This window comes from Coccinella septempunctata, chromosome 6 (genome assembly GCF_907165205.1).
Source record: "Coccinella septempunctata chromosome 6, icCocSept1.1, whole genome shotgun sequence".
Classification (NCBI taxonomy): domain Eukaryota; kingdom Metazoa; phylum Arthropoda; class Insecta; order Coleoptera; family Coccinellidae; genus Coccinella; species Coccinella septempunctata.
Window position 1 is genome coordinate 1,601,845 of NC_058194.1, and position 72,089 is coordinate 1,673,933.

Consider the following 72,089-nt stretch of genomic DNA (forward strand, 5'->3'; position numbering starts at 1 on the left):
GCACTTCGGCTAGCATTAGGTGCACATATTACCAGCCCTGCAGATAGCCTATGTAAAGAAACCAACGAGATACCCTTATCATTACGCCGACAAATGTTGCAGTTAACATACTCTGCAAGAATTTCTAGTAATACCCAGAATCCAAGCCAAAATCAAATTATCACCCAGAAATATAAGCAATTATACCAAAACAATGAGCACTTCAAGCCCCCTTTATATTACCTGGTGAACAACTCATTGACCTCAGATTTCCCCCCGACAATTATAGATGAAGAACCAACTCATCCACCTTGGATCAGTAAGAAACTCAGCATCAACCTTCATCTCACTAAGTACAGAAAAACTGAAACCCAACGAGAAATTCTTCAACAACACTTCAGAGAAATAGTTTCATATTATAAAAACAGCCAAATAATTTACACGGATGCAGCTAAGTCGACGGAAGGAGTTGGATGCGCTTATCTCTTCAATACAACATTCCAAATGTATAAACTCCCAGAAGATTGTTCCATCTTCACGGCCGAACTTATTGCAATACAGAAAGCCATTGAATATGCGGTCTCTCAAAGCTTTCGAAACCTACTTGTTTGCTCCGATTCTTTGAGTTCAATGCAGGCTATTATGAATATGTACTCCAAAAACCCAATCGTCAAAAACATCTCAGACTTAATGAATCAAAACCAGTCACCATCAAAAATAACTCTGATGTGGATACCCTCTCATACAGGAATTAAAGGTAACGAAAAGGTCGACAGATATGCAAAAGAAGCCATATACGAGGGACAACCTATAGAAGTCATGACTACCTACGACCTTAGCACAAAATATAAAGACCAAATAAAACTGAAATGGGCTACTATATTTCACCAACGAAAATCGAAATTATCGTTCATTGAACGCTCTACTGTCAAACACTGTCCCATCGTGACTAGAAGAAATGAACTGGTAACGCTGAGAAGACTTCGAATTGGTCATACATATTTCTCTCACTCATACTTACTGAAGAAAGAACCACCACCACAGTGCAGTTCATGTAACGTCCAACTTACGGTCAAGCATATTTTAACAGATTGTCATTTTTATGAAAACCAAAGGAAATCTTGTGTAGTTAGCTCAAAAATGGAAGATGCCCTTGACATCAATAGACCAGAAGCTTTCAACACAATTCTATTTTTCAAATCAATTCGTATCAAAATTTAGTTATAAAATGTACTTATTATGTTTTCCTATTCCTCACTGTAATCTTATAAGTGACTTGTAAACCTTATTGTGCAAAAACCGCCAATGACCTAGGTGTCGAAGCGGAAATAAATAAATAAATAAAATATGTATAGGTACTATTTTTTCTTTCGTTGTTTGAGAATTCTTTTATGATAAATATGCTTATTTTCTCTATCTTGAAAACGATGTAAATCGATTTCTCGAGCATCTATCTTTTTAAATACCGGGTCTAGTTTTCTTGTAATAGGATTTTTAATATAAGTGGGATTATCATTTAATGGATAGTCTACTTTAGTGGAACTTTTCTGATTTATGTTTTCTAAACGATTAATACTTTTATGCTTTCTTTTTTCTAACTCTTTCGAAATATCATTAAGATTTTCCACATAATTTTCAACATAATCTTGTATTTGTTCATTTTGAGTAATGAATAATTTGAATCTGCCTTGATTATTTTGCATTGGAGTCATTTCTAGACTCGAATGATTGAAATTATTATAACTTAATAAAGCAAGAGCTAATTAATTTCGAAATGTAGAATTTTTGTCATCAAAAGTACGTAATTGCACAATTAATTTTGAATGAAATCTTTCCACAATTGCATTAGAATTTGTATTGTAATTCGTGATATGGGTCAAAATCACCAAGGTGGCAAATTCCACATTCTCTTTTATGATGAGTATACCTAGCAGCCATCACTTTGATAATCAGTTCAAATCATCACTCAACTTGTATATGAACTATATTCACTTTGGCAGAGCATAGAATTGAATCAGTAGTAATTTCATTTTTAAATTGAGCTATCGCATAAAACAATCATTCCGGGAACGTTTTTTTTGATGTTGATAATAAAATGGGGGGATGAACTAAGTAATTTTTTCCTCTCTGTCCAAAAGCAATATAGTGCGCAGTTAATAATCAAACACCGAAAAACCCTAATGAAATCCCAAGCAAAAACATTAAGGAGCAGGAGATCGCTATGAATTGAGCTTTATGATTGTTTCTTGGTATTGAATTCTGCAAATATGCTCATATCTCTGAATTATATACAAACAAATATTCTGTAGGTATGAGGAACCCTATTGATTTTAATATAACCAGATCCTGTTCTTGAATATCTGAAATAATACAGTATTATTGGAGTTGTGGGTGATGTTCCCGGAAATGACGACGTGTTGACGGAATGATGTATGTGTTCCGTAAATGACGATAAAGATAAAATGTAAAATTATCGATTCATAAGCAGATATTTGGATGTCATATTTATACATTTGGTTTATTCTTAATTATTAATCATTCTAAAGTCATCAACCTTTACGTTTTTAGCTTCATTTACACACTTCCATTGAAAGTATGCCACAGAATCTGTATCATCACCTGGCTCAAACTTTGGATTCTCAGAGTTATCACATAAACCATTCATACAGTTATGGGAAGTTATATCGCAACTACAATCCATGATATTTCTCTCAACACCTCCGTACTTGATATTTTGTGAGTTTTTTAATTTGTTCAGTTTAAGTTCGAAATTTTCGTGCTTGACACATAAACAAGTTTCTCTGTCCCTTAATCTTGGGGCAACTACCCAAAATATTTTTGCCCTTAATAATATTGAATAGGACAAATTTATTGCACCTACGCTTAGTTCTTTAACGGGGAATAAAAGGTGTAGTTTTTGTTTCTTGATGCCTTTCTTCTTCACGAAATCTCTTTTGGCTGGGCACATCCTACTAACGTCATCCCTTTTGAAGAAATCTCAAGTACTGGCTTTGTCTTTCAATTGCCTAGTCATTACTTCGTTGAATAAAAGAGTCGTGCGTATTTCAGGTTCGTCGATATTTAAGTCCTTGCAATGCATCTACTTTGCTTTTTGGTGTAGTTGTACCCGAGTTTCCTCCTGTCCCGTTTTTTTCATTTCTTCTCAGTGTCCTCTACAAATTTCATATTAACGTTTAATTTCAGCTATCCTTTCATCCTGCTGCATTATTTTGCGGTATGCTTTGGATCTATCTTTCCGCACAATTTTTCTTCCCAATGACGTTTTCCTCACTGATAGTGTTGCAGCTGGAGCTGCATCATCATTGGAATGTGACGAATTATTTTTCATTATATTTGATAATGCTTTCTTCTTTTTTCTGTATTTTTGTGATACTTACTTCCAAATTTTTCTCTGCTTTCCCTTTCCTCTCTTAGTCATCTCAGCATGTAGTATGCTCTATCCTTAGCCCTTTCAATTTCTCAGTCATCTCATCTAAAAATTTCTTTTTTCTGGCATTAGCCAGATTGATTTCGCAAGTAAGCTGAAGCTGAACTATTTTTCTTGAGTTGTTTTTTCGTACGTTTTTTTTATTTTCTTCAGACTCATGAGACTCTATATAGCTGAAAAATGAAACATTTATTAAAAACCGAGTTTACACCATACAAAATGAATTAAATGGTCAATTGTTATAACATATATCATTTTGGCAATCAAATAGTCATCTCGGGAACATCATAGTCATATCGAGAACGCTCCATCAAGTCCGGGAACGTTCCCGAAATGACCGTTCCCGTAATGATTTTTTCAAATACGGACCCCATTTTCTTACGTCAGTCATTTGCGATATCGCGTTTGGTTTATGTAAAATATTTAAGGTAAGTAGTATTCGTTACAAACACAATAAAACATATATTGTTTAATACACATAGTAAATGAACGCGTTTTTGGTATGATGACCTATTGATGTACGGTCTATAAAAATGAATCGAAAGGTACTTACCATTTATTTTCAATTATTTAGATGAAAACCTCACTAGACAGTCACTTCCTTTAGACCTTCTACGACACTGGACCACATCTAATATAAATACTGCGTTAACAAACATAGTTTTTTCGGGCGATCAAAACTGTTCACTGAAATGACGCTCATATTGTCAGACATGATAAGTTGTATCGATTTTCATTTAAATTTCTTTCTTCAATAAAACCCTCAATTACTTGATTTAAGATACAATTTTAGGCCAATGAGAAAGAAAAATTGTCTAATTCATTCAATTTCATGAATATTCACGATGTTAGTTTCCAAAGATTGCTATTCCGGACACGTTCCCGAAATGATTTTTTGTACGTATTTCTTCAAATAATAATGAATATGTTTCATTTTTGAAGTAAAATATGTTGTTATATTTGAAATCTCCAAATAAATAAAGTTATTGTTTTTGATACTTGTAGCGCCATCTCTATTTCAATGTCTAATAATAATAATAATAATCGACATCTTGAATAAGGACGTTTTACCTGAGTACCTACAGAATGGAAGCTCATTGGAATATCTTCATCTATAATAGTTTTCTACTACAGCGCTTACGACGGATAAAATCATAGGGGCAAAAATTCGCCGAACGAACAACGATGGTCCAAAATTACACAAATTATATGCGCCACCATGGCAGAAACGTCTTCAACACAAAACAGAGACTGAGAAGAGACATTTGACGACTGACGGAGTACTTGAACGGAAATCGCGGAAGGAAGGTTGTGAAAGCTGCCAAAGAAATCATGGATAGAAACAGAACACACACAGAACGAGAGACGGAGAATGCTATAGCTCACCACTGCCTCGACACTCTGAAGCAAAAGCTAAGTCTGTATGCAGAACGCCTAAGAAGATATAAAAGAAATTATAGCCGGAAAAGAGACAATAATTCATTCGAAAAGTCGGAAGAAAGTTTCTACCGGTCACTCACATCGTCTGATGGAGAAAATGGAAAGTAAGCACCAAAGGAAGCCATTGATAAATTCTGGACCTAACAATTATCAACGAAACCTCAGTTCAATGGAGATACCGGATGGATTGAAGATGAAAAGTCTGAAGCTATAAAATATGAACCGATGCAACATGACATGATCACAATTGAAGAAGTAAAATCAGCTATCAGAGGACTACACAACTGGAAAACACCTGGGCCTGATGGATTACAGAACTTCTGGATCAAGAAACTTTGGATCATACAAGACAAATTGACCTCCGCAATAAATGATGTCATTGAAAATCCTGAAAGGATGCCAGTATTCCTTACACATGGCACAACATACCTTTTACCTAAAGACCAGAGGAATACAGAAGACCCATCAAAGTACCGTCCAATCACATGTCTTCCAACGATGTACAAACTAATCACATCGTGCATTTCTAACCGAATACACAACCATTGCGAAAGGAATAACATCATCGCCATCCAGCAGAAAGGATGCACCAAAGACAGCCGAGGAAGCAAAGAACAACTAATAATAGATTCAGTTATCTGCAATCAAGCGTTCTCCAAACGGAGGAATCTTTACGCTGCGTACATAGAGTACAAAAAACCATTCGATTCTATACCTCACGAATGGCTCTTGACGATCTTGAAGATTTACAAGGTGGATCCCAATATTGTTAAGTTCCTGAAAAACGCCATGTCAACCTGGCGTACTAGTCTTCAAATGAAAGCAGCAGATTGCTCCATTACAACAGAACCTATTCCAATAAGACGCGGAATTTTCCAAGGAGACTCGCTGAGCCCTCTGTGGTTCTGCATGGCCCTGAATCCCTTGTCTCATAGATTGAATTCTACGGACTACGGATTTTCCATCAAGAGCGGCACTAGAACTATGATGAAACTGAATCATCTCCTTTACATGGACGATTTGAAACTCTTCGCATCTACCAAAAAACAAATGCAACTGATGCTGAAAATGGTGGAAGGATTCTCGGAAGACATCAAAATGAAGTTTGGACTAGAAAAATGTCGACTGCTTAACATAACGAGAGGGAAAATAGAAGATGGTACTTTCAAACTCAAGGAAGGTGCAGAAATTGAAGCATTAAAGGAAGGAGACACATACAAGTATCTAGGCATAAAACAGGCAAGAAAAATCAATCAGACTCAGATGAAGAAAGAATTAACGGAGGAGTTTACCCGAAGATTGAGGAGGATAATGAGAACTGGTCTTAACAGCAAGAATCTGATAAAAGCGATTAACACCTACGCTTGCTCGGCGCTGAGCTATTCATTTGGTATTATCTCTTGGAGACCACCGATTTAGCAGCTTTACAGAGAAAAATAAGGACGATGCTGACTAAACACAATAAACATCACCCCAAAACCTCAATAGAACGGACAGAGCTGCCACGACATCTTGGGGGTAGAGGAATTGTTGATTTGTCCAACCGTATGTCCCAGGAAATTGAAGGACTTCGAAACTATTTCTTGAGCAAGGCAGCTTCGTCAGAACTCCATCGAGTAGTTTGTGTTGCTGATACATCTACACCGTTAAAGCTACACCAGGATCACTTGGAAACCGTCGAACACTCTGCAGAAAGTAAAATGCAGAAACTGATTGGCAAACCTTTGCATGGGAGGCACCAGAATGAGGTCAACCATGATTACGTCGACATATCTGCGTCGAACTACTGGTTGACTTCCGGAAGGTTGTTTCCTGAGACAGAGGGCTTCATGCTCGCCATCCAGGATCAGGTGATTCCAACAAGAAATTACATGAAATATATCGCCAAGGATGCCTCAGTGGCGGACGATAGCTGTCGTTATGGCTGTGCAACACATGGAACTATCCAGCACATCACCGGGGGATGTCAGAAGTTCGCGGGCACGGAGTACAAAAATAGACATGATGCTGTTGCCAAGATTCTTCACCAAGAATTGGCACTAAAACACCAACTTCTAACTTCGAAAAGGGTTCCTTATTACAATTACCATCCAGATGCTGTGCTGGAAAACGAACATCACAAGCTCTACTGGGATCGCACTGTTCTCACAGACCGGAAAATAACCCACAATAGACCAGACCTCATATTGCTCAATAAGGATGAGGACACAGCACTATTCATCGACGTGGCAATTCCAAATAATAACAATCTTCTAGATAGACACACTGAAGAAATTTCAAAATACAGAGATCTCGAGGAACAAACCAGAAGACAGTGGAAGCTGAAAGATATAAAGACCATCCCTATTGTCATTTCATCTACAGGCCTGATACCGAAGAAACTACTAGAGAACTTGAGAAAACTTCAGTTGGACGAAAATATTTATAAAGTCATGCAGAAGGCGGTACTGCTCGGAACGGCGAGAACTGTACGCAAGTACATGGGGAATGCAGAGGAACACCGTCTGCTCCGACAGGAAGTGCGGGTGGAGCAGGAATCCAACCTACAGCAGGAAGCCGAGGAGCGACCCGAACCCGACCACCACCACGAGCCCGAAAACCTGGAAAGGGCTCCAACAGAGCTTAATCCTTTTGATATCTGAGATATCTGGGATAAGTGAATTTTCCTCTGGAGAGGAGTGTGAAAGCCGCAAGGCTAAAGTCATAATAATACATTTATTCTCAACAGGTTACACCCAATAACAGAGAAAAATGATTAAACAAACAAATGCGATTGAAAAACTCAAACCAGACCACATATGAGATCCTTATAATCTTCTAATATATAAAATTCTCGTGTCATAGTTTTCGTTACCATACTCCTCCGAAACGGCTTGACCGATTTTGATGAAATTTTTTGTGCTCATCCGGTATCTATGAGAATCGGCCAACATCTATTTTTCATCCCCCTAAATGTTAGGGGTAGTCCACCCCTAAATTTTTCATTTCATTTTTTGGACAAAATTTTTAATTTCTATTTTTTTATGATACAACATACAAAAATACATACAATTCTCAATTTTCACCCTTCTACGATCAACCCTTATTTTTAAATAGCCATTTTAGTAATTTAATCATTTTTCCTCTCCGGTCGAAAACTGATCAATTATCATTTGATTAGTTATCCCCGCCAGATGTCTACAGGTGTCATGGCAAAACAACGTTTGCCGGGTCAGCTAGTAGCATATAAAAATATATCCAATGGTGCCTTAAAATTACTACATGAAATTTTACAAAAAAAAAATGTTATTCCCCCAATACTCGAAAAAAAATATGTTAACAGCATACCAATCACATCCTTATCCCAAGCGTACAAAATAAACCGAACAAGGTCATGAACCCCCACCACGATTCTGATGGCACATCAAAATCACTGGTAGTTCATCGTAGTAGATATCACGTCGGCCACAACAACTGTCATATAAGTTACACATGAAGTTGATAGGAGACCGTGACATAACATTTGTCCTACCAAAATCAACATAGAAGGTGTTATATTGCCTCAGACCAGGTCTAGGTACATGAATGTTAAACTTACTCAAGAGAAATGAACAATCAATCTCACCACGCAGAATCCCGAAGAGGAACTTCAATGCGCTACGCTCACGTCTTAACTTCAATACCTCAACTCCAAGGCTCCCGGTGAGGACCGAGTGATCAAATCCTCTCGAAGGGTACTGTCCGAAACATTTAAAATAAATATATTTCAAACACCTCCTCTGGACGGCCTCCAGGATGACGACAGCATTATTAAATAATGGACACCAGACTATAGAGGCATATTCTAATCTACTACGAATGAAAGAATAGTACAGTATCTTCATAGTATAGGGGTTTACAAAATTGTTCCAATTTCTAATAAAATAGCCAAGCGTCTTAGAGGCAGAAGAGGTTATCTGACTTATGTGCCCGGAAAAGGACAATTTACCATCAAAAACAACACCCAAATCCCTATACTCATCACATCTCTCTAGAATCTGATCACCCACATCATAGTCATAGTGAACTGGGGTTAATTTACGAGTGAATGATAGAACTCGACACTTATTGATGTTCAGGCTCAAACCGTTCCTGAAACACCAAAGACTGATCATATCCAAAGCAGCCTGCAACCTCACGCAGTCATCAAGATCCCCAATAGCAGCAAATATTTTCAGATCATCAGCAAAGAGGAAATGGAGACACTGGAGAAGCTGAGACAGGTCATTAATATATAATAAAAACAGCAATGGGCCCAAATTGGAGCCTTGTGGCACTCCAGATGTGGCGAGATAAGGTAAGGACTCACAACCCCCATACTGAACATATTGATAACGATCGGAAAAGTAAATCTAACCAACAGTAAAAACTCTGATGAGAATCCAATGTATGCAAGCTTTGAGATCAATATCTGGTGATCAATCTGGTCGAAGCCTTCTGAATATCTGTGTATATAACATCCATCTGACCACGATCATCCAGTGACTCTGACAGACACTGAGTAATGCTTGCCAAATTGGTCACCGCTGAACGATTCTTCATAAAACCATGCTGATGAGGTGAAATTAGTGCACCAACTGAGGGATAAATTGAGTCATATAAAATTACCTCGAAGATTTTAGCGAAGTTACATAAGATTGCTATAGACCTATAGTTAGTTATAAGGGACGGATCTCTGGACTTTAACACAGGACAAATTTTTGTCATCTTCCATACTTTTGGAATATGCATTCTCCTCAAAATTATGTTGAGAATTACGGATAAAGGTCCAGCTAGAGAACAAATGCAGTCCTTAACCAGAAAACTAGGTACATTGTCGACACCAGATGTTAACTTGGCCTTAAGCTTCCTCGAAGCCTTAATTATGTCATCCTCAGTGATAGTCGGAAGCGATATTGAGCTACCATTGGAATACAGTCTATCACAATGCTCAGGAATGAAACCAATGTCTGAGGTAGTAAAGACACTGGAGAAAAAAGTGGAAAACCCATCAACAATCTTCTGAGATTCCTTGAGCTCAACACCTAGATATGACATAACTCCGGGAATACGTGATCTAGACTTTTTTGTCTGCACAAAAGCCCAAAAGCTATTTGGGTCCTCTCGAACTCTAGTCTCAACGCACTGAATATATTGCGAATAAGAACTAGCGATATCTCTTTTAATTCTACCACGTAGTATTTTGAGTTGATGAAAATCTGAGTCACGTTGATACCTCCTATATAGTCTACGATGACGATCCTTCAGTCGTATATTCGAAATGATATCATGTATGAACCATGGTGGATAACGGCGACCCCCAGTTTTATAAACTGGCACACAAGTATCAAAGATACTATCGAGCTTAGCATACATCACCTCACATGCAAAATCAGAATCATCCATTTGGTGAATTATAGACCAATCAACAGAATCAATTAAATAATACAAAAGGGGAAAATTTGCCCTTCTAAAATTATAAGTTTTTTCTGATGTTCACAAATGAAATTTGGACCAGAATTCGCAGTTATCAACTGGAATGAGCAAGCCAGAGCAGGATGATGAACATCCTCTTTTACTAGAGGATGTGAATCGTGAGCAACATCACACGAAAAATTTGCGAATATCAAATCCAAAAATCTATTGTTCGCATTAGGTATACTATTACGCTGCTGAATCCCCAATAAACTACTCATATTTCCTAAAACTCCACACTTTCCATCTCCCCTCCCTGAACCATAGGCTGGTACGTTGAAGTCTCCGCACATTAATATACTATACTGCGAGAACGAACTCGCGGAAGCCTCAGCAGCGTCAATAAAACCTTCGAATGCCTCCAAGCTGGTGGCAGAGGGTACATAAATACTAAATACTAATAACTTAAGTCTAAAATTACTAATTTCACATACAACCATATCCATAGTTGGAAATAAATCACATATATAATTGACGTCAACACGTGAAGCCTTTAAGCCACCCTTAATAGCAACAAGTGCACCTCCACCCAGAGCCGGAGCGAGGGCGTGGCGAGAGAGGCGGTCGCCAGATCGCGCTAGCGATCTGGGGGCGCAAAATAAAAATAATAAAGAAACAGTATCCTCTCCAATTGAATATTTTTCATTTAATATTTAACACAAAACATAATATTATAAAAATATGCCAAACACATTATACATATGTGTGTGAATTAAATTAATCTGAACGTAAACGAACACTATACAGGTGGGACTGTAAACGTCCGTAGTCCACAGCACGGACTGGAGAATAATAATCAAATACTTAATAATAATAAATTATTAAGATATAGTCCACACCATCAGTCTGAAAACAGAATGCGTCGCCACAGCCTTCTAAAGAACGTCTCTATTGACGGCTGTGGCGTCGCATAACTACCAACGCGATAACAAAGGCCATGTCGAGATCTACTTACAAAAAAACTATCGGAGACCGATTGCGGCGCAAAACCTTAGCCGATTGGGGGTATTTCCTTCAGAACATAGACAACAATAGCTCCTGGAGAACTGGAGAGCTGGTAAATTATCACAGATAGAGGTTACAGAAGAGGAAAAGAGAAGAAAAATAAAATAGCCTGGAGAAGAAGCTGATGATGAAACATTGTAATTTTTCTAGGAGAATAAGCTGAAAAAGGACCTCATTCAAGTATTGAACTATATTTCAGTGCAACTCGAAGAAAGATTCAGTGTTTTGCCAGAAGTTTCTGAAGACAGCTTTCTCGAGGGAATACGTTTGCAAGGCTTTCTACTTGGCAAATTAAAAAAGAAAGCATTGAACTATAGTCCCGATTCAGATCCATACAAATTTGTGTCCACTCAAAATATTCTTGACTTTATCAGTAACTACAGCTGCCACAGCTACATATTAACGTTCTTTCAACAAATTGAAATTAGTGAAAACCTATTTAAGGTCTTTAACTGGACAGGAAAAGCTGACTTATTTAGCATAGCAGTCCCATCAATAGAAAAGAAAAAGAATCACGACATCATAGATATTCTTGGAGAAACCAGAGCAACAAAAGTCAAATTATAGTTCATTTTGAATGCATGTTATTGTTATTTCGTATCCCTTTTATTTTGATTTTATTTGTAATAATTTCTTTAAAATAAGAAAGATTTTTCTGAGCAAAAAAAGCTAGGTAATCGATTATGAAAGATACATAGAAATCAACATAGGAAAGAGAATTTCTTAGGGGCGCATTATGAGAATTCGCCACAGGCGCCAGAATCCTAGTTCCGGCTCTGCCTCCACCTACAGATAAGCCAGAACGAGCATGATCACGATCACATCTAAACACTAGATAGTCACTAGGGAATAGCTCCGAACTGCATACGTTATCAGAAAGCCAAGTTTCAGTTAAACATATGGTGTCATATTCGTAAACTGATGTATTATTGAAGACTGCAGTTACCTTGGTGTTAAGACCGCGGACATTCTGATAATATGCCTCGAAACTACTTTTATAGTCATTGGGTGCGGCTAGCGGTTTAAATTCACGATTCTATGGTTGCCATTTCTATATTTAGACTCTGTTTCACCACTTACTGTTGAAGTGTTCGATATGTATTCAGCAGATATGCTAACATCATAATAAATCTGTCAGTTAAATATTTATCAGTTTCACCGCCCAAGTTCCAAGTAATTTATCTGCTAGTTAACTATCTGAAAATTTTACTGAATGACAGTTTGGCAACGCCGTACTCGTGATTGAAATTAGGATAAATGAGCGTAAAATGAGGACAGAGTTAGTCAGTTATGAAGTACATTGACAGAAGAAGAAGAATTATGAAGACTTTTCTCATGTCTCTATGCTCTGATTTGAAATATCCAAAATTCAAATTTTTCTATCATTTTCGAATTGGTTGGTGAATTTTTAGTGAATGTGAAAGCATGTTAAAAAAAAGGGAAAGAAATGTGAATTTTTCACGTGAGGAGACCGATGCTCTCGTCTCGATTATAACAGAGCGTAAAAATATAATCGAGAACAAAAAAAGTGATGCTGAGACTTGGCAAGAGAAGGAGAAAGCGTGGAAAGATATAGAAATGACTTTCAATAGTAGAGGATTAGGGCCTTTTCGTGATGCGAAGCACCTCAAAATTAAATATGAGGCGATAAAAAAAAAATACCAGAAAAAAAGCTAGTACCATCCGCGCCGAGTTATATAAGACAGGTGGTGGAATAAATGAAGCACCATCTTATACAGAAACAGAAAAGAAAGTCAAAGAAATGATCTTATTATCCGTTGAAGGGAAGAGAGCATATGTGATTCGGTTCAAATTAGTGAGTACTTGCTATCATTATAATATATGATAATATCTGCAGTGATATATTTATTTATTGTCAGTTATTGAAGAGAATAGAACTGAAGGATTTGTGCCATTGGAGCCAAATATAAAAGTTATTTACATGGAGCAGCATAGCGATTCAGGTGATAATCATAGACAAACGGAACAAGAAAAACCTCTTTCTCCATCAGTTCCTTCATCAAATTCAATAGAAGGAGAAGCAACTGAAAATACATGGAGCCAATGGAAACCTGCTTCCCTAAAAAAAAAACATGCTTTGTGTAAGTATTCTATTGATTTTTTTTTCTGCGAACATATTTTATAACTCATTTTCCAGGCCAACCAAAAGAGAAAACGGTGTTTAATAAATTGGGTGAAGCCAAACTTGCCTTGGTGGAATTGCAGAAAGAGGTATTAGAAGAAGAATTTAAGGAGAAGAGAAAGAAGAATGAAATTTTGAAAGGAGAAGAAAAACAGAAAATGGAAATCCATGAGCTACAGATGAAAATGTTGCGAGAGGAAATTCTGCACAAAACAAGTATTCAGAAAAGCATGAAAGAAGAGCAAAGTAAATTGTATGATTTGAAAGAGAAGGCACTTTTATTGGAGTTTGAGAAGAACAAAAATGTATGCTCATGCAATAATAAAACCGTGAATTAAGTGAAATTTTCTCGAAGTTTTGACAGTTCGGAGTGACGTTATCTGGTACATGAACTTTTATCAGCCATTCGATCTCTGAGTCAAAATATTCGACAGTTTAACAGTAAGGATAACCTAACAGACACCTGTGAAACACAATTTTCAGATTTATCTGGTGGATTAGTTGTGGATAGCTTATCTGCCACTTTAACAGTAAGTGGTGAAACAGAGTCTAAATAACCAAATTTTTTTCGCCATTTCCGAGTCTTTCACTCAGTGTAGTCTTCAACCTCTTATAATATTCCACCTGCATAGGAGTTCTGTCATATGACAGAGATATGAATCTGAAACGCTCGGTGGCTCTAATGTCCTTCACCTTCGCCAATATTCCACGCACAATATCAGGAGAACTCATAATTACCTTGATCGGTCTAATCCTACCATCAGTGCGTCTCCCCAAACGAATCACCTTGATACCATCGGAACTCATGGACGGAATCAGCAACCTGCACATTTCGATACCTGCGGCCTTGTCTGCAGATATTTGCGCCTGTGATGATGTATGATCGCGTTCGTCCAGTCCGAACACAATCAGGTTAGATCTTCTCATCTCTCTGTCAGACATCTCCTGCACAACATTTTCAATTATGTTATCATCAGACTCGGGAGAACCAGATACCGTACTCAGTCTGAGATGCCCGAGGAACCGAGAAGATCTCAAAGACTTCCCAAATTGAAAAGGTTCGATGATTTTGTGATTTTTAAATGTGAAACAGATGCAATGAAGAAGATCTCAGAAGATCCAGAGACGTATGAAGAAGCTCTTCAAAGTGCAAATAGCAATGAGTGGAAACGTGCAATGGAAGAAGAAATTTCAGCATTGGAAGAAAACAATGCATGGGAAATTGTGGATCGTCCGGAAGGTAAAACGGTAGTTAAGTGCAAGTGGGTTTTTAAAACCAAAAGTGATGGTGAAAATCAAGTGCGGTTTCGAGCTAGATTGGTTGCGAAAGGTTGCTCACAAAAGAAGGGACAGGACTATGATGAAATTTATTCGCCGGTGGTAAGACACTCCACTCTAAGGCTCTAATGTAATTTAAAAATAACTCATTTTGATGTTAAGACAGCATTTTTAAATGGGGAAATAACTGAAGATATTTACATGGCTCAACCATGAAATTAAAGGTAAAGAATCTAAAGTCCTTAAATTAAAAAGGGCAGTGTATGGTTTGAAACAGGCGTCACGAGCCTGGAACAAGAAAATTGACCGAATTTTAATTGATTTAGGATTCAAAAGATCAGATTTTGAGTATTGTTTGTATACAAAGAGAAAAAATAATTTGATCACTATACTATGTTTATATGTAGATGATATTTTTTGTTTCTCAAATGAATTTTGTGAGACTGACAAAATAAAATCTGAACTTTCAAAAAGATTTAAAATTAAAGATCTTGGTGACATACAAAATTGTTTAGGTATGAAAGTTAATGTTGATAGAGATAAAAAGAAAATTACTCTCAGTCAAAAAGATTTTATTGAAGAACTTTTGTTAAAATTTAACATGTATGATTGTAAAGGTATAAATACACCTTTGGAAGTTAACCTGAAACTTGATAAAGCTGATAACTGTGAATCAGAATTTCCTTATCAGGAGTTGATAAGTAGCCTCATGTACTTATCAGTTTTAACAAGACCTGATATTTCATATGCAGTAAGTTTTTTGAGCCAATTTAACAATTGTCATAATGAATCGAATTGGAAGTGTGCAAAAAGAGTGTTGCGTTACTTGCAAAAAACTGAAGATTACTGTCTTGTTTTTGAAAAATCAAATTGTAATCCTTGTTTAACAGGATACGTTGATGCTGACTGGGGAGGCAATTCTATTGATCGAAAATCTTATACCGGGTACTGTTTTAAATTTAATAATTGCTTAATTTCATGGCAAAGTAAGAAACAGCCCACTGTTGCTCTTTCGAGCACCGAGGCGGAATTTATGGCCCTGAGTGATGCTGCAAAAGAAGGTTTATTGGGCGAAAGTTTAAAAATTCATTTATTCAATGATAACCAAAGTGCTATCAAACTTTCTGCCAACCCTGTATTTCATAATAGAAGTAAGCACATAGATATAAGACACCACTTTATCAGAGATTTGGTTGGTAAATTGTTTTAGAGTTCAAAGATACCAATCAAATGCCGGCTGATCTATTAACCAAAGCTTTAAGTTCTGTGAAGCACTACAAGTTTTTGAAAGATTTTGAACTGTATGAATGTTAATTCTGTATATTATGCATTGGTTCGATTTAGAGGAGGTGTTGTTATATTTGAAATCTCCAAATAAAGTTATTGATACTTGTAGCGCCATCTCTATTTTAATGTCTATACTTGTGGCGCAGCACATAGAACATTCTATTTACTGTCATACTCTGACTCTGTGTTTTGTTCAGTTGCGAGTCTGTCACTTGTCTAGTCAGTCAGTCAGTTGTAACAATTGCCATCAAGAAGTTTATAAAAAAAACGTGGTGAATAAAATTGCTTTAAGTAAGACTGTGTTTTAACTCGAATACGTAGATTTTACTGTGTTACTACAACAAAATATATTATGTATAGTTAAAATGAACACAGGTGTGTATTTACAAATGATAATTTTTTTTGGAAAAAGGCAGAATTCAGTGATTTATTTTCTTCTTCTTTTATTGGTGCCTATCCTCTGTGGATGTTGGCAATCACATTGGTCCACATTATTTTATTGACAGCCGCCCTGAATACTTGAATGGTCGTCATCCCTGTCCACTGCCTTATATTCTTCAGCCATGATGTTCGTCGGCGCCCCGGAGACCGTCTTCCTTCTATCTTGCCTTGTAAAATCACCTGAATCAGTTGGTATTTTTCATTGCGCAATACATGTCCCAGATATGACACTTTCCTGATCTTAATATCTCCAGGTCCTTTTGCATCCGGTGTATAACAACTTCATTTGTGATATGGTAGAGGTACGAAATCCTGAGCTTCCAATCTCTTGCATGTTGCTTCTGTTAGTGTCCAGGCTTCCACTCCATAAAGAAGAGTGGAAAATACATAGCATCTTAAGACTCGTGCTCTCAAGTGTATATTAAGATGCATATTAGATAATATTTTTCTGAGGCGATTGAAAACTGCCCTCGCCTTCTCTATGCGGCATCTTATCTCTTGTGAGTGGTCCCATTCTCCGTTCAGACTGCATCCCAGGTATGTTACCTCGTTGACTACTTCCAAAGTATTATTATATTACGCTGTAAATTGATGTTGTACTTCCTTGCTTTTACTCACTATGAGGACTTTTGTCTTTCTGCAGTTCAGTTTCATGCCATACCTCTCACACACTTCGACAACACGGTTGGTTAGTGCTTGCAAACCTTCCGCACTGTCAGCTAAAAGTACGGTGTCGTCTGCATATCGAAGGTTGTTGATTACTCGACCATTGATTTTTATGCCTTCTTCCATTCCGTAGACAGCCTCCCTGAACAGCATCTCCGAGTAGGCATTGAATAAAGCCGGTGAGAGAATACATTCCTGACGAACTCCTCGTTTAACATTGAATTTTTGGGTGTTGTGGTTGCCTTCTGTTGAAAGGAACAGATTCCTGATAAGCCGTAAATCTTTATCGTCGATGCCTGAGTCCTTCAATATCTGAAACAGTTTGTTATGCTGAACCCTGTCGAATGCCTTCTCAAAATCGATAAAACATGCGTACACCTTGCAGTTCACGTCTCTAGCTCTTTGTATTGAAACCTGAATGGAGAAGAGAGCCTCTCGTGTTCCAAATCCACCTCTGAAGCCAAACTGGACGTCGCTTGTATTTTCTTCAAGCTTTCTATATACTCGAGAGTGTAAAACATTGAGTAGGATTTTGAGGGCATGGCTCATTAAGCTTATAATCCTGTAGTCAGAGCATCTGGTAGCATTTGCTTTCTTAGGAAGAGGTATGAAAGTGGAGTCTAACCAGTCTGCAGGAAGCTCTCCTGTTTCATAAATTCTGTTGAGTAGTCGGGTTAGAATCTTATGTTGATCGGTTTCGAATAGTTTCAATATTTCACTATGTATACTATCCGGACCAGGTGACTTGTTGTTTTTTAGACGTTTTATTGCGTGCTTTACTTCGCTGAGTGTTATCTCCGGCCCTGAGAATCCTGATACTTCGATGTCTGTTTGTTCTTTCTCCTCGAATAGCTCTTCCATATATTCTTTCCACCTTTCGAGTATGCTTTCAGTATCATAGAGTAAGTTGTTATTTTTGTCCAGAATGAAGCTATTATTTCGTGAGTTTTTTATTCCTGCTACTGCTTTAACTTTTTTGTGTAGATTGAAAGTATCATGTTTCCGTTCCAAAGATTCAATTTCCTCGCACTCACCCTGCAGCCATAATTCTTTGGCTTCTTTGATCTTCCTGTTAATTAATTTATTGATTTGTTTGTATGCTTTTTCGTTTTTATTTTTATGTTTTCTTCGTTCCTCCATCAACTTCAGTATGTCTTCAGTCATCCATGCCCGTCTTTTGGCACTATTTTCTACCTTCAGATTATTGTCCACCACAGAACTACAGCCATCCTTTATCTTATTCCACACTTCTTCGACTTCTATGTTTTCCTGATCTATTTCCGTGGCATTTCTTTTCATTTTGTTCTTCAGCTCAATCTTGACTTGTTCTCTTGTGGTATCATCTTTCAGTTTCTGGATATCTGGTCGTTTTTTTGGGTTTTTCTTTTTGAACTTTTTTCAGCTTTAACTTTATCCTGCTCAACAACAGATTGTGATCTGACGCAACATCCGCTCCTGGATAAGTTTTTGTGGTTTTCACAGAGTTTTGATACCTTTTATTTATGATAATATAGTCAATTTGATTTCTGATGACTTTTTGCGGACTATCAGCTGGAGATCTCCAGGTATAAAGTCTTCGAGGTGGTAATTGGAAGAATGTATTCATTACTGCACTGTCAACTTCCTGGCAGAACTGAATAAGGCGATCTCCTCTATCATTTCGAGTTCCCAGTCCAAACTGGCCCACTGTCGTGTCTACAGTCCCTTTGCCTATTTTGGCATTGAAATCCCCCATTATGATATTCAGTTCTTGTTTTTTGGTATGATTTAGGGCCATTTTGAGTTGTTCATAGAGTTCTTCAACTTCCTGTTCTGAACTTTCCGAGGTTGGAGCATAGGTTTGAATGATGTTCATATTGAATGGTTTGGCATTAACTTTGAGTATTGCCACTCTATCTGAAATTTCTATAAAGCCGAGTACGCATCTCTCAACTTCTCTGTTGACTATTACAGCCACTCCGTTCTTATTTCCAGTCGATGTATCTCCGGAGTAGTACACTGTGTGGTCATTTATTCTACATTGTCCATAGTTGGGCCATCTTACTTCGCTGCACCCAAGGATATCGACATCGAGTCTTTGCATCTCGTTAATAACACTGTCCACTTTGCCGGCTTGGAATAGACTTTGCACATTCCATGTACCAACTTTCTTGCTATCCTTTAGTTTCAACGTGACTTCGTCTTTTCTTGTTAGCAAATCGCAGGGATTTCGCTGGATGACGACCTGGGAGGCCCTGCGTTCCTGTCGTGCTGTTCCTCCCCTGCCGGATCTTGGCTTCCGTGATCCATGATCAGTAATATTATTCTCTTTGTTTGATGCTGACATTGTGATTAAACTAGGGAAAAGTAATGGAGTAGTTTCCCCTTGCTTCCTCCATCGCTGTACAAACGCCTTTTCGTGGTTACCACTATGCCGTTTGTTGTCTGATTCACAACCTTTTTCTGAATATCAGTGATGCTTGTAATCAGTTCTGAGCTAACCAGCTGCCGCTACTCAGTGCTAGTTTTGGTCCGCCCCGGGTATTTCATTTCCCCAGTACCACCCATATCTGGGAGGCATTCCCCTATCCGCCACCTGGGGAGGCGCCCGATGGGGGACTAGCAACCCCACACGTTTATTTTCTGCCAATTTTCCATCTTTTGATGTGATTTTGACCCACATAATGAATTTCGATTTCATGTACTTCACAAAAATCTTGAACGACACTATTTTTAAATTTCAATCCGTCGTCACACGTGATTTTAGAGGGTACACCATAATGACTAAAATACATTATTAATTTATCAATTATTTCTGTTCCTGTGTTCTGAATTAAAGGATAATATTGTCCTAATCTTGAAAATGAATCTACTATGCTTAAACAATAGGTTCGACCAAATCTTGTGGTATCACAATAAACATGTATAAAGGGTTTTGATCCAATAGGGTTAGGTTTGAATTGAAATTGTATAGGAGTTCTTTCATTTTCATTCTTCTGACATATTTCGCATGAATTAATATAATTTCGCACATATTTATTCATATTAGGCCAATAATATTTTCGTCTTTAACTAATTAAATTTTCGCTTACACCACGATGTCTAGTTTTAGTTTGATGATATTGTTGGATTCGTAAAACTTGTTCTTCTTTATCTTCAACATCTTCAACAAATATTTTAGAAATTTTAAATTTAATAGTTTTATAATCTAATTTATCTTGTAGGATTCTAATGAGGGATTCTTCTAACTCTTCGGATTGAAAATTTATCGTGTAAGGTTTTTCAGGACGAACATATTCTTTAATGAATTTAAATAAATCATTATCAATTGAATTTATCAAAACACGAAATCTTATTTTATCTCCAAATAAATTTATAATTTGACGCCGTTTTAAATATTATTTGCAAAGGATATGCATTTAAACATCGTTCCTTATATGGTAACCCTAAAATTGGATTTTCTACGTTACTATATCTGTTAATACAAGTGAAAAAATAAGCGGACTGTAATCGAAAATTTGACATTAACATCCCTTAGCATACAACATGCACCTACCTGACGACAATCGGTGTTTCCTTCGTTGGAGGGCCCTCGTCTTCTTTCACCAACACAAGTAAAAAGTAATTCTCTACTCGAAAAGAAAATGGAAAAATGATGCGCCACAATTTCTCGCAGTTTTCTCTGCTCACATCTGTCTCATGAATGAATATATAATCGAATGAATACAATTCGCGCATCTGGTCAAAACAGATCCATATACAGGTGCGACGAGAAGTTTGTATGCAACATAATAACTAAAAAATTAAACACAAGCTACTTGCACAAACAATATCCTTCTCATGAAATTTTCCATAACCAAATCGCAAAGTGGCTGCCCAATGTCCTCGATAGCCTCACGAATTCCATCTTTGAGCTCTTGAATCAACGCTGGGCTGTTGGCGTAGACCTTATCTTTAACGTGGCCCCAAAGGAAGAAGTCGCAAGGTGTTAAATCACAAGATCTCGGTTGCCAATTGTGATCACCTCTTCGACAGATAACACAGTCCGGAAACTGTTCCCGTAAGAGACCAATGGTTTCGTTACTTGTGTGGCACGTAGCGCCGTCTTGTTGAAAGTAAACGTTATCCAGATCAATACCATTCAACTCCGGCCATAAAAATTCTTTAATCATCTCTCGATAGCGCAATCCATTCACTGTAACTGTTGATCCAACCTCATTTTCGAAAAACTAAGGTCCAATGATCCCGCCGGACCATAAACCGCACCAAACAGTCACACGTTGAGGATGGAGAGGCTCCTCATGAATAACTCTTGGGTTTTGCAAGCCCCAGATGCGACAATTTTGCTTGTTGACGCAGCCACCGAGGTGGAAATGGGCCTCATAAGTCAAAATGATTTTTCGATGGAATTCCGGATCATTTTCATGCATTTCAAGGACCCAATCAGCAAAAACACGACGTTGTTGATGATCGGCCAGCTTGAGTTCTTGTGTTAACTGAACTTTATAAGCCTTAGGACTCAAGTATGCGAAATACGGTGTAATGACGTTTGTGGATTGCCCAATTCCAAAGATCGACGAGGAATGGGCAATCCTGGGTTTTCTTCAACACTTTGACTCCTTCGTATTTTTGTTTAAACGTTAAAGCAATACCTTTTTTCATATGAAAATCTTTTGATACACAATGGGCTAACGAATATTTCTTAGGGACTTCAAATAAATTACCTTCTTTTTCTTGAACATTAAAATTCTTCAATTTCATTTTTATCGTAAAGTTAATCTAAGGGCATCGGCATTATTATTTTAACCTTTCTTATATTTGATTCCATAATCATATTCTTCTAATTTAATACGCCATCTCATTAAGCGTGAATTTGGTTCCTTTAAAGAAAATAACCATGTCATGATCCGTGTATATCGTAAATTTTCTTTCGTATAGAAAGGATCTAAAATGCTTACATGACCAAACTATTGCGAGGAGTTCCTTTTCGATTGTACCATATCTCGTTTCTGCTGGGTTCAATGTTCTACTTGCATAAGCTATTGGTAGGTCATTCGGAGGATTACCTTGAGATAAAATACTTCCTATTGCAAAACCTGTTGCGTCGGTACTAAGCACAAAGGGCTCATTGAAATTCGGATATCGCAATATAGGGTGAGTCAATAAATATCTTTTACATACTTCAAAGTCTTCAATATATTTCGGATCTTTGACATTAATTTTTCCGTCTTTCTTCAAAAATGCCATAAATGGTTTTGTAATTTTCGCGAAATTCGGAATGAATTTTCTATAATAACCAACTAAACCAAGAAATGACTCGATTTCTTTTTGTGTTCTACCAATAGGGAAATGCTTAACCGTTTTAACTTTATTTGGATTGGGTTTAATTCCTTCAGGGGTAATAATATGTCCTAAAAATTCAATTTCATTCTTGAAAACGTGATATTCGTCCAATTGTATTTTCAAATTATCTTTCTTCAAAGCTTCAAGAATAGTATGGATGTCAGCTAAGTGATGTTCGGGTGCATCAGAAAATATAATAACATCATCCATGTAAATAAAGCATATTTTTCCAATATATTCTTTCAAAACATCATTCATTAATCTTTGAAAAGATGCCGGAGCATTCTTTAAACCGAAAGGCATTCTTAGAAATACATAATGACCATCTTTAGCAGTGAACGCTGTTTTTTCAATTGAATCTTCAAACTCAAGGAAGGTGCAGAAATTGAAGCATTAAAGGAAGGAGACACAGACAAGTATCTGGGCATAAAATAGGCAAGAAGAATCAATCAGAGCCAGGTGAAGAAAGAACTAACAGAGGAGTTCACCCGAAGATTGAGAAGGATAATGAGAACTGGCCTTAACAGCAAGAATCTGATAAAAGCTATCAATACCTACGCTTGCTCGGCCCTGAGCTACTCATTCGGTGTCATCTCTTGGACCACCACCGATTTAGCAGCCTTACAGAGAAAAATAAGGACGTTGCTGACTAAACACAATAAATATCACCCCAAAAGCTCTATAGAACGGATCGAGCTGCCACGACATCTTGGGGGTAGAGGAATTGTTGATTTGTCCAACCGTATGACCCAGGAAATTGTAGGACTTCGAAAATATTTTCTGAGCAAAGCTACTTCATCAGAACTCCATCAAGTAGTTTGTGTTGCTGATACTTCTACACCGTTAAAGCTACAGCAGAACCACTTAGAAACCGTCGAACACTCTGCAGAAAGTAAAATGCAGAAACTGATTGGCAAACCTTTGCATGGGAGACACCAGAACGAGGTCAACCATGATTACGTCGACATATCTGCGTCGAACTACTGGTTGACTTCCGGAAGGTTGTTTCCTAAGACAGAGGGCTTCATGCTCGCCATCCAGGATCAGGTGATTCCAACAAGGAACTACATGAAATATATCGCCAAGGATACCTCAGTGGCGGATGATAGCTGTCGTTATGGCTGTGTGACACATGAAACTATCCAGCACATCACCGGGGGATGTCAGAAGTTCGCGGGCACGGAGTACAAAAATAGACATGATGCCGTTGCCAAGATTCTTCACCAAGAATTGGCACTAAAACAACAACTTCTAAGTTCGAAAAAGGTTCCTCATTACAATTACCATCCGGATGCTGTATTGGAAAATGAACATCACAAGCTATACTGGGATCGCACTGTTCTCACAGACCGGAAAATAACCCACAATAGACCAGATACCATATTGCTCAATAAGGATGAGGACAGAGCACTATTCATCGATGTGGCGATTCCAAATAATAACAATCTTTTAGATAGGCACACTGAAAAAATTTCAAAGTACAGAATCCTCGAGGAGCAAACCAGGAGACAGTGGAAGCTGAAAGATGTTAAGACCATCCCTATTGTCATATCATCTACAGGCCTGATAACCCACAATAGAACAGATACCATATTGCTCATTAAGGATGCGGACAGAGCACTATTCATCGATGTGGCGATTCCAAATAATAACAATCTTTTAGATAGGCACACTGAAAAAATTTCAAAGTACAGAGATCTCGAGGAGCAAACCAGGAGACAGTGGAAGCTGAAAGATGTCAAGACCATTCCTATTGTCATATCATCTACAGGCCTGATAACCCACAATAGACCAGATACCATATTGCTCATTAAGGATGCGGACAGAGCACTATTCATCGATGTGGCGATTCCAAATAATAACAATCTTTTAGATAGGCACACTGAAAAAATTTCAAAGTACAGAGATCTCGAGGAGCAAACCAGGAGACAGTGGAAGCTGAAAGATGTCAAGACCATTCCTATTGTCATATCATCTACAGGCCTGATAACCCACAATAGACCAGATACCATATTGCTCATTAAGGATGCGGACAGAGCACTATTCATCGATGTGGCGATTCCAAATAATAACAATCTTTTAGATAGGCACACTGAAAAAATTTCAAAGTACAGAGATCTCGAGGAGCAAACCAGGAGACAGTGGAAGCTGTAAGATGTCAAGACCATTCCTATTGTCATATCATCGAAGAAACTACTAGAGAACTTGAGGAAACTTCAGCTAAACGAAAATATCTATAGAGTCATGCAGAAGGCGGTACTGCTGGGACAGCGAGGACTGTACGCAAGTACGTGGGAAATTCAGAGGAACACCGTCTGCTCCGACAGGAAGTGCGGGTGAAGCAGGAAGCCGAGGAGCGACCCGAACCCGACCACCACCACGAGCCCGAAAACCTGGAAAGGGCTCCAACAGAGCTTAATCCTTTTGATATCTGAGATATCTGGGATAAGTGAATTTTCCTCTGGAGAGGAGTGTGAAAGCCGCAAGGCTAAAGTCAATAATTTATTGATCCTGTAGACAACACAGTGTATAGGACAAGTCATTGTATGAATTATTCAATCCTCATTAACAATTAGAGGACAATCCTGATAAAATTCTACAACAGAATAATAACATTTGTATGTGTATAGGACAAGTCATTGTATGAATTATTCAATCCTCATTAACAATTAGAGGACAATCCTGATAAAATTCTACAACAGAATAATAACATTTGTATGTGTATAGGACAAGTCATTGTATGAATTATTAAATCCTCATTAACAATTAGAGGACAATCCTGATAAAATTCTACAACAGAATAATAACATTTGGATAGCAGTATGTTCTTGACTTTTATTTTGAATGGTGTAAAACTGAGGGACTTCAAAGTTTTAGGCAGGCAGTTGTACATTTTGATACTCTGATACAAAGGAGTGTTCTCAAACTTACGAGTTTTATACTTCGGTAAAAGTAAAATATATTGAATTCTAGTGTGATAATCATGGTAATCAGATAATTTGGTCCATTCATTAATATTTTCTTTAGCATAGAGCAAACATCTGAATATGTAAATACATGGCAATGATAGTAAGTTATGTGCAATGAAAGTTGGTCGACAGGATGTGCGTGCAGACAAATTGAAAATTCTACGTATAATACTTTTCTGAGCGACGAGAGCTCTGTTGAAATCAACATAGCTACCCCAGATTATAATATTATAGGAAAGGTGACTGAAAACAAGGCTATAATAAACTTGAATTAACGAACTGAGGGGTAGCGTATCCCTTACTCTATTGATTGCATAAAATGAAGAATTTAGCTTCTTGCAGAGCATATCAACATGTACAGACCAGCTCATTTTCCTATCCATATATACACCCAAAAATTTAGTACTTGCAGTAAATGTTATCACTGTATTAGAATGGCGCATTATTAAAGTGTCATCAGGACCATTTCTCGATCCGAAGTAGATACAGACTGTCCTGTTCACATTTACCACAACTCTGTTTGCCCGGCACCAACAAACGAACTGACCTATAATTGCCTCGCAAGCCTGGCGAAGCTCCTCCCTACTCTGTGCCAAAACCACTACCGATGTGTCGTCGGCAAATAGAACCAGCAATTTAGGGATATGTGAATAGGCAAATCATTAATGAACAATAAAAATAATAGTGGTCCCAGGACGGAGCCCTGGGGAACTCCACAATCAATAGGGAACTTTTCCGAATAGGTGGAACCAACTGTAAGACGCATATATCTTTGTTTGAGGTAGCTACGCAACCAGGCAAGAAATATTCGCCTGAACCCTAGGCTGTAGCATTTAGTTAAAATAAATTCAAATGATGGTGTGTCGAAGGCACAAGACAAGTCAAAAAACAGACCTGCAACATGTGAGTTGCTATCCATACCTTGGTACACGGATTCTATGAAACTAAGCGCAGCCGTCTGCGTTGACCGGCCACTCCTGAAGCCATGCTGAGCTGGACTCAGTATTTTAAACTTATTTAGGTATTTCGACATTCTTGCTAAAACTATTTTTTCAACGATCTTAGACAAAACGGTCAAAATAGAAAAAGGACGATAGTTAGTGATTTCATCCAGGTTGCCGCCTTTATGTATCGGTATTACAATGGATTCCTTGAGGGCATTGGGAAATCTACCAGTCGATATTGAGAGATTGATGATATGAGCCAGGTGATCACCTATCACCTCAGCAATGGATTTTACAACCTTAGTTGAGATATATTTAATCCTATGCATTGCTTGTTTTTTAAATTCTTGATTGATTCCAAGACATCAAATTTAGTTACTGGGTAAAAAAGAAGGTATTTTCAATTAACGGTGCAGTGGTGCAGGAAACAGACAGGTGATTACCATAACTATTCTTCAATTTTGCTTTAGCCATTGTGGTGAAGTGATCGGCAAACTTACTGACCAGCTCTGAAGGATTTCACTCCATCCACCCTAACAACTACTGGGTCATAAGATCGTTTTTTCCCACTAGTGAATGAGTTGACTATACTCCACAGTGCTTTACTTTTATTATCCGATTTCTCAACAACTGAACTGTAGTACCTCAATTCAGCAGATTTTATTAATGAGTTGTGAAGCAGTTTTGCATTTTTATGATTGATTGAAGTGGACGGTGAACGCACCAACGTATGAATCCAATATAAATTGTCTAAATTTCGTTTACTTTGTTGAATTTCAGCCGTGAACCAACTTTTCCGCGCACTAGTGGAAAGGATTTTCCTAACGGGACAACATAAATCTAAATAATATAAAATTTCATTACTGAAAGCTTGAAAGCACAGGTCAATATCGCTCTGCAAGTAGAGCTCTTGGAAATTAGTCTCTGATATGAAAGCAAAAATGCTATGGTAACAATATATGAACAAAATCAATCACTTACCTATAGGTTTCGACGAAAACAATATAATTTTATACACTTTTAGTATATTTTTATAGAATTCAAACTTCCAAAAAGTTTGTTCGTGTCACACTTGTCATCAACGCACGAAATTCAAACCCGCTAAATGCATCAAATTACACCTTCTATGATTTATATTTGATACTTAAATGTTCGGTGTAGTATGTTATAATACTGTGATACTGATTTGAATGAACTCAAATGTTTAGTATATATTTTAGCAGGATTATTGAGGTTTGTTACAGAAATGTTACACGAGGCTACGAAGGGTTAAAAATAATTTGGTTTTTGAAATCTAAGTTAATTCCGTATTTATTCAGGAAATCTGCACCAATTAAACCATTATAATTTTCATGAGAAGTTTGCTTTCTAAAACAAGCAGTTAATGTAGTCGATTCTTTGAAAATATTCTTAGGGAAATTATTGTTTGCAAATTTTGGATCCATTAAACAACCGCTATCAATTAATAATTTACACTTTGGATTTGAGAATTCAATATACGGTAATTGGTTAGAGTGATCTAAAGAATTATTTAGGTCAATGGCTCTTTTTGAGACGTTTCGTGAAAATTTTCATTACTAGAATAACAACCAGGATCTTTAAATGTAGATTGTACTCGCGTTAATTTTTCAAACGTAAAATTAGGTTTTGGATTCTCATTTACGAATTTTCTTTGAGGATTTATATCATATTGTGAGGAATAATTTGAACGTTTTTGAGGATAATTTCTGCTTTGAATAGACATTCTTTCTGGTGGATTATTATTTCGATAATTAGGATTTGGTTCGAAAACATTTTGATTATCATTTCTATTATATCGATTTCCAAATACTTGCTGATTAGTCGGATAATTATATTTCACTGGACGTTGATTTAAATGTATCGGTTGCGAAGGAAATTGCATAATTTTTCGATTATTTTGATTGAAATGATTGAAATTATTTGCTGGACGATTATAATTATTTGCTGGGCGATAAAAATGTGTATAATTCATTTTTCGATTGTTTTGATTGAAATTATTAGAATAGTTATTCTTAATTGATTGGGGCTTATTCCGTCTGCTTCTATCAAGTAATTCTTATTGTTTTAAATTAGAAATATAATCTTTTACAGCATTCACAGTATCATCGAAACTATAGTCGTTATTCATAATTAAATGCGTTCTCAATTCGGAGGGTGAAATTAAGACTGTTTTGCAAAGTTTTAGAATATTTGTTTTATAAAGTAATTTTTCTGGATGAGTCATTGGATCTGCATCTATTCGATAATTAATTCATATTTTTAAGGCAATTATGCGTTCTATAAAATTCAATAAATCTTCATGAGGCTTTTCATTCAGAAATTGTAACTGATGGATCAATACGTCTAGGTTGATAAGATCTCCAAATTTAGTATAGAGAAATTGTTTGAGAAGTTCCCAATTGTTAGGAATATCGGAATGTAAATGATATTCGGTTTAGGAAATATTTTATTTAATAACTATACAGTTTGAAAGCTCGATATAGAATGAATTCCTTGACAAACTAAAAGAATGGCATTCCTCGCCCAAAAGGGTTCTACGTCTTGCCCCTCGTCTAGACCGTGGACCCATATCTCTCAACACCTTCATATTTCCCTGCATGCCCTCGTTGCTTCGTCATTGATACAGCGAGTCAAACTTTGGGAACGTAGCATATTTGGGGTCTCAAAAGATGTGGAGTTCACAGTCGGCTAACCTGACGTCATTCACGACCTCGTGAAGTGGTTTCTGAAACAAACAATATTGGAAATATTAGAATTAATTCTAAATATTGGAAAGCTAAGTGCTTTCCAATTCAGTCTCGCTTGACGAGACTGTCGTAACGAATAACTTCATTCGTTCAGAGGGACAAATCCCAGTATATGCCGTTTTGGATCGCTTCGATCCTGGCAGCTCACCAACCACGTAACGGTCGTTTGTAAGCACTTTCTTAACTAAAAACGGTCCCTTATAACGTGGCTCGAGCTTTCTGCTCTGACCGTTATTAGCCGTCTTCACGTTTCGTATTAGGACGTGCTGTTCAACGTGGAAGACCTTCGTCGAAGCATGCTTCTTTTCGTAACATCGTTTTTGGTACCTTTGCTTTTCCGTAACTCTTTGAGAGACGTTATCTCTCATAGCCACTAAGTCTGGACGTTCATCGTCACAAACTTCCGTCGTCAAAAAGGCATCGTTAACACCTCGGGGTTTATAACCCAAAAACAATTCGTAAGGGCTCTTGCCGGTGGTGGAATTAACTGAGGAATTAATTCCCCATTCAACCTGTGTTAAGGTCTCATCCCAACGTCTTTCGTCGTCAGTCGAGGCCATAACAGCAGATAAAACTGACCGATTCATTCGTTCAACCTGACCGTTGGCTCTTGGAGTGGCAGTAGCACACAGCACTCGTTCAATTCCCAACTCCTTGCAGAAATCCGTGAATTTCTTGCTCGTAAAAGCAGTACCTTGGTCGCAAATGAATCTTCTAGGGACGCCAAACATATCTATAATCTCACGAACAAACTTAATCACTGGATCTGTTTTCGTGTTTGGGACAGCTTTCATATTGACAAACTTCGTGAAACCATCAACTGCGAGTATTATGTAGGCATTCTTTTTGATGCTCGTCACGAAAGGGCCCAAGTGATCAAGATGTAAAGTATCCATCGGCACCTTTTGCTTTTCAATAGGATAGAGGGCACCTGGAGTCTTACCGGACGGGACTTTATTATACATGCATCCTAAACAAGACCTAATGTAGTTCCTAACGTAATTCCTCATTGATGCAAACCAATATCTATCTTGAATGAGGCCTATAGTTTTGTCCACTGCAAAATGTCCGGCAGCGTCATGATAGTACATTAAAATTCTTCGCCTTGCTGATTTGGGAACTACCCAACGCTTTCCTGCGTCGGTTTTTCGAAAAAGGCGATTGTCTTTCAAACAAAAATCTGTGTCAATGATCTTTTTGCAATTCATTCATTCATTCATTGCTGTATCCCGTTACCGGGAATGAATGTACAAAAAGAAGAAGAAAAAAAAAAAAAAAAAAAAAAAAAATTCGAACAGACTTGTAACTTCTTAGTGCTAGTTGCGACTGTGTGCCCTCCTGTGACTAAAGAGACCCAACCGTGACCTGCAGATCCTTCCACACTCAGGGCATGGATAGTCTCCAACCAGATCTGGCCGCCGCTGTATCCTTCTCGATTCTCCACTATAACTGTGGACCAAAGACCTCCACTGTGACCTGTCTAACGCTAGTTGTTTCCAGTTATGATTAGCATTAACTGATTTTAGGGATTGATGTAGTGTATCCTTAAACCGCTTATACTGGCCTCCTGGTTTCCGGGCTCCCTCAGTGAGTTCGCCGTATAGAGCTATTTTGGGGAGTCTTGTGTCTTGCATCCTCAGAATGTGGCCGCTCCATCTGAGTCGGGCCCTCGTTACTTGAGTCTCAATTGTTGTACAACTCGCGCGCTGCAAGACTTCTGCATTCGAAACTTTGTGGAACCATCTGATGTGCATTATCTGTCTTAGATGACGTTGCTGCGTCTGTTCAAGCTGTTTAATATGTCGCCTGTAGGGAGTCCAGCTTTCGCTTCCGTAAAGAAGCGTTGGGAGGACCACTGCTCTGTAAACAGCTGTCTTGGTCTTCAGATTGAGGTCGTGATTTTGGAACACTCTGTCCTTCAGCTTCCAGAATGCCCGTGATGCCGAATTGATACGGTTGTGTATTTCCGTGTCAAGGTTAGCCCTAGTATTTATGAAGCTTCCCAAGTATTTGAACTGCTCAACCTGTTCTAGAGTTTCATTGTCCAGGCTGATATCTGTTTGAAGGCTTTCTGGCGGACTTACCAGGATTTTGGTCTTGTCAATATTGAGTCTAAGGCCTAAAGCTTCGTATATATGTTTATAGGTGTCCATCATTATCTGTAGATCCTCTGAGCTGCTAGCGATGAGTGAACAGTCGTCTGCATATTGAAGTTCCGTGATAAACTTGGTACGGGTTTTTGCTCTGAGGCGCTTCAGGTTAAACAGGCCTCCATCAAATCTGAATCTTATCCCAACACCTCTCACGGGCATGCTCATGTCAGCAATTATCGATACAGCTATGGCGAAAATATTGAACAGTAAAGGCGCTAATACGCAGCCTTGTTTTATTCCAGAGTTGGTTGAGAAATGGTCGGTTGTAGAGCCATTATGCTGTATTCTAGCGGTGTTGTTGGTGTGAAGGCTTTTACACACTGCTAGGAATTTTTCGGGTACTCCTAGACGTGCCATGATTTTCCAGAGCGCTCTCCGATTCACCGAGTCGAATGCCTTGCTTAAATCGATGAAGGCTGTATAAATCCTTGATTGTTGTTCACGGGCCTTTTCTTGTAGCTGTCGAAGTGTAAAAATTAGGTCCACCGTACCTCGATTTGGTCGAAAGCCGCACTGGGATTCAGGTAAAAGCCTCTCTAAGAGTGGAACCAGACGATTAGCCATAATCTTCGAGAGAATTTTACCGGCCACATTAAGCAACGATATGCCCCTGTAATTGTTGCAATTCGACGTATCGCCTTTGTTCTTATAGAGGTTGATAACTAGAGCGTCTCTGAAGTCTTGTGGCACATCTCCCTGTTCCCAGATCTTGCGGAATAGTATTAGGAGACTATTGACAATGTCCTCATCCAAGGCTTTGAATATCTCCGCCGGAATGCCGTCTAGACCAGGGGACTTATCATTTTTCATATTTTTAATCGCGCTTATGATTTCCGACATTGAAATTTCGTCATCAAGCGATGTCATCGGACTATACGCGGGAAGCAGTTCTAAAATGGATAAATCCGAGTCGTAATTTTGATTCAAGACCTGTGAGTAATGCTCCTTCCATCTTTCGAGAATTTTTCTATCATCAGTTAGAATAGCTCCATGAGCATCTCTTATAGGAAAGCTAGCTTTTCTGCTTGGACCGTAAACAGTTTTAATAGCTTCGAAAAAACGCCTGTAGTCATGGTTATCGGCGTAAGCTTGTATTTCTCTAGCTTTTTCTTTCCACCAGCTGTCCTTGATTTTTCTTATTTCTTGACGGACCTCGCGTTTTATGTTTATGAAACCTATTTGGGCTGCAACATCGCCAGGCTTGTTAATTGCGGTTTTCATCGCTTTGTGTTTTGCATCCAAAAGGGGTGCGATATGAGTTTCGCTGTCGGCAAACCAGTCTGGGGATTTTCGGGAGCGTTCCGTGCCCAGTATTTCCTTCGCTGTATTTGTAAGGGATGACTTGAAACGGAGCCAATGAGTCTCAATGTCGTCGTTATAATCCGGTGGTGTTAGGCTACTTTTGACGGCAGCTGTGAATCTGTCCTTTGTAGAAGGGTTTTGTAGTTTGGATATTTGAAGGCGCTCTCTTAGATACTTCGGCTTGCGTTGATATTTTGGGCGCATTGAGATTTTCATTTTCGAGATTACCAGCCTATGATCAGTCCAGCACTCCAGATCTGCTCTGGGTTTAGTGACCAACACCTCTTTCAGATCTTTCCTTCTCACGATCACATAGTCGAGGGTATGCCAATGCCCTGAGCGCGGGTGGCGCCAGGTCCCCCTTGAATTGGGTCTCGTAATAAAATAGGTGTTCGTTATACACAGATTGTTTTCTGCACAAAGAGCCAGCAGACGTTCTCCATTCGAATTGATGCTGTCTGTGCCGTGTTTCCCTATTATTCCCGGCCATAGTTCTGAGTCTTGACCTCTGCCCACTCTAGCGTTGAAGTCTCCAAGGAGAATTATTCGTTCCCGTTTTGGGATTTTACTTAATGTAGCAACGAGTGTTTCGTAAAAAGTGTCCTTTAAGTTGTCAGAGGAGTTCAAAGTGGGTGCGTATACTGCAATGATGTTCACAAACGTGTTATTCGCTGCAGGAAAACGTAGGGTCATTAAACGTTCTGAGATACCAACTGGATTTTCGGTAAGTTTGGCGGCCAGGTCGTTTCTAATGGCAAAGCCTACGCCATGTTGTCTGATTTCGCCTTCCGGCAAGCCTTTCCAGAAAAAAGTATACGCTTGTTCTACCAAGCTACCTTCGTCCGAAAAGCGTGTTTCGCTTAAAGCAACTATTGCAATGGATGTTCGTTGCAGTTCCTTATCGATTAGGGCAGTACGCCTCTCTGGTCGGTCGGCCTTACGGTTGTCTAGCAAGGTTCTGACGTTCCATGCTGCAAAAGCTATGTGCTTTTCATTGGTGTTTGTTCGATGATTCACTCGCTCAGGCACCCTCCCCCGGAGATCCGAATGGGAGGGTATTTTACCTCCGGATACGAATTTTGTCCTGTTCGACTGATCCATCTTTTTGTAGGTGCTGCGTTAGAAGGTGTTCAAAAGCTGCACTGGTAACGCTGTCAGTGCAACTTTGGTTGCGGCTACGACTAGATTATCTTGTGGCACAGGTAACCTGAGACGACAAGGTCTGAGACGTAACTTGAGCAACGCAGAGAGCCATTTCCTGCTCAAGCCAATGTTTAGGCTACGTAATTGTGGGAAACAGAGTTATACCGCTCATGTTCGGTCGCCAGAGCCTGGTTCGTAAGAACAGGGTGCACCGCGAGTAGGTGAGGTTGGCATTTGAGAGGAGAGGCTATAAAACGCATCCTTCCCCCTTACACCCCTACATTTTTGCAATAGGAATCTTGGAGTTGAGCGGACAATACCCAATCGTCTTCCTCCACGTTTACAATCATAACGTCAAGAATGTTCGTCTCCAATGGACAATCGACTGGACTACGGCTCAACGCGTCAACATGAGCCTGTGGCGGCGTAGTTGTACCCATGGTAGAGGAATACTTCATCTCACCATGATGGTACCAAGGGTAGCCAAACGATGGCATCACTGCGCACGACGGTTGCGATCACGGGGTAGATTATACGTCTATTGCGGTGCAGCATACGCCAAACGATGGCGCCACCGGCGACGCAACACTCTATACCCTCGACGTAACCGGCGTTTATAGCAGGCACAAACTACGCTGCTTCGGCGATTGTCGTAGGTAGCTGCTAGGGTTCATTAACCTACCTGATGAGTCCGACCCTAGCAGTGGGACGAAACAATCACCCCAAGAGCACGCATTTCCCCAAATAGCGTGAACTCACCCCAGCACATACCGCCAAAAGCCTTTTGTTTCCAGCGCGATATTCTATTTCGAAGTCGAATTCTTGGATGCATAACCACCATCTTGCAATCCTAGGGAGAAGATCACGTTTTGATAAGGTGTGTCGTAGCGAATTGCAATCTGTCAACACTTTGAATCTCTTCCCCAGAAGATAGATACGAAATTTCTTCAGGGAACATACAACAGCCAATGTTTCTAGCTCGTACGAGTGATAGTTACTTTCTTCCTTTGAAGTGGCTCTGCTGAAGTACTGAATTGGCTTAAGAGTCTGGTCCGTTTGACGCTGAAAAAGAATTCCTCCCAATCCAATTTTGCTTGCATCGCAGTGAACTCCGGTATCCGCGTCAATATCGTATATCGCCAGCACCGGCCTTTCGACTAGCCGTTCCTTAAGGTTTTCAAAAGCGTTTTCCTGCTCCACTGACCATGTGAAATGGGAATCTTTTTTTGTCAAATTTGATATTGGTTTTGCGATAGAAGCAAAACCTCGTATAAACTTCCTGAAGTAGCTGGTTAAGCCTAGGAATCGTCGAACGTCATGGACATCTTTGGGTTTTGGGAATTCACGAACAGCTTTAATTTTATCGTATCCAGGCCTGATACCTTCTCCCGATATTTCGTGGCCTAAGTATTCGATTCGAGATTCAAGGAAGTGGCATTTGTCAAGACGCAATGTCATTCCTGCCTCCCTAAAGAGTTGTAACACCGTTCTGAGTTCCTCAATGCCATCGTTAATCGAAATAGATGGAATCAACACGTCGTCAATATAGGCCATAGCTGTGCTGAAACGAAGTGGACCCAGAACTCGGTTCATTGTTCTCTGGAATACGGATGGTGCATTCACCAACCCAAACGGCATTCTAAGAAACTCGTAATGACCGTCAGGAGTCACAAAAGCCGTCTTTGGAACAGCGTTATCGTCAAGGGGAATTTGGTGATACCCTGACGCCAAGTCTAGATTGCTAAAGTACATGCTACCCTTTAAATTGTCCAACAGATCATCTATACGGGGAAGGGGATATTTATCTTTGACAGTCTTACGATTTAACGCCCTATAGTCGATACACATTCTTTCTTCACCATTTTTCTTCTTCACCAGAAGAATAGGACTCGCATATGGAGAACTAGACTCTTGAACAATACCATTATCAACTAAATCCTTAATAATACCGCGAACCGTCTCTCGCTGGGTGTGAGCCATTCGATAAGGTCGGTAAGTCACAGGTTCGTCATCTGTGAGCTTGATTGACATTTTCGTAACATTTGTATTGCCTATTTCTCGTAAAGAAGTAGCAAAACAATCTCTGTACTCGTTAAGTACTCGTAACAATTGAGAGCATTCGTCATGGCTCAGATTTGCGTTTATTTGCTTCTGCACTTCGTCAAGTGAGAAAGGTGATAGCTCTTCTGTGTTTGCTCGCAAGCAATTTAAAGAGGTTTGATTTTTATCCTCATGACAAGTGAATCCTCGAGCTATAACCTTACCTGCTTCAAAACACAAGTCCTTATCAGACATATTCATATTAGGCACAACAGCACCTTTTTCTGAATTCGTAACACATGGTAAAATAATGTGAAAATTATCAGACCAATTGCGATATCGTAAATCTATGAAAACGTCATTAAAATCTTCATCACTATAAACCTCGACTTGCCCTATGTAATTAGCAGGTATAACAGATTTTTCAGATACATAGAGATTTATTTTTCTTGTAGGTGGATCAATAATATCATCAAACGTAAAGTTATTCTGATTGAACAAGCGGACCTGGTCTCCCCTAACAACCATTGTCACGTTTTCATTGTTTATAAAAGGTTGACCCACCAAAACTGACACATTCTGAACATGATCGGGTACAACAATTGCTTCTACGGTAGCAGACGCCAGGTCTACATCTAATTTCAACGTTACTTTAGAAGTAGCTACTACCGAGCCACCTGCATAACAACAAAGTCTTACGTTTGTAGGATCTGTTTCTAACTTGAGGTTATCTGCTACTGACTGTCTCAAAGTTACCGCAGAACATCCCGAATCAACGTATCCTCGCAACGGATGACCATTTATAACACAATCAATAAAATAACAAGTGGAGTGGTTTTGGTTAGCTAGCTAATACTAACATTCGCTCACCTTTCTTGTTGCTATCTTTTGGCTTACCAAAACCAATAGTGCATCTGTCGGCATCGTGTCCCAGCAAATGGCATTTGGCACACTCCCTGCGTGGCATTGTACACTTTGATTGGAAATGCCCTTTCTTCTTGCAATTGAAGCACGAAACGTTGGTCAAATCTAATTTTTGATGAGAAGATGAGTGACGTTTAGGGTTGATCGAATTACGTAACTCCGATCGTTGAGGCCGATTCACCAAACTTTGAACTCGAACACATTTCTCCTCTTGTGAATGTCCATCCCGTAACATGGACAGATATTCCTCGAATAATGCTTCAGGTACTACGTAACGTCCTGCTCTTGCGGCATTTTGAATAGTGATATCGGGTATCCCGTCGATCAAACAGGAAACAGCATTTTTACCTGTTATCTGGCATGTTCGGAGAAGTTCCATCTTTCCGAAATAGTAGGAAGTCATCGTTTCATTCTTCCTCTTCTGTCTCTCGAGCATTCGCCTCAATGACTTAGAATAATCAACATGATCGGGAAATGTCTTCATTATTTGCCTCTTCCACTCGTCCCAAGTATAATCAACCGAACTCAAACTATGATACCATGTTCTGGCCATTCCACTCAGTTTCGATTGCATATGATACATTGTTGTCATATCATCCCAATCATTAATTATTCTCAGTTGATCTATCTTTTCCAACCATTTAGCTGCCGAAATATTTTCATTCTCCGGATCGAATTCAGGGATGCAATCAGTTCTGATAGTAAATCTTCGATTTTCAATTGGTTGTTTAGATCTACTCAGTTGTTCAATCATATTTTCCAACCGAGCAAATCTATCCTCGTAATTTTTGGACGTTGAATGATCAGCAGTATCCTCACCTCGTAATGAATCTCGGGAGGAACTTACTGTTTGTACACTGCTTCTTGGCCTTGTGTGATGTGCATCTCATCCATTCATTGCTGTATCCCGTTACCGGGAATAAATCTACAAAAAGAAGGACAAAAAAAAAATTCGAACAGACTTGTAACTTCTTAGTGCTAGTTGCGACTGTGTGCCCTCCTGTGACTAAAGAGACCCAACCGTGGCTTTCAGATCCTTCCACACTCAGGGCATGGATAGTCTCCAACCAGATCTGGCCGCCGCTGTATCCTTCTCGATTCTCCATTATAACTGTGGACCAAAGACCTCCACTGTGACCTGTCTAACGCTAGTTGTTCCCAGTTATGATTAGCATTAACTGATTTTAGGGATTGATGTAGTGTATCCTTAAACCGCTTATACTGGCCTCCTGGTTTCCGGGCTCCCTCAGTGAGTTCGCCGTATAGAGCTATTTTGGGGAGTCTTGTGTCTTGCATCCTCAGAATGTGGCCGCTCCATCTGAGTCGGGCCCTCGTTACTTGAGTCTCAATTGTTGTACAACTCGCGCGCTGCAAGACTTCTGCATTCGAAACTTTGTGGAACCATCTGATGTGCATTATCTGTCTTAGATGACGTTGCTGCGTCTGTTCAAGCTGTTTAATATGTCGCCTGTTGGGAGTCCAGCTTTCGCTTCCGTAAAGAAGCGTTGGGAGGACCACTGCTCTGTAAACAGCTGTCTTGGTCTTCAGATTGAGGTCGTGATTTTGGAACACTCTGTCCTTCAGCTTCCAGAATGCCTGTGATGCCGAATTGATACGGTTGTGTATTTCCGTGTCAAGGTTAGCCCTAGTATTTATGAAGCTTCCCAAGTATTCGAACTGCTCGACCTGTTCTAGAGTTTCATTGTCCAGGCTGATATCTGTTTGAAGGCTTTCTGGCGGACTTACCAGGATTTTGGTCTTGTCAATATTGAGTCTAAGGCCTAAAGCTTCGTATATATGTTTATAGGTGTCCATCATTATCTGTAGATCCTCTGAGCTGCTAGCGATGAGTGAACAGTCGTCTGCATATTGAAGTTCCGTGATAAACTTGGTACGGGTTTTTGCTCTGAGGCGCTTCAGGTTAAACAGGCCTCCATCAAATCTGAATCTTATCCCAACACCTCTTACGGGCATGCTCATGTCAGCAATTATCGATACAGCTATGGCGAAAATATTGAACAGTAAAGGCGCCAATACGCAGCCTTGTTTTATTCCAGAGTTGGTTGAGAAATGGTCGGTTGTAGAGCCATTATGCTGTATTCTAGCGGTGTTGTTGGTATGAAGGCTTTTACACACTGCTAGGAATTTTTCGGGTACTCCTAGACGTACCATGATTTTCCAGAGCGCTCTCCGATTCACCGAGTCGAATGCCTTGCTTAAATCGATGAAGGCTGTATAAATCCTTGATTGTTGTTCACGGGCCTTTTCTTGTAGCTGTCGAAGTGTAAAAATTAGGTCCACCGTACCTCGATTTGGTCGAAAGCCGCACTGGGATTCAGGTAAAAGCCTCTCTAAGAGTGGAACCAGACGATTAGCCATAATCTTCGAGAGAATTTTACCGGCCACATTAAGCAACGATATGCCCCTGTAATTGTTGCAATTCGACGTATCGCCTTTGTTCTTATAGAGGTTGATAACTAAAGCGTCTCTGAAGTCTTGTGGCACATCTCCCTGTTCCCAGATCTTGCGGAATAGTATTAGGAGACTATTGACAATGTCCTCATCCAAGGCTTTGAATATCTCCGCCGGAATGCCGTCTAGACCAGGTGACTTATCATTTTTCATATTTTTAATCGCGCTTATGATTTCCGACATTGAAATTTCGTCATCAAGCGATGTCATCGGACTATACGCGGGAAGCAGGTCTAAAATGGATAAATCCGAGTCGTAATTTTGATTCAAGACCTGTGAGTAATGCTCCTTCCATCTTTCGAGAATTTTTCTATCATCAGTTAGAATAGCTCCATGAGCATCTCTTATAGGAAAGCTAGCTTTTCTGCTTGGACCGTAAACAGTTTTAAAAGCTTCGAAAAAAGGCCTGTAGTCATGGTTATCGGCGTAAGCTTGTATTTCCCTAGCATTTTCTTTCCACCAGCTGTCCTTGATTTTTCTTATTTCTTGACGGACCTCGCGTTTTATGTTTATGAAACCTATTTGGGCTGCAACATCGCCAGGCTTGTTAATTGCGGTTTTCATCGCTTTGTGTTTTGCGCCCAAAAGGGGTGCGATATGAGTTTCGCTGTCGGCAAACCAGTCTGGGGATTTTCGGGAGCGTTCTGTGCCCAGTATTTCTTTCGCTGTATTTGTAAGGGATGACTTGAAACGGAGCCAATGAGTCTCAATGTCGTCGTTATAATCCGATGGTGTTAGGCTATCTTTGACGGCAGCTGTGAATCTGTCCTTTGTAGAAGGGTTTTGTAGTTTGGATATTTGAAGGCGCTCTCTTAGATACTTCGGCTTGCGTTGGTATTTTGGGCGCATTGAGATTTTCATTCTCGAGATTACCAGCCTATGATCAGTCCAGCACTCCAGATCTGCTCTGGGTTTAGAGACCAACACCTCTTTCAGACCTTTCCTTCTCACGATCACATAGTCGAGGGTATGCCAATGCCCTGAGCGCGGGTGGCGCCAGGTCCCCCTTGAATTGGGTCTCGTAATAAAATAGGTGTTCGTTATACACAGATTGTGTTCTGCACAAAGAGCCAGCAGACGTTCTCCATTCGAATTGATGCTGTCTGTGCCGTGTTTCCCTATTATTCCCGGCCATAGTTCTGAGTCTTGGCCTCTGCCCACTCTAGCGTTGAAGTTTCCAAGGAGAATAATTCGTTCCCGTTTTGGGATTTTACTTAATGTAGCAACGAGTGTTTCGTAAAAAGTGTCCTTTAAGTTGTCAGAGGAGTTCAAAGTGGGTGCGTATACTGCAATGATGTTCACAAACGTGTTATTCGCTGCAGGAAAACGTAGGGTCATTAAACGTTCTGAGATACCAACTGGATTTTCGGTAAGTTTGGCGGCCAGGTCGTTTCTAATGGCAAAGCCTTTCCAGAAAAAAGTATACGCTTGTTCTACCAAGCTACCTTCGTCCGAAAAGCGTGTTTCGCTTAAAGCAACTATTGCAATGGATGTTCGTTGCAGTTCCTTATCGATTAGGGCAGTACGCCTCTCTGGTCGGTCGGCCTTGGGGTTGTCTAGCAAGGTTCTGACGTTCGATGCTGCAAAAGCTATGTGCTTTTCATTGGTGTTTGTTCGATGATTCACTCGCTCAGGCACCCTCCCCCGGAGATCCGAATGGGAGGGTATTTTACCTCCGGATACAAATTTTGTCCTGTTCGACTGATCCATCTTTTTGTAGGAGCTGCGTTAGAAGGTGTTCAAAAGCTGCACTGGTAACGCTGTCAGTGCAACTTCGGTTGGCTACGACTAGATTATCTTGTGGCACAGGTATCCTGAGACGACAAGATCTGAGGCGTAACTTGAGCAACGCAGAGAGCCATTTCCTGCTCAAGTCAATGATGTGCATCTAATTCAGGGGTAACAGTCCGTTTCCGTTTTGCAGATCCCTCGTATAAGGGAGACTTGGACGTATGCCTTTTCGTAACAGGCTTTTGTTTCCTCATTCTTCTAGCTCTCACTCTTCCACTAGAACTAGAGCTATCCGAACTAGACGTGCTACTTTCCGAATCACGGTGGTACCTGCCCATTTCTAGAACTTAATTAGAACACTGCACACTTTTCGTCGCAACACTTAACTGCTTAATTTGCACTTAATTGGTTCGAACAAATCGACGGAAAAAGTACGTAACTATTCCGAAAAATGTTCGTAATAGAAAATAATACAGGAAGTATTAAGTTCACCCCGCACCTGAACTGTAAACGATATTCGGTTTAGGAAATATTTTATTCAATAACTATATAGTTTGAAAGCTCGATATAGAATGAATTCCTTGACAAACTAAAAGAATGGCATTCCTCGCCCAAAAGGGTTCTACGTCTTGCCCCTCGTCTAGACCGTGGACCCATATCTCTCAACACCTTCATATTTCCCTGCATGCCCTCTTTGCTTCGTCATTGATACAGCGAGTCAAACTTTGTAGTCCGAGAGCTGGCAGCAAAAACAACTACCTCATAAGTTACCAAAGATTTGGTTTGGTACTTTGATTCAACTTTATAATGTGAACTTGAAACCGTCCGTCTGCCGTGCGTGAGTGGTCGCCTTATTGGATAAAAAAAATTGAAAAGATGAGAAAAAATCGATTAGAACCTCCTCATCAGTTACCACTGTAATTTTTGTGTCAAATTTTCAATTAATATATCACTAATCGAAATTCAGAAAGAAAACATTGGCAGACGGTCGCATTCTCAAGACAGACGGCCTAAAAGTATAACTACCTGAGGTACGTAGTTCACGTAGATTCGCAAAATTTGTCGCGGTTTTGAACCAATTGTGATTTTTCCTGATGTGAATATTGTCTTTTGAAATAAGAGCTTACATGTATTTTAAAAAGCGTCATCAACTTCTTCACAAGGGATATCAATTTCGATTGCCAGATCATTTTCATCATTGAAAGTTATGAGGACCAATAGAAAAATCGGCATACGGTCGCATCCTACGAACAGATGGCTTCAATTCTATGAATATGTTAAAGGCCTTGTGTAATTATTCGCAACAACAACGGATACATTAAGGTCGTCAAGCAGAAATTTCATGTAAAAAATGAGCAATTTAAAATTAATCTCATTTTGTGTATATTGTTTAGAAAAACAGGAGCCAAAATACAACAAAAAATTGCAAAGATAACACACATTGAAAATCTGAATAGCTAACAAAGAAAAATGAATAAATAATTGTTATCTAATAAGAAGTATTAAAATTTAAATTCTAACTCAGTACGTTAATTATTAATTCATCGATTAATCTTCATCACTCCTCGCACTGTGGAATACTTATCTTCTTCTATGTCTGGAGTTGGTTTTCACATATTTCTTGAATTGTAGAAGGGCTCTGTTCGTTGTCCAATAACGCATTTCAGTTTGTATCTTCCATCAACTAGAAGCCAGGCATGTTTTCCAGAATGAAAAAAAAGCGGATGCACTTTTCAGACGTAATTCCAGATGGCGCAAACTTGATTAACCCTTTCCATTTCATTTCTAATTTTTTTTACGAGGTGGCATTAAGCATCTATCACAATTTTTTTCTTTCTGAAGCTTTATCTGCCTGTCATGCTTTAATAGGCGGTGATTATACAGCATCATTTACTGATGCACACAATTATATAAGCATTTTAGTATTATTGAAAAAGATCCCAATATTGCCAAAATTTCTGCGTCTTCTTGACATTCTCAAGAAACATTAAAAGAGCAAATTCAAGGCATTTAAGAATTTGTATGCTGCATGTATGGCTATGCTGATAAATAAAGTAGGGCTGGATTTGTTCCTTAAAAAGAAACTATGGTAGTTCTGTGTCTCAGGCATGTAATTCATAAAAAAAAGAAAAAAAAATTATGGGAGCTTGATGTCACCATGTTAAAAGGTGCTTATAAATGAAAAAAAAGTGCGAATCAAATTTGCGGCATCTGGAATTACGCCACAGAAGCCTATTCGAATTTTTTGATACTGAAAAACAAGTCTGGCTTCTAGTTGAGGGAAGATAAAAACTGAAATGGTTTATTGAACCACAAACCCCTTCTGCACTTCAAGAAATATGTGAAGACCAAACTCCAGGCATACGAGGAATGTTGCCAAAGTTCTGAAATTTAGCTGTAATTTTTATAATTTTGTTAATTCTTGTCAATATCACAGTGTGGATTTTCAACATAATCTTATTTTGCATACGATTGAATGTCAATCTGGGAGGACTCTCTCCATCTTCTGAAACTCTTTGCAGGAGCAAATCGACTATTATAATTTTTTAATCGATTTTGTTTCAGAGACTGAGAGTGAAAACACTAAAAAATCTCAGAAGATATAATTTTTATTTTTAACTGAATATATTCATCTCAACCTGATGAGTGATCTTATCCATATACAATATTGAATAAATGATAACGGGAATTTGGACTGATTAAAAAAGTGTATATAGTGATGTTACCTGAATCATTTATAACTTGGCCAACGTTTCGGACACTATTTGTACTTTCTCAAGGCTGCAATGATACGAATTCATAAATCATACATCCAGAAGAACACAACTGACACTCAGCTCGTTATAATATTTCTCTTGGTAATGAATCTTTTTTTCGAAGTTCGATCAAAAAGTTTGGTTATTGTAACAAATTATTAGTTTATCTTATCTTTCTTATATTAGTGAGTCGGTAAATCTGTTCCTTCATAACAAATGTACTTCTCAGTTACAACGCATTAAAATCCACAAAACATCACAACTTATTAAAAATATCAAAAGTCAAGAGATTACAAAAGTATATCAAAGTCAGGAGTTGAAATAATATAAGCTACAAACCTCCAGTCAATGTATCACTGAACCAAAATGCCAAAACAATCTCAGCCTAATTTAAATATATTTCCCTCTGAGTAGTCACCGATAAACAGTACTTTACGATTCTGCAGACTCACCAAATACTCCTTGCAGATGCTGTATGGTTTCTTATGTTTCCACATCTACTTTTCACAAAAATAAAATCTGTCTTTGAGATTTTGCTGCCACTTTCATGATTACAAAAACGCGCCCCTATTAGTTAAACAACTGAATAATTAAAATATATTGAATAATCCTAATAAATATCTATTGTGATTAGTGCAATATTATTCAGTTGTATTGTGATGATTTCTCTGGGTGTGAAGGATCGATTGAAACAAGAACACTCTTCGCTTCTGAGCTGACATTTTGCTTTTATTTAAAAGTGCTGAAGCCCTGAATATGCTTTTACATAAAAGCGAAACGTGAGCTAAGAAGCAAAGAGTGTACTTGTTTCAATCGATCCTTCACAACCAAAGAAATCATCATAATACAACTGAATAATATTGCACTTGATAATTGCATAAACACGTTAAAACTTGTCTAGTACCACTAAAATTGGCTACAAGTTCTGCATATTTAATTACAGCACAATTCTCAGAACTTTGAAAACATCCCTCTTAGATGAAGATGAAGTATTTCACGGTGCAAGCACTGCAAGCAGTGATGGAGATAAGGCCATTAAATAATCGACTCATCGAGTTAGCATTTTCAATTCAACACTTTTTTGAATTTTCAATTGTGTGTTTTATCTTTTGTTGTATTTTGCTCCTGTTTTTCTAAACAATATCCCCAAAATAAAATCAATTTTAAATTGCCATCTTTTCTTAGGATGCGACCGTATGCCGTAAGATGTTTCATTCGTCCTCATAACTTACAATGATGAATGATCTGGCAATCGAAATTGATGACCCTTGTGAAGAAGTTGATGGCGCTTTTTAAAATACATGTAAGCTCTTATTTCAAAAGACAATATTCACATCAGGAAAAATCACAATTGGTTCAAAACCGCGACAAATTTTGCGAATCTACATGTACTACGTAACTCAGGTAGTTATACTTTTAGGCCGTCTGTCTTGAGAATGCGACCGTCTGCCAATGTTTTCTTTCTGAATTTCGATTTGTGATATATTAATTGAAAATTTGACACAAAAATTACAGTGGTAACTGATGAGGAGGTTCTAATCGATTTTTTCTCATCTTTTCAATTTTTTTTATCCAATAAGGCGACCACTCACGCACGGCAGACGGACGGTTTCAAGTTTATATTATAAAGTTGAATCAAAGTACCAAACCAAATCTTTGGTAACTTATGAGGTAGTTGTTTTTGCTGCCAGCTCTCGGACTATTGGGAACGTAGCATATTTGGGGTCTCAAAAGATGTGGAGTTCACAGGAAGTTAATACTTCAGCACGCGCTCTATCAATTAATTTTTCGAAGGCTAGAAAAAGGGTACTGCCCGAAACGTCGCCAATTACTATTATATTTTGAATAATATTAAACCCTGAATATCAAATACTGTTATTCTTCCATAAGTCACACAGGGTAAATACTTATCATTCGATTAATTTTAATTTTACAACAGCAAAGCAATAATTTTTAACAATTTGGTTCTCATTAGCGAACATCCTCAAATAATCTTCAGCATTTTGAATAAACGAATGCAACCCATTTTTTATAGCTGAAAATGGAGGTAATAGCATGCCAAATTTTTTTGCAATAGACAAATCTATTCTTTCCGTAGCCATTTTAAGTTTATTTACTTTCTTATTCTTTTTGTAGGAAAAATGCTTAATCGAAGTAATCTTGTGTTTTCGTTATTTTAAATGATTATTCAATATTAAAAATCCACGTTATAATCGGTTTTTTGAAAGAAACCTAGAAAAAACTATTCGAAATCGGTTGTAATAAAGAAAAACCTAGGAAAAACTTTTATAATAGATTTTATAGAAGAAAGCTAGAAAAAACTTCGGTACCGGTTTTACGCTCAAAACTGGGAAAGAGAATGATAACTTTGGGCCAGGTTATTAGACTGGGGGAAAAAATTCAGGACTTGCTCGCCACGTTGTACTCCTTAAAGTTGGTTTTGAAGTCGTCGAAGGGCGCTACTCGATCAATTAGACTCCTACGATGTTTCACCTTGTTCTTTGGTTGTGCTGGACAGTTGAAACTGACAATTCGTGGATGCTCTGGATTCCCGGCTTTTCACGAAGGCACAATTCCAGATTTTCTGTTTTTCACACAAATTGACACAATCCCAGACCTCGTCGCCAATTATATTTTTTACGACAAAAATTCCGTTTTTAAAAACACAAACTTCATTTTGGAAATATACAACCATGACTAGAGACTACTCTATGTAATGAGACAAGCTAAATAACTGATTGACTTCTGAATTAATTCTCCTCTTGCATCCTGAATGAATTGATATTTATAACATTGGGTTATCTTAAAAGCGATAAGGATGCAGGTGCACTATTGCGTAATATTAATATTGTATGGCTATATGTAGATTCAAATAGGTAACAAACAAAAGTCTAATTTGAGTTAATAAGGGTTAGGATTATGTAATTATATATAGATAATAAACACCATGCTATTGTTATATTATTATATTTTCGCGTCAGCAGTAAACAGAACCAGTGGCGTAGTTGAAAAGTTGTAAATAATAATATGTAATATCTTCGATTGAAGCAGTGTGAAGAATATTGATGATGGAAAGAATAATTTAATTCTTTATGGTCAAACTGAACTGTCATCGGATACGCCCAGGAATGATAGAGTGGAATCGGAAACGCATAATGTAATTCAGGTGTTGAGATGTATCAGCGAGGATTTTTCTGGAGATGATATTACTGTGCAGCGCCTTGGCAAATTCAACAGTAGTTCGAAAAAACCTCGTCCGCTTAAGATCATCTTGAGGAATGCGATCGATGAACGCAACATGCTTTTGAGGTCCAAAAAATTAAAAAATCATGAGTTGTATTATCCTTATCATCGGATAAGACATTGAGACAGCGAAATTACTATGACAAAATTGAGACTGAGGTGGGCCTGTTTAAAGTCAAAAGGTAAAGATGTCCAACTGAAGTTTGTCGGGGGTATTCCCACTATATATATATATATATATATATATATATATATATATATATATATATATATATATATATATTCTTTTGATATACAGCATTACAATCTTGAACAGCAAACAATAATTATAGCATGTGTATGAGGTACAGTTTTAGCAGAGGTTAGCGTAACGGGATACCATACAAAGTGGTGTATGATACAAGAGCTTAGGGAAAAACCTCAGTAAAAAAACCCTTTCTCCCCGTGAGTGTAGTGGATTGTAATTGTTCACGAAATAAGCTGAAATATTCCATATTGAAGGGCATTTCGCACTGCAAAAATTGATTCTTTCTCCAACAAAAAGGAGAATCCAGAAAGTCTTCTCCAAGATACCAGAAACTTTTATCTGAAATAAAGAGAAAACAAAAGCAGAAAAACATAAAATAATAAAATTAGATTCAATATGTCAGAGTGACCTAAAATTGACAACCCAATTCAAAAAAGATTCGGAAACTGCATGTATAGCTCTAAAACCATCCTGAAATTTATAAATTGGACAATGATTAACTAGATGATTTATGGTTTCTTCTGGTTCCCGGCATTCACAACTAGGGCTTTCAACTGAATTCCACCTGAAAAGCATGCTATTGCAACGTCCGTGACCTGTTCTTATACGATTCAGAATACACCATATTTTCCTGGGAAGATCAAAACCAGGAACTCTATTCGAAGGATCAGTTACTAATTCTTTGTTGAAAATAGTGCACCTATTCCATTCAGACTGCCAAAGGTCTTTGTCCCTTATATTCGAATTAAGAAAAGAGTTGGACCATAAAGGTTAACGCGACTTCAGTCTTGGAATGGTATTTTCGGGAGTATAGGATAGAATTGGGAACGAGTCTGGATAGGATTGGAATTTTTCATAACCGCAGTCTGTCTTCGAATATGAGGCGGTAAAATGTTTGAAAGAACTGGTAACCATTGAATAGGTGAAGATCTAATAGTTCCAGTTATGGTTCTCATGGAAAGATTCAGTTGTGCATCAATTTTCTGCACATGAGCACTATTAATCCAGACAAGGCAACAATATTCAGCAGCCGAAAAAACCAAAGCTAGGGCTGCCGTTCGAAGAGTGGCTGCATCAGCACCCCATGAAGTGCCAGCTAGTTTATGGAGAATATTATTCATGGTTTTTGACTTTAGACGCAAACTTTCCAAATGGGCTTTGAAATTCAGCGAGGAATCCAGCTTAACTCCTAGATATTTCGGATTGAAGTTATGTTCCAAAAAAGAATTACCGAAAACTACACTCAATTTTCTATATTTTTGATGATTATTCAAATGGAAACACGAAACACCGGTTTTATTTGGGTTAAAAACGCAAGCGCCACTCGAAAGAGTAATTCCTCAAAATTTCTAAATCCGTATATAAATTATTTTCTATGCATCTAAAATCAGAATGACGGAAAGCGAGGGCAATATCATCAGCGTAAATAAATTTCTCAGAAGAAGTCGTAGGGATATCACACAGATATAAATTGAAAAGAAGAGGTGCTAAAACTGATCCTTGTGGAAGACCGTTATTCAAAGTTTTGAAATTACTACTGTTATCATCTACAAAAACACGAAACCTTCTATCTGACAGCATATTTTCTAGTAAGCGAACCCACTATAAAATATTTAAACTAGGTGGCCCCGGTTGCAGCAGTGATTTGTCTTGTTCGAGAGCTCAACACAAAAACAGAGGATTTTTTTTGTTCTGTATCGGAATGTCATTATGATTTAGTATCTTCAACTGAAACTTGGCTTCGGGATGGGGTGTTTGATTCGGAACTCTTTCCTGATCACTTCCTCGTGTTCAGAAAGGATCGTAATTTGGGTGCCATGAGTTGTACCAGTGGAGGAGGTGTACTCATCGCTGCTCGTGAAGGACTGAATGCAGAACCTGTTGATCTGTCAATGTTAAATGATTCATTTCCATCTATAGATGTGATAGGATGTAAGATAAGGTCCCGGTCTGTGCCTATGTTGATTTTGGTTGTGTATTGTATATACCTCCTAGCATTGACGATGACGATATAATATGTTCCTGGAGTCTTTGTCGACTAACAGTAATGTTTTGAACAAGCAAATTATGGTTGTTGGTGATTTTAACTGTTTTGTTTGTAACCCTGTTTGTTTCTGGTCCAACAGCTGATGACAGATGCTTTGGATTGAACTTATTCTCGGAAATGTTGGGACTTGAACAATAGAGTAATGTACTAAACAAACATAATCGATTACTTGACCTTTTTTTCAGTAATGTTTGTTGTAATGTGTTGAAGGATGAGTGCCCACTTGTTCCCGTTGATGAGTATCACCCACCATTGCATTTTATAGCGAGGGTATCACTGGCAAGAGTGAGGAATTTTGGTACTGACTCTGGCACATCAAGAACATTCAATTTCAGAAAAGCTAATTTTCCTCTTATGTACGATCTAATGTCGAATGCGAACTGGACCTGGGTAACTGAAGTAGAAGATGATCCGGAATTGTCATGCTCTAAATTCTATGAGATCTTGGACAATATATTTAGGCAGTCAGTTCCTTATGAACTACAAATGAAAAGACGTTTTCCAGTATGGGACACAACTGAAATTCAAAAGAATACCAAGCGCTGAAAATTGGAATGAATTTAAGACAACGCAGTATTGTTAAAACTAAGATACAGCAAGCTTATAGTGATATTGTTCGTAGCTCAGAGATTAATTTAGCCACTAATCCATCGGAATTCTGGTCATTCCTTCGGAGGAAGAGGTCTAGCTGTCGTTTAACTGCTGTTATGTTTGACAAGGATGGAATGCGGTATGACAGACCGAAAGACATAGTTGATGCCCTAACTGTATATTTTGGTAGTGTGTATGATGAGACATCTGATGTACTTTTCGATGGTGACAACGAGTGTGTTGATCATAATTTGACTCATGTCGACTCTGTTAGTGTGCAGGACATTCTTTTTGCGTCCAAGAAACAGAGTGAAAAGTATACAGCTGGTCCTGATGAAATCCCGAGTTTTGTAGTGAAAGACTGCATTCGTTTGTTCGCCGACCGATTGTGCCATATTTTTAATCTAGTGATTAAGACAAAGATATATCTGAAAGTTTGGAAGATTGCCAAAATTGTATAATACCTGCATTGAAAAGAGGTGATCCAGCACTTGTCAGCAATTATAGACCGATTTCTATTCTTTCTAATTTCTCCAAGCTGCTTGAGATAATTCTGTTCAATTCCATATAATGTTAAAAATAGAGTTCGGATCGAGCAGCATGGTTTTATGTCTCGGAGATCTTGCATGTCTAATCTTGTTACCTTTTCGGAATTTGTACTGAAAAATTTGGATGATGCCACACAAGTAGATGTCATATACACAGATTTTACGAAGGCATTCGATCGAATAAATCATGGGATATTGTTGGGAAAGTTAAAAAAAAAATGGAGCATTTCAGACGACCTGGTGCTGTTGATTGGATCTTATTTGTTCGATAGACGTCAGTTTGTTCGTTTCGAGGGACACTCTTCTCTTGAATTTGTGGCGGGATCTGGTGTACCACAGGGCTCCAATTTGGGGCCACTTCTCTTTCTCCTATTTGTTGATGATGTGATGGACCTCATTGTTACTGGTAAACTTATGTATGCTGATGATTTGAAAATATTTAGGAAAATAAAGATAATTAGTGATTGAATCATCTTACAGATGGTACTGAATGCCATTTCAGATTGGTGTGAAGTGAACAAATTGAACATAAATGTCGACAAGTGCAATGTTGTTATTATACATATACATACTGGGAAGAAATTGTACAAATTCGTTGAACAATAGTGATGAAGATTGGTATTTATCACTCGGGAAAAACTTAGCACGTTTAACGTTTCTTCATTATTGACAACCGCATCAATTGAGGATGCCGGGTTACCGCAGACCAAAGCGTTCCTCAATTGCTCGTCAGGAACCTACGTACGATGCGTGTAGTCCATAGGATCACTTCCTTCTGTGCGTCATCAATCACATGTTCTTCGAGGCCGAGCTTTTTAGTGTTCTCCAGCAGATGTGTTTCAACCAGGCCATTGGTGGTGATAATCAGTGGAAGAATTGTGGTACAGGTAAGTCTATTAATTTCCTTCAGTTCGAAGGCAAGGTCATGGTATTTCACTATCTTCTCCGTATATGCCTTCTCGATGTTGTCGTCAGCTGGTACTGTTATGTCTGCAATCGTCACTTTCCTCTGTGTCTTTTCGAAAAGTACGATGTCTGGACGATTATGAGGGATTGATCTGTCCGTTACAAGTGGGTGGTCCCAGTAGAGTTTCACCTGTTCATTCTCCAGTATTTCCTTAGGTAAGTACTTATAAACTGGTAGAGTTGATTTGACTAATCCATACTTTTTGGCAATAGCTTGATGGTATGCCTTCGCCATAGCGTTGTGGCGGTCTGTGTACTCTTTGGGCGCGAGGATGGGGCAGGACGACGTTACATGCTGTATAGTCTCAGGTGATAGCGAGCATTTGCGACACTTATCTGTGGTTAACTTTTTCCCGATTATGTTTTTCTGATACGCTCTGGTGGGTACAACCTGATCCTCAATTGCTGTTAATCTGCCTTCAGTTTCTGGGAAAAGGTAACCAGCCCTTAGGTACGTGAGCGATTTCTCTTTGTCGACTTTCTTATGTTTCAGTGCTGTTGGGAATCTGCCATGAAGTGCTTTGCCATGCCATATGTCGGATAACTCTTGGATGTTGGATGGTTCACTAGGATAACTGTTAGATGACAGGTTGAGTGCTGTTATATTGTCATCTTCTGCTGATAGTGCTTTAAGGAGAGGTGAGTTTTTCGATTTAAAATATTTCTTCATTTCCTTCACAGTGTTATAATGAGCCATTTCAATGTTCGGTAGTCCTCTTCCTCCATCTTTTCTAGATATATAGAGCCTGTTGCTGGAGGCGTTTGGATGGTGTATTCCATACTTAGTTAAAAGCTTCCTTACTTGGATGTCAATGGCTCTTAGGTCGGTGGTTGACCACTTTATTATTCCAAAGGAGTATGCTAAGCATGGCACTACCCAAGTGCTGATGGATGTGAACATTGCTTTGGAGTTGAGCTTGCTTTGTAATATTTTCTTCAGTCTGTCAAAGAATTTGTGCTTGAAGGTAGTCTTGGCCTCGTTAGTATTTATTTCTAAGCCCTGTTGGATACCCAGGTATTTGTAAGTTTCCTCTGGGCCCAATGTTCGGATTGTTAGTTGCTCCTGTATTTCTAGCGCTTCTCCTTCTCGTATCTTTCCTCTCCTCATGTGTACCATAGCGCACTTATCCAGTCCCATTTCCATTTTAATGGCGTCAGTGAAGGATGCCACTATTTTCAGTTCTCTTGTCAGTTGATCTTCGTTGGCAGCATACAGTTTGAGATCGTCGATGTATAGTTGGTGGTTGATTTTGGTGTTGTTTCTTCTCTCTATTACGTAGCCATATTTGGATTGGTTCAGCAGCTTACTTAGGAGATTTATAGAGAGGCAGAACCATAAGGTGCTCAATTTGTCCCCTTGGAATATTCCTCTTTGGATCCTGATTTCTTCCGTTGTATAGTTCCCTTTGTTCGTATCCACACTTAGTTTAGTTCTCCATGTTTGCATCAGATGTTCGAGTAGATTGATTACTGTTTCCGATACTCCATATAATTTTAGAACTTTCTTAAGCCACGAGTGTGGTATATATATATATATATTTTTTTTTTTTCTCTTCACCATATAGGGTTGGACTCTTCGCTGCCGGGCAAATTCTGCCAAGGCAGGTCAGAGGGATGTCAGGAACTGATGATCTCCTCGTCCAATTCCAGTCTCCGTGTATTCTCAACTAGATGTTTCTCGACCAATCCATTTGTTGACATGATCAGGGGCAGTATTGTTGTTGACTTTAAGTTGTAGATAGTCTTCAGTTGAAAAGCCAGTTCATGGTATTTTGTCAACTTTTCGATGAACGTTTTGCTCAGGTTATCGTCGGCCGGGATAGCGACGTCCATAATCACCACTGTTTTTTCCTTCTTGTTATGAAGTAGAATATCCGGTCTGTTATGTTTGACTGGTCTGTCCGTCGTGATGAAAGTATCCCAGTATAGTTTGTAGCTTTCGTTCTCAAGGACGCTACTTGGCTGATACTCAAACGGTCTTAACGTTCTTTTTATAAGGCCGTATTTTTTGGCGATAGCCTGGTGATAAACCTTCGCCATCTCATTGTGCCGTTGAGTATAATCCGTAGGCGCCAGCACACTACATGAGGAAGTCACGTGTTGGATGGATTCCATTGCCTGTGAACACTTGCGACATCTATCTGTAAGTATATTCCTGCCTGTGATATTTTTTATATAAGATCTTGTCGGAACCACTTGATCTTGTATTGCAATTGCCCTTCCTTCTGTTTCCGGGAACAAATATCCTGCTTTAAGGTAAGTAAGTGATTCCGACTTATTAACATCTTTATTTTGCAGGGCTCCAGGGTACCTTTCGTGAAGTGCCTTGCTTCGCCACTCCTGTAAGAGTCTCTCCATGGTAAGCTCCGGAGGTTCCAGCTGGCCCGCCAAGTTCAATGGGCTCATGTTGTCATCTTCTTGAAGAAGTGCTTGATGAAAGGGTGAGCTTTTAGAAGTGAAATATTCTCTCATACTGCAGATTGTATTGTAATGCGTTATTTCCAGGTTGAGTAGGCCCCGGCCTCCCTCATTTCTCGGGATATACAACCTGTTCACGGATGAGTGTGGATGATGGATTCCATGTGTTGTAAGTATTGCTCTCACTTTCTTATCCATATCTTTTAGCTCCGCATTGGTCCATCGGATTACCCCGAACGAGTATGCCATACAAGGTATTGCCCAGATGTTAATTGCTTCAAACATCGATCTTGAATTGAGCTTGCTTTGGACCACTTTCTTCATTCTGCAGAAAAGCCTTTCTCTGAAAACCTTCTTCATCTCTGTTGATTTAATATCCAGGGCCTGTTGGACACCCAGATACTTGTAAGATTCCTCCGTGCCTAGTTGCGGTATTATAATGTCCTCCATCACCCGTAGACCAGCTCCCTCCTGTATTCGGCCTCTTTTTGACGTGGACCACAGCACATTTATCTACGCCCATCTTCATGCCAATGGACTCGGAGAACGATGCCACTATTCTGAGTTGTTTCTTCAGTTGTTCTTCATTCGCGGCGTAGAGCTTAAGGTCATCTATATATAACCGGTGGCTGATTTTGATATTTCGTGCCTTGTGAACAGTGTATCCATATATCTGGTTCCTCAGTAGTTGGCTCAGAGGATTCAGTGCTAGACAGAACCATAGGGGGCTTAGTGTATCCCCCTGGAAAATTCCCCGTTTGATCTTAATTTCCGCTGTCTTATAGCTGGACTCTGCAGTATTAACCACCAGTTGTGTGCGCCAGGTCTTCATGAGGTGTTCGAGTAGCGAAATTATCGGTTCAGTTATCCCATATATCCGAAGTGTTTTTGTGAGCCATGAGTGAGGCACCGAATCGAACGCCTTCTGATAATCCACCCATGCCATCGATATATTTCGCTGCTTCTTTTTGACCTGCTTAGTTATTATGTAGTCCGTGATCAAAAGCTCCTTACATCCTCTGGCGTCTCCTCTGCACCCGCTCTGCTCCTGTGCTAGTATATTATTTCTATTTACATGCTTCCAGATGTGTCGAGTCAGTACCCCTGTTAAGATCTTGCATATAGTTGGGAGGCAGGTGATCGGCCGGTACTTTTTCGGATCTGCAGTGTTGTTTTCTTTTGGTAGCATATACGAAACACCAAGTGTGAAAACATCCGGCATCATGGATGGGTCCCTGAGGGCAGCCTGGAAAAACCCCGCCAGAAGGCCGTGCGTCGCCGTGAAGTGCTTCCACCAGTAGTTCTGTATGCTATCGACTCCTGGGGCTGACCAGTTGTTCGTCTTTTTTAATGCAAGCTTGATGTCGTCTTCCGTAATCTCTACTTCGTTCATGTGCTACCTGGCGGAGTCCGCTTCTGCTTCCCTAATCCAATGCGCTTCATCATCGTGTACCTTTTCTTCTTCCCATATGTTTTTCCAAAAGGCATACATGGCTTCTTCTGCTGGTGAGTTATCTTGATCAGATGTTTCATGCTCAAGTTGGCAGAAAAACTTTTGCTTATTCTTATAATAGAGTTGGTTGTTCTTATACCTTTTCACTCGCTCATTATATCGCTGGATTCTGTTACCTAATGCTTTAATTTTTTGTTTCAGCCTGTCACACATTTCAATAACCCTTTGCCTGAAGTGATGGTCATGGGACTTGATTTTGAATTCCGACGCTATTTGCCGTGTTCGTTTCCCGACTCTGCTGGAAGGAGTTTCAGTGTTCAGGTAAGTGTGCAGTATACCTATGTTTTTCCTAATATTTTTTATCTTCTCTTCCAGACGTTTCTTCCAAGGTGGTGGTGTTTCCTTTCTCATCGGTTTAACAGAATCCGTGATCTTTACGCCCAGCTCTACGCAAACTGTGATTGCCCCTGCATATACAAGGTCTACTACCTCCTCTATTTTTGCGATGGTTGGTAAATTCTGCTGGATTATCTCATTCACCTCCTGCACCTTTTTCAGCATGATTTTGGAGCCTTTCATTCTAGGTATTCTAGGCCTCTTTTCAAGTGGAATCCCAGCATACATCATGTATTTTTCAAGTAGCTTTTGTTGTAATTTGCTTGTTTTAGGTACAGCGCTTTCTCTTGGTAGTTGACTTAGGATGTCTTCTGCAGACTCGTCAGCAGAACTCGGTGTGGCGCCTCGTGGGTAACAGCTGAGCATTATGCTGTTCAGTTCAATTTCGGTGAACTTCTCATTATCAAACATCCATCTTACTCTATTGCTCAAAAGGTTGGCGTACGACTGTCTATGTGGATTGATCTCGTTCCACACATTCGTGAGGGTCTGCCTATAATTCATGCCCTTGTTCCGTTCCAATTCCTTTGCGATGTAATGAACACGTAATAGGAGGATGTTTTCCTCTTCGTTCCAGCGTGTTCTCCCATCTCGTCTTGGAGCGTCAGCGGGGCGGGTATTTAACCCGTCCAAGCTTAAACTCCTCCTTAATCTGCCGATCAGGCTCGAGACCTGGCTTACGGTTCCGTCTCGGGGGGCTGCGCCGCTCGCCCCACAGCTTACCCCAACAGGCTCTTCCTCCGGACGGTTCCGAAGAGGGCCTGCTGCCCTCTACCGCCCTGGACCATGCTTCTTGTTATAGGAGCAACTGTTTCATCAGCTCCCAGGCTGCTAACCTGAAAGCTGGTTGACTCGGGTACGCGGGGACGTCACTCCCCGATAGCCTTGCGACTACCCTGCGTATATATATATATATATATATATATATATATATATATATATATATATATATATAGTTATAAAGTGTTAATACCACCTCCAAAATAGTAACTCGTTTAACGCTCTCACCTCATATATATCGCTGTCACCTCCGAAATCGGAGGTGACAACGTTTTGCCTTGTTTTTTAGCTTGTTAGATTCAGGAGGATTCAGGGACCAACATATCAAAAAATCGTTTTGAGGTCACAACGCACCCCGTTTATGTACTGAACAATCTTTTAGTTCGAGTGTATATCACTGGCGCTAGTGTGCTGAGCTGTATATCGAAGAATTGCTGTGGGCGACTCTTTGCTCGTTAGCACCTCCGAAAATGGCAACGTTGTATTTTCAAAGCAGATGTAGACAGGCGGAATATAAGTATACGGAGGAATTAACTGTAGAGAGGCGCAGCGCGCTATCTCCTCCATAATTGCAATCCAGGCGGCATATCTCAACGATTTTTTATCGCATTCTTCTGTAGGGGAAAGAATCACGTGAAAGAAAACCAATCTTGGCTCTCTCGAATGGGATTATGACTGTTTATATTTCATCGTGTGTATCTATGCATCCGTTGAACTTCTTTCATATCAAGCTAAATATTCAGATGTAAATGGTGATGAATATTCAAGGACAATGAGCCATTCCGAAAATTTTCATTTCAGAATCAAGAGAAAAGATGCAACAAATTTTACAATATCACAGAAATGAACAACGTCGGCTAAACCGAATGTTGGACATTGTTGTGTTATTTCAAATGGAACACTCTCTATATATTTTTCTTAAATCGGATTGCTCAATGATTTTGAGGAATCCTTTGCTCAGAAACATCTGTTTTATTATCGATTATGTTTTATTATTGGATTTTCCCGAAAATTTGAATATCTTGTACCATCTCTCTGGTTTAAATTTTTTAGGGATGTATCATAAAGAAAATTACCAATTATATCGAAACAAGTAAGATTTTATGAAGAATTATCCAAAACAGATTTGCATTTTTCGATAGATCATACAGGATGTAAGGAAAAAAATAAACAAAATTGAAGTCTTTTTGAAGGCCTCGAATCAAAATATTTTGAAATTGCAACCATATTTTTGTCAAGACATGATGAATCTACAAAATGGAGTTAATAATATAGATACATACTCGGATACATATGATTGATTGGTAAATTCCCAAAAGCTATAATGAACAGAGGACACTATGATGGACGCATGATGAATGGAGAAAGACAAAAGTTAATTCAAGTGTTTTCGCATGAAGTTTTATTATTCAAAATAAATGATGATTCTTATAATTAACAAATCAGGTGCAATTGAAATTTTTGTTTTGGTCTTCGAAAATAACACATATTGATTAAACTTCCACTATCCAAAATAAATAGGTACATAGATAAAATAAATCTATATACAGCATATCTGTAAACAAATGCGAAGGACTAAGGGAGATGCTTCCTCAATGAAAATAAGCGGGGGTAGTTCCTTTAAATTTTTTTCCAAATCGACAGCTCTTCCAAGATACAGCCTTTGGAAGGCGATGACGAGTTTACAGTTTTTAATTTTTTGTTACAGGTTCTGAAAAACACTGAGTCATAAAACTATACATATTATGAAGCACTGAGTAGATTGGTACCAGTTTCAACTTCGGCAAGCTCGTAGTTTAGGCGGTAACTTGCTATCGATTTTTTCAATGTGTCTCTCCCTTAAATTCAAAAAGTTGTGTCAAAATGTTGAAATTTGAGTTATTATGCTATTGTCATAGAAGTTTACGAAACTAGCAGGTCGGGGGATCCAAGATTTCGGGCCGATTCACCTTAAAAAACATAATAAAATGAATTTCGTGAATACCGAGGCTAAAAACCACTATTCCCCGCTATAAAAAATTAGTATTATTCCAATAATATACTGACTTAATTAATGCTACGTTGCTATTACTATAAGGCTCGGTTGTTCAGTTTAGGATTAGGCCAAGATTTAAGATGATTCTAGATTAACATGACAGAAATGAACTGAAATGTCAAAATCAATCTAGAATAAACTTTAATCCCGAACTGAACAACTGGGCCTATTCATGTAGAGTTTCGGATTTTGCGAGAATCCATTACTTTTTCTTCAAAACAACAACTGCGCTGAAGGAAATGTGATTGACTATCAGCGACACATAATATCAACCATCTAAATTCTGTAGTCTATACAAATTTTTTTGAACTCTCATTATATGTACTATGTAGCAGTCTGATACTGAAATCCGTCATTTGACGAAATGAGTTGTCAGTTTATAGACTGACCAACATTTTCGAAAGCTATTGATCTATTAATTAAATCGTTCTATAATTGGTCCTAAATTGACAGTCGTATTGTGAACAACGATATGCAGCGGATAATCTAAATACGAAATAAATTCTGAAATGTTTCGGATCATGAGGCTAATTGAATAAGTGTGTCGTCTGGTTGCAAAACCGGTCATCTCCATAACAGAAAATTTTTCAGGAGAGACGATTTTTTGTCAAAACTAGGGAATTGGAGATAGGATCCAAATCTCTTGTTATTAATGTGTCACTAGAATAGTAGGTTTTAGAGCACCATAAGAGAATCTGGGGGAAGGTGCTGGGAGGGGAAAATTCAAAATTATAGTTAGGATTTGGCTGGTTTTGCAACCCACTTTGGAGTTGGCCGGTTTTGCAACAAACTAAAGCTTAAAATATCTATAAAATTGACATCAAATAGCGGGGTTTTAGCCAAGAAAAATCATTCACAATGTTTCTGTGTAACTGAACTTTATTTTAGGTTGAGTAAACTTATAAAAAAAACACTGACGAGTGGATGTGGCCGCTTTTGCAGCACATTGGAGTTTTCTAACCCCCAAAACGCACGGAGTTGACCGGTTTTGTTATGGTTTCTCATTGCCAATGGGTGGAAATGTTAGTAAAGGACTTAGTAAAATAAACAGAAATTTTCTCCGAAAATTGAGGAGTTGGCCGGTTTTGCAACCAGACGACACAAGTATCTTGTTCGTATCTTTTGTTGAACTTCATTATTCTAAATATTCTTCAATGAATGAAAATATAATATCAACACACATAATTTTTTTATTTATTCGTCATCTAATCATTAAATGAATCGTTTTCCCGAAAAGTTTCGATTTTTGAGGCAAATAGAATATTGAATTATTCACATCATTATTTGCCGAACTCAAAGTTCTGAATGAATTAAAATCCAAACTTGACAATATACGAAATAATTTTCGCAAGAGTTTCAATGGAATCTGAAAATTTTCATCATTCTGGAGCATTCTGGACATCAATTATTTTCGAATCTTCCATGGAATAAATTCAATTTTATTCAATATAACACGCAAAACGAAATATTACTCGAACTCGGCATCTTGAGCAATTCGTTCCTAAAAAGCCCGAATCAGGTAGAAAAGTTTGAACCCTTCATATCAGCGTTAACACGTGTTTTGCAGTAAACAGATGTTGGGCTGAACGTTTCTCACAACAAGAAGAATTTGAATTTTCATATGACGGTATAAGGAGATACAGGGTGTTTCACAAGTAAACAGACAAATGAAAACCGTGAATAGAGGGCATTGAGCTGAGTTCAAAATCACCCCATATACAGGATGTCCCAAAACTAGTGGATCAAACGTCACACCACGATAGAGTAAACCAAATATTATCGAATGACACCAACATTAGTTCGACGAAAATGTACCGTTTCCAGAATAATCAGAATTTTATTAAAATACCTAAAGTTGCGATTTTCGAACTATTTTTCTCAATAACAGGGCCAGTTTGTGAAAACGGAAATCGATATTAAATTATATTGAACTAAGATTATTGTTATATCTCCCCTAATTCAAATTATTTTAAGTAGTTAATCGATAACCATAACCTGAGTAAAGGTAAATTGAAACTATTGTTTTTACTACATGATTTTTGATACTCAGAATAAACACGGGTGATAATATGGGAGAAAAACGCTATCCTCAATCACAAATTGGCCTTGTGATTGAAAAAATAGTTTGAAAATCGGCAACTTTAGGTTAGGTTTTCTCAGAAACCGTACATTTTCGCTCAACTAATGTTGGTGTCATTCGATAGTATTTGATCTGCTCTATCGTGGTGTGACGTTTGATTCAATAGTTTTGGGGCACCCTATATACAAGTTTCTTCGGGGTTTCTTTAAATTTCTCGAATTTCCGTTTGGCTATAACTCCTGAAATTCTTGATCAAGTCGACTGAAAATTTATATTTAGCCTTGAGTTGTTAATTTCATTGGAACAGAGCATTAAAATTCGAAAAAAATCAGGACCGGGCTCAGTGAGGCTTTACTTCACTTCAAACTCATAAAAATATCGTGTATGTAGTTTTTTAATCATAATTTTAACTTTTTTGTTATCTGCATTATTATTGTCCCAAAATGAATTGATTTTTGGGTTGTCCCACCTGTTGATCATATTCTAGAAATAATTGTTTTGGTCAGACGCCTCTAAGGAATAGAGCACTTCATAAAAATGTATTTAGAAATTCTTAATTGAATTTTTCTTTCAAAGAATATTCTGTTGAATGTGTTCAACAATTATACCTTATTCGGTCTTCAAAATAGTCATTCACAATGATGAAATGTTTCAAAATTTATAATGCCCAGATATGGATGGAGAAACTACGCTATCTTGAAACTAAAAATTAAAACTTGATCTTCAGAATGAATCTATTTTTCTATGGACAACTAGTTGTGTGAATAAAAACGAAGAAAGAAATCGCGGGGTGTCAGATCTGGATATCTAGCATTCCAATGTTGGGGTCCTACCCTTCTAATGAAATGACCTGAAATACTGATAAATACTTTTGCTGGTGCATGAATATCATCAATGTTTCAATAACAAATTGTAATAAGACCAGACCAATCCATAGATTTCCATAGATCCAATAATGACTATAACGGAATCAGTGAAGAGTTCGAAATTGCATTCATCAAACTTATTCGAAGTGCCAATCATTACCTTCACTAAAACACCAAATGAGGTGAAAATCAGTTCGGAAAATTACTTCAGTTCCACGATGTCCATAAAAAGCGATTCATTCAGAAGATATTAAGTTCCCAGGTGACCATATCTCATAACAGTTATGAAGCAGAAATGTATCCCACGTTCCTTGTTTTATAACAGATATATCACACTAAGAGTACAAATACAGAGCGCTTATGTAGCAGCTATGCTCCTATGTCCGCCTCAAACAAGGAACACATCTCCTTTCTGAAAGGAGCAAAAATAGTTCAAGCATGGATCATGCAAATATTTGTTTCGTGGGAGATCTATATATATTACGTTCTTGTGCTATGTTTATTATGTTTCATTTGTTATTGAAAATGCTTTCAAAAAAAGCATGAAAATTTATGGAAATTAATATAAACTTTTGCAATATTGAACTCGTATTTTGATTTTTCAAATGGTGTGTATTTATCGATCATTTTTGAAAATAAAATTGATTATTGTTCTCCAAGAAAAATTAGGGCATGTCTTTCTAGTCTTTGCACTTTCCTGCATTCCATAAAAAAAATAATCAACAGTTCATTAATACAGGAAAGTGCAAAGACCAGAAAGACATGCCCTAATTTTTCTTGGAGAACAATAATCAATTTTATTTTCGAAAATGATCGATAAATACACACTATTTGAAAAATCAAAATACGAGTACAATATTGCAATAGTTTATATTAATTTCCATAATTTTTCATGCTTGAAAAGAATACTATATGCATATTTCATATCTTTCTGAAGAAAATTTTTAATATAAGTATATGATTTATTCATTTATTTCTACATATGAGGTACATGCAACACGTGAGGAAATAACTTATATCGAAATTTACACCAAACATGACATTATTTATTCAAATATAATTTTTATATACTGGATATAATAAAACCATAGCCTATTATGTTTTATAGGACTGCTATGAAAATACGAGAAATGATTTATTGACCTACAGTTCGATATCCATAGCACTCTCTTTTCAGTAATTCACCATTTCACTGGAAAATCACTATGACACACAAATAACTTATCAAACGTTCAATATCTGCACTTCACTTTCAGTAATCCACTATTCAACTGACAAAACGTCTAAATGATAATAAATAAATATCGAAACGACAGCAGAGTATCAATAGCATTTCTCACAATCCTCCATATTTGTTTACGTTTTACAGCGCCCTCGACGGTAGTTAAAACGCTTATGGTGTCATGTGTCATGCTCTGTCGATGATCTCAAAATGATACATGGCAAATAAAGAACAATGTTACAAATATGTTACGTGGATATCTTGGAGCGGGCACATGAAATTTACAAAATGTGGATATAATTTAAATACAGCACAGGTACATCCCAAATATCGTATCAGACACGTAATGGTTACAGAAAAATAACACATAACAAAGTTCCCCATTCGATCTCCCAAGAAAACATAACAGATATGTTACTGGTTACTTGGGTTATAATTATTATTTTCATGATAGCGCAGTTTTTTATTTCCTTTTTTGTTCATTATCAATATCAAAGCTTATTATCACTGTAAATGTCTTATCTGAATACCCAGATATGCTATAAATATCAAAAACAGATGCAAGACATATATTGAGAACGAAAAACTTCAGTTGAACATTTCCAATTCCATTTTTAGATTTCGACATTTGATTGGTGATCATATTCATCCCATTAATTAATATGAAGTAAAAGTCAATATGCAGCGCTGTTTTTTCCAGAGGCATTTCACCACCAAACAATTATTCATTAAAAATAATCCACTGATAAGGCATACCAAAGTTTCATTGATTTTGAGAAAATCAATGCAGATACCTGAAAAATTCAAATATATGACGAAAAAAACTACAAACAGAGTGTTTTGCATGAGTTTAAATTTGAATATAGCCTCAATGAGTCCGGTTCTGTGTTCGTCAATTTGAAATTTGAATAAACTCCTCTGTATATCGGAGACGGAATAGCTAAGACACACATTATGAGGTGTTTTTGAACTCAGCTCAATGCCCTCTATTCACGGTTTTCGTTTGTCCGTTTACTTGTGAAACACCCTGTGTACTGAAAAATCGCAAAAGACTCCTGGAGCAATTGAAAAATGCCATTAAATCAAGGAGTTTCTTTTGATCCGCTATGATGAAAAGTGTCAATATCCAGTTATTATTATTATTTGGGGTGATTAATCGAAAATCTACAATATCTCGAAAACCAAGGCACTTTTACAAAACGTAAAATATATTTATCTAAACCGTCATAGAGTCCTCTAGCCGGAGGCTCCATTTTATCCATTCATTACGCCACAGCCTGTATAATTATTATTATTATATCAATGTATTGAAAATAAACAGACATCAATACAAGCCAGTTGTTTTTTTTTGAAGGTGAAGCTCCTATTGCTTCAAACTTCTTTTAATTATTTTGACTACCCAGACTACCATTCACGCAAGATGATTTTTGTTGAAGAATTCAACATTCTTGTGATTATCCGTTCATTTCTTCAAGAGATACCCATTCCCTACCACCTTTGAGTATTCAACTCAACGCTAACACTGCATCAAATGCATTTATTCTTCGGGTTGATTTTTTTGAATTCTAAGAAGATGAACAACAGTAACTCTGCTCAAACTACTGATCACTTGTATTTTCCATGTAAATAAATAGATTTGGTATGTCTTCAATCAGTTTGTATAAACGTCAGTTATGTTCGTTACATATTTTCGACTTAATATTTTCCGAAGTGATTTGGCATTGTGATTAAATACGTAATTACTGAGAGTCTCACGTAGAACGGACTAAGTAGCACTGATTCAAAACAAAAAGGTTTTGACAAGCGTCTCAACCCAACATTTTCGTACCATACAGAGTGAAAGGTATCCAATTTCCATGGCCAATCCAGTGCTATAATAAAAGTAAATGAAGTATAGAAGCTGAAAGTAAAACGTATATCTTTGTTGATTCATTCGGGAAAAACATCCCAATGGAGTTCCTAATGTCGTGAATATAATGCCCAAAAATTAGATTACTATTTCATACCAGAACAAATTCGGTAAAATTGTCTTTGGAATTAATCTTATATGTCACGAAAAATTTCATTGTCATGTATCATTCATTTTGGGACCTATATGGTATTAAACTCCCCTATCGGACGAAGTATCGTAGACCTAAGCATATTTATTCAAAACTGTTAATATTCATGAAGAAAAGATAATAATTTCTGACCAAATTCATTTACACCGAGATCACGAACCTTATCAATCAAGTATTAGCGTATGAAGTTCATTAATATCAGTATCGTTCTCGAACTATTTACAGGTTTCAATAAGTGTGAATGAATCGGAAGAGCAGCTGTATTCTATATATGAGTAGAATTCAAGCTGTCTTACTTTCTGTCCTCCTAAAATCTGGCAACGTTGCGGGAGGTGAGAGCGCACTAATAATAAGAAATATATGCGGAGGTAGTAAGGTCTGATTCGTTTGAAGAAAAATTTTTCGATACAAATCTTTTCCCCTCTTTAGGTACCCCTATTATTTAACTTCCCCTCTACATATATAAGCAAAAATTATTCCAATTATATAACTCCTTCACCCGGAGGTCAGGTCGCCCAATGAACTTAACGGAGGTAACAACGCACTACGGGTTCATATATATATATATATATATATATATATATATATATATATATATATATATAGAGTCTTGGTATTTATTGGGAAAGCGACAATGGTAAGTAAAACTCTTTTTCCTTCAGCTTAAGCTTTCGAGACTTTATTTATCTCTTCTTCAGAAGCACTATAAAACATAGAGGAGTTAGTATTTGTAGGCATAGTATTTGAAAAATATAATTACTTACAGGATTTGAGGTTGTACCTGGGTTGTTTTCATTGTAATCACAAATCAGGATGATCATAATTGCATATTGTATGTTAAGATTGATAGAATTCAGGTAAGAAATCCTTGAACGTCGGTGTTTCATTAGAGGTTAGATCTTAGATTCGATAGGTTATGAGTGACATGAGACCACAGACGTACAGGGAAATCATTGGTGACTTGATGACAAGTCGACTCTTCTTCTTTGTGTTAGGTAGTTGTTAGGAATGTCTTACATTAAACAATGACAAATAACAATCTGAGTGGATTTTTTTGTTCTCTTTTTGTTAGAATTAGTTCAGAGCGTTTTTTTGATTTTATTTTAATTTTTTATTCTTTATTATTAGGTGACAACAGGTATATTAAAAGGCCGTGGGGAAACTACTAGGGTCTTCTATCCGTATCTGTATCTATCTGTATGGGGTTTCTGTTTCTGGACATTTTGTCTATCTCGACTAGGTTCGCATAAATTGCGCTGAGGTTATCAATGTCTTTTTTGTGATTGATTGCGTTAGGTTCTTGGGTTATCCTGATCATCTCTATAAATTTTCTCTTCCAACTGTTAGTTTCTGTATCTAGGATCTCTAAGTCAGAAAATTTCATGTGGTGTCCAGTCGTGTTTTCGTGTTGAGCTAGTGCGCAGGCTTGGATGTTCCTTCTAGAATCACTCTTGTGTGATGTGATCCTTTTATTCATCGTTCTCTTCGTTTCTCCGATGTATACTCCGCTGCAATTGTTGCACGGTATCCTGTAGACAACGTTGGGTCTTCTCTCCTTGGGTGTTGTATCTTTGAGTTTACTGTACAGGTATTTAGATGTTTTTACATTGTATTTTGCTATGAAGGTATTGTCGTCGCTCAATAGTTTTGTTATCTTGTGTGTTAATCCTTCTATATGGGGTAGTATTATTATCTTTTTTCTGTTTTGATTTTCTTCTCTTGGTGGTTCTCTTGGTGGTCGCTCGTTATTTGTATTTTCCATTTGTTGTTCATGCATGTGATGGTTGGGGGTGTTGAAGACTAATCTTCTTACCAAGGATCTGGGGTAACCATTCTGTTCCATCAACTCTTCCCAGGTCTTCAGGTTTTTGTCAAGGTATGCCGGGTGTGAGATCGTTGTGATCCTGGTCTTCAGGTTTAGGATAAGGTTAATCTTCATTTTCATCGGGTGGTATGAGGTGTAATGTATATATCTGCCTGAAGCTGTTGTCTTTCTGTGCCAATCAGTTTTAATTGTTTCATCTTCTCTGATCTCTTTTGTGTCCAAGAATGGAACACAGTTATTGGATTCTTCTTCAATGGTAAATTGAATCTTTGGATGGAAACTGTTGAAAACATTGAGGATCTCATCTTGTTTTCCTTCGGGTATCATGAGGATGAGGTCGTCGACGTATTTTTTGCAAAAAGGTATTATGAACGTCAACTGGGGTATACACTCATCTAGAAGTTCATCTATGACATAGTCAGCTATTATTTGTGATAATTTTGAGCCCATTGGTGTACCTATGCACTGCCTGTAGAATTTTCCATCAAATGCAAAATATATTGAACTAAACACTAACTCAATCAGCTCCATAAATTCTTTCTTTGGAATTTGACACTGTTGTTCTATTCTTTGCCAGTTATATTCGATGGCCTTTTTTGTTGTTTCGATCGTAATATTAGTGAAAAGTGATACGACGTCTAGGCTTACAATCCTATAACCTGGTGGTATATATATATATATATATATATATATATATATATATATATATATATATATATATATATATATATATATATATATATATATATATATATATATATATATATAGTTTATGTACTATCAGAGTCTATACTATAAATAATACGAGTAATTTTAAGGGTTTAACGACTCTTTTGTGGAATGGAAATACTCTTTTTTCTCAACCAAGCTTTCGCAATAAAATAATTGCGAAAGCTTGGTTGAGAAAAAAGAGTATTTCCATTCCACAAAAGAGTCGTTAAACCCTTAAAATTACTCGTATTATATATATATATATATATATATATATATATATATATATATATATATATATATATATATATATATATATATATATATATATATATATATATATATTGCGTCCTTTCAAAAAGCAACCTTATTGCGTCTCCCAGAAATACGCTACCTAGGTGGAATCTGATCGAAGTATATTAATCTACGCAAAAAATTACGTAATTTGGTCGTTTCAGATCTCAAATATCTTTATTAATAAAGAAGTTGATATACGCACATTATTGCGTCCTTTCATGGTCCTACCATTAGTGCGTCCGGCGTATATTTTGTTTTCATATGTAGCACAATGCTGCGTATATATATATATATATATATATATATATATATATATATATATATATATATATATATATATATATATATATATATATATATATATATATATATATATATATATATATTTAGGCCGATGCGTGCATAGCTGGACCGTCGTTTCCATATGTGTATCCGTGCATGGCTGGACGCCATATTTTTATGCCTTAGCGGGAATAGCTGGACCACATCGATGCAACGTTGCCAGATTCAGCCCGTAATCTTGGATATGAGGAAAATGTTTGAATAATCCATAGGTTTGTTCGTACTGTGGTTCACAACGGTTGTGAACTGTACAGAGCAAGCGCAATTCCATTTTAGGGCAGCGAAAATCCATTTGCGCTTGCTCTATATAGTTCACAACCGTTGTGAACCACACTACGAACAGGCCTTATATATTAACACTATGGTATGGTCGATAATGATAAGTTGAAAGAGATCTCATTATTGTTTCTTTAAATGCTCAGGGAGACTTATAGATGACGCAAATATGTGGTAGCATTTTTTTGGTTGGAATAATTTACCGACTGTTATAAGTGGATAAAACCTAGAGAAAATAAGAGTAGTGAAGTAAGGATTGTGTTTTCATCATTATCAAAAAAAGATTTACTCAACGATCAGATTCGCCTCAATGACTCCCTATTACTGAATGTATTTTGAAAATTTGTGTCCAACTAGTAGTATTTTCGTCACTTTAATCGCGGAAATAAAATAAACAAAAAAACAAAAAAATTCGAAAAATTCAATGTTGAAATTGAAAAAAAAATAAAAAACCTCCTTGAAATCTAAGGGTAGATAATATTTTTCGATAACATCGAGGAATTAAGATTTTATTATAAATTAATCGAAAGTCAATAGAGAGTTTCATTGTCTATACGATCGATCCTCCGATTGTTACCCTCCTGTAAATTGCTCTGAAGTTCCCGGTGATTAGTATAATATTATGAGCTCTAGTCTTATCTGTTTCTGTCCCGAATTGTTTCGAATGTTCCGGAAACTATCATTACCTCCTCCCAATTCTTAGCAATAGAGTCTGATTGCTTGTTTATATATTTTGTTTCGGTACCAAATATTTTAGTTTACACTCCTGAAGATGCTATGGTGATAGCGAAACAAGTGTCATGGTTTAAAGGTTTAAAAACTCATTTTGTCAAAAACGTATAATCAGTTTCAAGTTCAATTATGGATTTTCATCAAGTATAGGCTACATCAATTCAATATAAAAAGATAATCTTTCAATCAACAAGGAATAAAATAGTCTGTTTGTTATTATTCGAACTCTAATTATATGAGACATGTTGAGCCTAACCTACATAGGTACCACTCATTATCTCACGTGAAACTATCCCTTATACATCAGTCTGCTTTACATTAGATAATTTTTAGCCATTTGAAGCGATTAAATACATCTTTTATCTTATAAAGCTTGGATGTTGGGATTAAGGAAATTATTTGCATATTGATTCTATATGGGATACTTTTATAATATAATTTCAATTTCAGTATTGGCAAATTAGGGGGATGAACTAGGCCAACAAAAGGTTGGTTAGGTAAGGTTATGTTTGGGTTACGTTGTGCTAACCTAAATGATCATTTTATAGTAATTAGATGGTTAAAACACTGGGAATTCCGAAAAAATAATTGAGGATGAACACTCCAATAGCTGTGGCAATAGGAGTGGTCTACAAAAAGGAGGTTAGGTTTTGATTGGGTTAGGTTGTGTTAGACTAAATGATCATCCTATGGTGATTAGATGTTAAAAACATTGATAATAAGATGGTGATTGGATGGTAAAGACACTGAGAATTCCAAATTAAAGAATAAAAGAAAGAACTACACCAATAATGAGGTTGATTTATGGTTGGGTTAGGTTGTGTACCTCCAATTACTGATATTTAATTTAACCAGATTATACAACATTTATCATCATGTTTGGGAACCATTAGTCGAATCGGCAGTCATATAGAGATCCAACGAAAACGATCCACAATCCACGACATATCGTTACTGCTTTTCTATATTTTTCATTTTACTATTCAGATATTTCGGAACAAATAAGAGATTCATATATGCGTCAATCGCTGGACCGATGGTGTTGTTGAAGGTCTTCCTGTAATTCAATTTTTAACATATACAAGCGTGTTTAGCTGGACGTTAGTTTTCTCCCCACCAAAATCTTAAAATTTACATTGAGGAAACAAGATTTTATATGTGAAACCATTGAGTTGTATACTCAAAGGTAAGACTAAGAGAAACATACTTTCAATACCTTATGGTTTCCGTTGTCAGACGGGACAATATACAGGGTGTTTCACGAGTGAACGGACAAATGAGAACCGTGAATAGAAAGCATTGAGCTGCGTTTAAAAACATCTCATATGTGTGTATTTCCGATATACAGAGGGTTTTCTGATATGTATTTCTCCAATTTTCGTTTCGCTTTAACTTCTGACATACTCGATCTATTCGACTAAAAATTTATATTTGAGCTAAAGTTTTCAGTTTCAATGAAACAGAACATTAAAATCCGACAAAAACCAGTACCGGTTTGAGTGACGCTTCATTCACTGATTTTACAAAAATCAGTTGAACATTTCCAAATTCACTTTTATGCAGGGCTGGTTTTTTCAAGAGGCGTTTCTCCTCGAAAAAATTCTTCATAAAAAATAATTCACGAATGAGGCAGGCATACAACCGAATCATTGAATTCGAAAAATTTTTACGTGTAGATAACTAAATTATTGAAATTTCAATGAGAAACTAGATACAGGGTGTTTTTCATGAGTTTGAAGTTGAATAAAGCGTCACTGAGTCCGGACCTTATTTTGATCGAATTTTAACGTTTTTTTTTTCATTAAAACTAACAACTTCAAGCTGATAATGAATTTTCAGTCTAATGGATCAAAAATATCAGGAGTAATAGTGAAAAAAAAATTTGAGAAATTTTAGAAAACACACTGTATATCGGACCCCGGAAATAGAGTACCTAAGACGCATATATGAGCTCAATGCTCTCTATTCACGGTTTTCGTTTGTCTGTTTACTCGTGAAACAACTCGTATTTGTTGAAAAAAAAAACACAATAACCAATTGGAAATACGCAGTTTTTGCAAGAGAATTAAATCAACTGCGAAATGAGATGTGAACGTCCATCGTTGAAGAAACGCTTATAATTTCTCTCTATTACATTTTTGATATGAAAAAATAATATGCCGTGTCCATCTTCTCAATATCGCTTCGTATATTCACTGCGTTTTCATCATTTATAAACTCAATCATCTCATGAAATGTTGGAATATCATAAGTAGATGGCAAGCGGGCCTAAAAATCAACTATGTCACACATATTAGTTCGGAAGCTTGATTTTTCGTTTTTGTCTGATAGTAGTTCGTAAGACAAACTCATTCCATCAGTGTTTTCATATGTTCTATTCTATTCTATTCGTTACTAAAATCTTGCTTTTCTGACGGCGATAGCGCTCTCAGAGAGTTAGGCATCATAATTCATCCGACCTCATTTCACCTTAGTACACGTTATTACGACCAAATCATTGCCGGAATGTTGTTTTTTCTGCTTCAGAGATAGAAAAAATTTGCACCAGTTCAAATCTGAGTAGATGACGGCTAAGAAGCCCGAAACCAATCTGCCTGTTACTCTTTTGATTGATATGATTACACACTACAGCATGCTTCGAAATATAGATTAAACTAGTCCATTTCATTCTAATTATTATTATTCTATCACCAATTGGTTTGTATTTAAACTTAAAAATTATTTGTAGAGTAGATACCCGAATTTTTCCGTTTAGCTTCACCACCTCGTATATATACGAACATAGTCCAGCCGTGGACGTATTGATGTATGTTGAAGATATTCAGGTACGTGCAAGACTGGACCAAGTGATATATGGAACCATGGCTCATGGTCCAGCTATCCACGTACCAACATACAGGGTGTCCCAAAACTAGTGAATCAAACGTCACACCACGATAGATTAGATCAAATACTATCGAATGATACAAACATTTGTTGAGCGAAAATGTACCGTTTCTGAAAAAACCTAACCTAAAGTTGCCGATTTTCGAACTATTTTTTCAATCACTAGGCCAATTTGTTATTAAAGATAGAGGGGGTTTATTCTAAGTAATCAAAATCATGTAGAAAAAACAATTGTTTTAATTTACATTTACTTAGGTTATCGATTAACTACTTAAAATAATTTCAATTAGGGGAGATAACACAATAATCTAAGTTCAATATAATTTAAAATCGATGTACTTTTTCACAAACTGGCCCTGTGATTAAGAAAAATAGTTCGAAAATC

The 72,089-nt window shown here is 37.7% G+C and overlaps 4 protein-coding genes across 4 annotated transcripts; all 4 read right to left on the reverse strand.

Moving 5' to 3' along the window:
* Positions 1–18,498: 18,498 nt before the first annotated feature.
* LOC123315362 (craniofacial development protein 2-like) lies at positions 18,499–19,485 on the reverse strand. The gene has a single exon (XM_044901026.1). The coding sequence runs from the start codon at positions 19,483–19,485 to the stop codon at positions 18,499–18,501; it is 987 nt and encodes a 328-aa protein (XP_044756961.1).
* A 31,592-nt stretch (positions 19,486–51,077) lies between these two features.
* Positions 51,078–52,772, reverse strand: LOC123315364. Its single transcript, XM_044901028.1, has one exon. It carries the CDS (start codon positions 52,770–52,772, stop codon positions 51,078–51,080), a length of 1,695 nt encoding a protein of 564 aa, XP_044756963.1.
* Positions 52,773–55,139: 2,367 nt separating this feature from the next.
* LOC123315365 lies at positions 55,140–56,380 on the reverse strand. The gene is made up of 2 exons (XM_044901030.1): positions 56,316–56,380; positions 55,140–56,244 (listed from the first exon to the last, which is right to left on the reverse strand). The coding sequence occupies exons 1-2, from the start codon at positions 56,378–56,380 to the stop codon at positions 55,140–55,142; spliced, it is 1,170 nt and encodes a 389-aa protein (XP_044756965.1).
* Positions 56,381–65,800: 9,420 nt separating this feature from the next.
* On the reverse strand, positions 65,801–66,910 carry LOC123315368. The gene has a single exon (XM_044901034.1). It carries the CDS (start codon positions 66,908–66,910, stop codon positions 65,801–65,803), a length of 1,110 nt encoding a protein of 369 aa, XP_044756969.1.
* Positions 66,911–72,089: the final 5,179 nt, after the last annotated feature.

Excerpts from the sequence above, each read along its gene's own strand:
- LOC123315365 (XM_044901030.1), bottom strand. The coding sequence starts at position 56,380 with ATGGTCCAGGGCGGTAGAGGGCAGCAGGCCCTCTTCGGAACCGTCCGG. Across the intron at positions 56,245-56,315 it reads CGGAGGAAGAGCCTGTTGGG|ATTAAGGAGGAGTTTAAGCT; the intron begins GTAAGCTGTGGG and ends CCTGATCGGCAG.
- LOC123315368 (XM_044901034.1), bottom strand. The coding sequence starts at position 66,910 with ATGGGCTCAAAATTATCACAAATAATAGCTGACTATGTCATAGATGAA.
- LOC123315364 (XM_044901028.1), bottom strand. The coding sequence starts at position 52,772 with ATGCAAACATGGAGAACTAAACTAAGTGTGGATACGAACAAAGGGAAC.
- LOC123315362 (XM_044901026.1), bottom strand. The coding sequence starts at position 19,485 with ATGTCAGCATCAAACAAAGAGAATAATATTACTGATCATGGATCACGG.